The 60,948-nt window shown below is 48.9% G+C and overlaps 1 protein-coding gene across 6 annotated transcripts; it reads left to right on the forward strand.

The window, feature by feature from the left end:
• The first annotated feature begins 33,587 nt into the window (after positions 1 to 33,587).
• CCDC120 (coiled-coil domain containing 120) lies at positions 33,588 to 58,651 on the forward strand. Of its 6 annotated transcripts, XM_083161281.1 has the most exons (12): positions 33,588 to 33,724; positions 45,469 to 45,520; positions 46,115 to 46,201; positions 47,557 to 47,629; positions 48,630 to 48,763; positions 49,534 to 49,650; positions 50,868 to 51,108; positions 51,631 to 51,681; positions 51,816 to 51,978; positions 55,741 to 55,842; positions 55,945 to 56,799; positions 57,615 to 58,651. In XM_083161281.1, exons 4-12 carry the CDS (start codon positions 47,593 to 47,595, stop codon positions 57,721 to 57,723), a joined length of 1,809 nt encoding a protein of 602 aa, XP_083017407.1. In that variant the 5' UTR covers positions 33,588 to 33,724; positions 45,469 to 45,520; positions 46,115 to 46,201; positions 47,557 to 47,592; the 3' UTR covers positions 57,724 to 58,651. The 6 variants fall into 6 exon arrangements, with proteins under 6 accessions (XP_083017407.1, XP_083017406.1, XP_083017402.1 ...); XM_083161280.1 differs by lacking the exon at positions 46,115 to 46,201 and having other exon boundaries at positions 45,469 to 45,535; XM_083161276.1 differs by lacking the exon at positions 46,115 to 46,201 and having other exon boundaries at positions 33,589 to 33,724.
• The last annotated feature ends 2,297 nt before the right edge of the window (positions 58,652 to 60,948 follow it).

The following is a 60,948-nucleotide window of genomic DNA, read 5'->3' on the forward strand; positions in this document are numbered from 1 at the left end:
TTCACTGTCGACCTAGACATTGACGAACTAATGAACTGTCGAACTAACGACCTGTCGAACTAATGACCGTTTGACCTAGAACCATGTCGACCTTTTCCCATGTCGACCTAATGGTGTCGACCTAATGACTGTCGACCATCATGCTGTAGACTAAGTGGAGTTGCTTACCCTCCTTCCACCAGGGGGACATTATCGGAACAGACACTAGTTTTATTACCTACAATGGACCAGGGAGGTTATTCTACATGATTTTTAGAAACGGCGCATGCGCATAAGCACTTATGCGCAAGTGCAGCCTCTTTGTGCGAGCAGGCACGGCGAATTGCTTATTCACCGGCCGATCTCGCACACAGCAGTGCAGGAGGGAAGGGGGTGGGGCAGTGGGCTGTGGTCAAACATGGGAATGCCCAGCGTTTCATAGGTGCTCCCATGAAAACGCTGAGCGTTCCCATGCTAATGTGCTGGTGACAATATTTCAAAGAGAAACAAGAAAAAGGATTGTCACTGGTGCACCTATCACAGAAATTTTCAAACAATAAAATTTAACCTTTATTTATTTATCTAAAACTGGCGAAATATAAAACACACATGAAACATAGTAGGGATGACGGACAAAAGATAGAATAGGTGTGTTAAAAGGACAGTGGCTTCTTGGCAACGCACTGTTATCTGTTCTGGTTCTGGTTCAGTGTATATTATATTGTGTAGTATCACAGGTTATGATATTTATGCCACTTGGAGAGAGGATTGTTAGCGCATAACTCTCTATATTGTGGGTTAAACTGCCTTTTAGCTATTAGTCTCGTATCCCCTGCTTATGGAGATCGATACAGTGTTTAATATACTTTGGAAATATTCTGTATCTATAAAGTATCAAAGAGACAGTATTAATTCTGGGAGCCTCAGGACTGCAGGGAGTTTAGTCACCAAGCGGCCTAGAGTTACCCGCTTATCAATATAATAAGTTCCCAATCTCATATGTGTAGAGATATGCGGAACTTGTTGTATTTATGGGTGGTTGAATTCCACACTTAGGACAAGAAGGGTATTAAATGCACTCCAGGTCAATAAGAAATCTGTACATACATATAGTTATATTTCAGGCAGAGAGGTGTGGTGCAACTCAGGTAAAGTAGATCAATCACCTGATATTCTCAGCACTGTGGCTGTGTGATTATGATCTTAAATTCTGGTGCCCACGTTGTAATGTTGCCTCTGCGTCCTAGAATTGCCCGTTTATCAATATAATACCGGATTTACAAGCTCATATATATGGGGATATATACGAAGTATATGCTTGTAGGTGTTTATAATTCCACATTTAGGATTAGGATAAGGTGGATGTTGGGCACAGTCTAGGCAATGATATAACCATACGTACATATGATAGGCAGAAAGATGCGGTGCAACTCAGATAAATCAAACAAACGATGCTATCAGCACAATGGCTGTGTGGTTATGATTTTAGATTCTGGTGCCCACGTTGTAAAGCTGCCTGTACAAGCACTAGATTTGTTATGACTCAAAAATACCAGTAGTCTCAGCACTGTGGCTGCGTATATTAAGTCACCAATGCTAGTGCTACAATGTTGCCTGAACAGACATCTAGTATATTGTAACAGTGTCTGTCACAGGCTTCTGTGGTGACTCTTGCTCCGATGCATGCCTGTTTATCTGGAGGTGCGTGTCAACTCTGCTGCCTGGGTAGACATAGGTATCTGTCTTAACCAGGAATGTGCCAGCAGTTGACAGCGCAACTTACAGAGTTTAGAGTAATGAGGCAGAATCCTAAGACCGGGTTTTTAGATAGGAACCTGTGGGAAAAGATACAGATCAAAATACATTGCTAACAAACATGCGTTGCCAATCAGTGCACCGCTAGCCGGCGCGCGCTTCGCATGAGCTTTTTCAAGGCCAACCTTGAAATGTGCTGGTGACACAGGTGCGGGGTTGGTCAGCGGATGTTAGCTGCCCCCCCCCCCCACTTCCCGTACAGGGGCGCCCCAGATTTAAGACACCAGAGAGTATCTTAGGTCTGCGAACGCAATTTTGCCCCCACGCGCAAGGCTAAACATCCATTCGCATGTGTGTGGGGAAATGGGCGTGCAAGGGGGGTTGGGCGGAAGTTCATGCGGGCGGCGTTTAAATGCGAGTCAACCAGAACCAGGTCCTAAGAGTGAATATACACAAGGCCGATATACACCTATATTATATTGTTTTTATAAAGTATATTTTATTATAGTTTATCCTAATATATTGTTATCATTTAACAAAATTTATATTTGAAATTCACTGCACACTGTTTTTTTTTTAGCGCAGCAGATCCCTTCCCCTTTATTCTGGTTTCTATGTTGGATTGTCTCCTCACGATATCTTGCTTCCGCTCGGTGAAACAGCCCATATCTGAGCGCCCTTACTGTAACTTGTTATCTTTCCCAGTTATCTGCACAGTCTCTGCAAGCTGGAAACTGAAGCCGGGAGAGCAGGAACTGATGAACTCAGAGCGTTCGCGTGCACCAGACAGCAGATTCAGCACTCCAAACAGGAATCAGAAGGCGGCGGTGCCGATGCTGCAAACAGGAACTTGTAATATGCAAGATGTAACTGCCATGAGCAGATGCAAGTGAGAGGTTTAAATAGGGTGCTCTGGTCAGTCATTGGTGCCTATGGTCAGGTGGTTCAGGTGGAAACAAACCCCTCTTTGATTGGGGGAAACTGAAGTCAATTGATCAATCCAACATGGTAAGCAGGAAATAGGGAGTCCGAATGCGACATGTGATAGGTGCTTCTTCAGGGAACTCATTGTCCATTATGATGGGTCTAATACCCTCAGCTGGCGTCAGGTTGAGGATGGGGTGTTTACTCACACTCATGCATTGTGTTGGGCTTTTAGTGGACTCTTTCACTCTGTCAACCTTGATGATAATCATCTGCCCAGCGGACAATGGTCTTAAATGAGGGGATGTTTTATCATGAGTGACTTTGAGATGCAACCTGGGGTTCTGCAAAGCATCTGGCTTATTGTTATGTGCTCAAAGTTTGAGCTTGGTTATAAGAATGATGGTGGATGGTGTGGGTGCATCTGACCAGAAGGCGTTGAGCAGGAGAAGGAAGTCCATCTCTGAGTACTTCTCAAATTGAGGACATTTCAAAACCATATCTATAGCATTTGTCTAAAAGGTACTTTTCAGAATGGGCCTGACACAGATGAGGTTGGAGGTGCTATCACTTCTGCTTCCATGTAGCACTAATATGGTAATGCAATAGGAAGACGCTTGACCCATGACGTTGCACAAGCCGGCCACCGTAGATCCAACAAAGAGGCCAGGAAATCTCCATCTTCCAACAGAGATCCTGGCTTCATCATTCTGTCACAATGGTGGCAACACATTCATTTTGGGAAACAGTGGCAGTTGTCACCCCCTCCCTGTCCCCAAATGTCAGCAGACTATCAGTCTCTGATGCCACCTTGCGTCCGCTGTTGCAGACCTGTAATTTATGATTCATCAGTCTCATCAGATAGTCTATCTCAAGCCAAATGGTATAGAAATCCACAAACACCAGGGGACTTTCATCTCTACTCAATAAGATCTACAGCAATGAGTGGTTAATTGGTATGATGGCCTTAGGAAGGATTGTAGGGGGTCAAAAACCACAGAACAAGCATGGAGGATGCCACCTGAGTGGGGTAATTTATTGCCAAAGCTTTGAAGACACCAGGCAGTTTCCTGGAGGAAGAAGGACAGCAGGAGACAACCATTGTCAAAGGTCATTTGCAAGTGTGATATCACCAAGCTGCTCCATGTGACTGGAGAAGAGGACACCAAACTCCATGACATACAACAGGAACACTTGAGTCTGAGAGGTGAGTGTATGATGAGGCATCAGTGACATGGAGGTACTTTCCACGTTTATACATCACGCCCAGATGGTACCTTAGGAACTTGAGCATGACATGTTGGATTTGTGCTGAGGCAGTATGCTGGGGGTTGCGGACAATGGTATTCAGGGGTTGGTGGTCTGTCTCAACCAACACTGGTGCCCATAGATTGACTTGTGTGCGATGGAACTCCAGCTAATTGAGTAAGACCCCTAGAGCCAACTATAGGGTGTAAGGACTCTGGGGAGTCCAATACCCTCCAACATGACCCATTCCATAGGTACAAAATGCTCTGTTCCTGAACTTCCCTGTCAGTGGCAGTTACAGAGATGGGGCTCCAGCACAGTCCAAAATTCAGAGAGGGGGGTCACATCAACTGCCAGTGAGTCCAGGACAGTGAGTGGAGTGGCAGTAGGTGTGGTTCCCCTTTTTTGAATATTGGACTGGCTAATGGCATAAATGCAACAATGCATGAAGATGTAAATAATAAACAGTATATAACCTGTGTGGATGGCAAACCCCCTAACAAGAGAGGACATATACTCCACACAGCTAAACTCTAACAGGGATAGCTGAAATACTGAAGGTGGAAAAACCAGCACTTACTATATCTCTGTTAGACAGGTTTTCTGTTCATACAGGGTTTCTCAGACTGCAGCAAAGGTGCACAGGCACAGGCAGGACTTCACAGGACACCCAGCAGAAGTGCTTGCTGGAATACTCAGGACTATGACAAAAACTCTGACAAGACCTATGCTGTGTACACACGGGGGCGATAGGGGCTGAAATCACTGGGAATATGGTCGCTGAGCGACCATATTGCCAGTGATTGGAGTGTGCACCAGCGATAAATCGCCGGGTGCGTGCTCCCGTTTTCAGCCCCTGAATGGTCGCTGGTCGGAGGAGCATGCTCCTTCGACCAGCGACATCCCCTGCCTCTTTTCCTGGCAGTGTTTAAATTTTCATCTGCGACCATCTCTGGTCGCAGACGAAAACGGGACACGGGGCAATATGATTGCTGAGCAATATATTGCTAGCAATATATTGCCAGCGATCATATTGCCCCGTGTGTACGCACCTTTAAACAGAACTCCACTAAGAACTATAACCGGCATGCAGCCACACCCAAAGACCAAGGTGTGCATGAAACCCAGGCAAGATGGATCAGCAAAACCTGGAGTTCTGGTCCAGGGGAAACATATAAACTACAAACAGAATATATTAACTGCAGATTTACACTGACCCGCTGGATCGTAACAGTACCCCCCTCTTGAAGAGGGGTCAAGGGACCCCAATACCAGGTTTTCCACAACATGGATACATCCAAAACCCTGGCATGCGGGTACTAACAACAGAAAACCAGAAACAAGCTTCGGCTGCAGCTTGTAACATAGGGTCTTCTGCCTTTAACAGCCCCCAGTTGTTTCCTTAGTTTTAGAAGTACACACTGGTACTTAGGATGCCTCCAGGACTTCAGCATTTAACTGTGTTCACTGTGGCTGGAGACTGAGAGGTATTGGATAGAGTAATAAATGTACAGGCACCAGCGCTTTTGTCGCAAACCACAGGCGACCTAGGTGCACGCATAAGATTATGACATGACACAAAAACATGAAAACCACCACACAAAAGTATAATATATCACCATACAAAAAGTGCAAAATAATCCCATGTAGGAGTAACAACACTTAAAGTGCAAGAACAAAGAATGGTGCAAACCTGCAGCAAAATCTGGAGAACCCAGAGGAGTATCTTACAAGCGTGGAAAGCCCTATGCAAAAGAGCACACTGTCCACCAATAATAGATACTGAATATAAAAACAGAAAAGAAACCAGGTCTCCAGCATGGGTAACTTATGGCTACCGGAACAGGACCAGAGCTGGCGAATGGAATTTCCAGGAAGAAGAAACCAGACAAGCCAGGGCCAAGTGGAGCAGAGATGAGCCAAGAGAACAGCTTGGCAGAAGTTATCACCGACGGGGCTGTGCTGGCCTGAATCCATTATAAAGTGGCCAATCACTGAGGGAGCAGCCAGCCCAGCCCCCCGGTGATGATTACCCGGCTACAGCTGGGCAAGATCGTCCAGCATCCCCCGTTACCTGGCAACCACTGCAGCGGAAGAAGCACTGCGGCCGCCGCCATCACCCAGCATCCCCCTGCTGCTTGGCTGGAGTGGAAGGAGTAATCCAGCCGCACCAACCACTGGCGTCCCTGGTTGCCGAGCAACCGGCCCAGGAGACGCTGCTGCGGGGGAAGGAAGTGCCAGAATCCGCCGCACATCGGGGACCCAGCCAGACCGCATCCGGCGATTACCAGCCAGTTCCAAATTCCAGATTTTTTAAACAAGTAAACTGCTTATGCCCACGGCACGTGGAAAAAAGGGATTTGGCCTCACATGTTAGGTTTGGCCTTTCTGCAAGGGGTGTGGTCTTGCAGGAAAAGATTGCCTAAAGCTGGGTACACATATATACAATTGTCGGGCTGTTCTTCCGTTCTGGGTCGGACAGCCGTTCAATTGTATATGTGTGTACGCTGTCCCGTACGAGCGATAAACGGCAAAAAACTGTCTTGACCGTCCATACTCGGTCGGTCGACGGTTCTTTGCTGTTTAATTTTCATCCGACAGGACGGCCCCATTTACATACAAAAGTGCAGTGTGTACGCACGTTCGACCGATATGCTGCGACTATACTGCCAAAGCTGGAACGCCCATGTGGGCGTTCCAGCTTTGACTAAAAAAAAAAAACGGCGTGGGGTCCCCCCCACAGCCGTAACCAGCACCAGGCTGAAAGAGCTGGGGCTGGTATTAAAAAATCAGGAAACCCGACAAATAGGGCTTCGCTGATTTTTTAAAACCAGCCCCAGGCTCCAGGTCCGGGGCTGGTTCCCAAAATACGGGGGACAAAATGACCAGGGGTCCCCCATAGTTTAAGAACCAGCCCCAGGCCAAACCAGCCAGCAGGGTAATGCCAAAGCCGGGGGACACTTATTATGTAAGGTCCCACGGCCAAAGCATTCAGCCCTCTGACCGGTCAGCCTGGCCAGAGGTCCTGGGGGAGTGGGGACCCCCCCAATAAAGGAGTCCCCCCGGTACTTATGTAGTATCTGGGCTGCCGATTTTGTGATTGTATGCCTTACCTTAAGGCATACAATCAGATGCGATGCGATGCGATGCGATTCGATACGATTTTGCATAGGATTCAATGTTAATAAGGTCCTGTTCATTTCCCCACTATCCAAGTGGGCATAGAGTTGATTTTATATAGCGTGGCGAGCGCAGCGAGCCACCGAGCCCGAAGCGTGGCGAGCGAAGCGAGCCCCGCGAGGGGACGCATATTTCTTAAAAAGTATTCCTTGTCCCCTTGCGGGGCTCGCTACGCTCGCCACGCTTCGGGCTCGGTGGCTCGCTACGCTCGCCACAGGTTTATATCCAACTCCATGCCCACTTGGATAGTGGGGAAAGGAAAAGGACCCCTTTTTCCCATTGAATTCTATGTTAAAATGGACTCAGACCATTTTAAGATTGAATCCTATGGAAAAATCTTGACCATCGCATCGCATACGATTTTTTCGCATGCGATGCGATACGATGCGATGCGATCCGATCCGATTTCTAAATCGGCAGCCCAGATACTACATAAGTACCGTCCCCCCCCCTCCAGGACTTACCTGACCAGGCTGAAGCCTGGTGCTGTCCCCGGTGGCCCTGTGCGGTGGCCACCGGGCTGATTCAGTGTAAGATTGTTCTCCATACATTGGCCAACACATGAAGATCTGTGTATTAATTTGTCCCAAATTCTGTAAAATTGTACATTTTGAATCCCTTGACATTAACACACCAATATCAGAGACACACCCTGGACTATGCGCTCGCATACCTCCCAACTTTAGGCCAGTCAGAAGCGGGACGGGGCCTAATTTGGGGGCGTGGCCTATACTCGTGGCTCTCCCGCGAGGCCACGCCCCCATTTTGCCGCCATGGGGGCATGACCCAGAGGCTCTGTGAGCCTCTAGCCATGCCCCCAGCCCCCTGGCTATGGGAATATGCATGCGCACAGCGTTTATTCCCCGCTGCTTAGCAGCCTACAGGGGGGACTCCCAAATGCCCCCCCTCACCGCGGGACACTGCCGGCCGCGGGAGGGACAGCGGGACAGGCCCTGATAATCGGGACTGTCCCGCTGTAATCGGGACTGTTGGGAGGTATGGGGTCGGTGGCCGGAGTGGTGGGTGGCGGCCAGGAATGGCGGGTGGGCAGTGCAGTGTCCAGCAAGGGCAGGCGGCTGGAAAGGCGGGCTTTGATGGATTCACATGTCGCACTAGATGCAGAATTACCGGGAGGCATTGCCAGAGGTTAATAAAAATAATCAACTATGTTTTTGGGTGAATGGGTGGACCAGTGCACCCTCGACAATCCCCCCCCCCCCCAGTTTCGCCTATAGGGGGGAACTGTTCCACCACCTCAAATCAGAGCTTTATTGTCATTAAACAAAACAAAAATAAATTGTTAAACAAAATTCTACATTTAATGGTGAGATGGAGCTAGTTCTACCCCCGCGCTGGCTCTGCACAAAAATTCTAACACAAAAGCAGTACAGTTAGCAGGGGGGTGCCAAACACCCTACCACTGGCCCTGGCTCTGCCTAATGGGGGGAGGGGAGGGGGATGGATTGGGGCAGAGGGAAAGGAGGTTCACCACCTCTCCTGGACCCCTGCTCCTGGCCTTCTGTCTAGTGCCTAACTGTAACCCCCCTTAGCCTATCCTACCCTCTCAGTGTAAACTTAGCCCCCCCTTGCAGCCAAACTCTCTCTCTCCACCTAATGTCAAACCCTCCCATTGCCGGCTCACAGCCTAATGCTAACCTCACCCCATACCCCCCAACATGACCCATGCCAGGAGGGACAAACGAATCTGCTCCTGGACTTTCCTCTTGATGTATGATTGCCATCATCTGTTTGTGAACAGGTTAACTAATAAGAAAGGTGTTTCACCACAGGTGACGGTAATCATACATTACCAGGGAAGTCCAGGAACAGAGCATTGTGTCCCTCCTGGCATGGGTCATGTTGGGGGGGGGGGGGATATGTCACCCCCTCCCAATAGCCTAAACCACCCCCACCCCCTCCCGCAGTCTTAGCCTACCCACCATAGGTTAACCCTTACCCCCTAGTGTCTAACCCTTCCCTTGCCCCCTCGCAGCGCATACCTCCCAACATGACCCTCTCCAGGAGGGACAGTAAAGGAGGGACACAATGCTCTGTTCCTGGACTTCCCATGTAATGTATGATTGCCATCACCTGTGGTAAAACACCTTTGTTATCATTGACCTCGCTCCCCACAGGTGATGGCAATCATACATTACCAGGGAAGCCCAGGAACAGAGCATTTTCTCCCTGAAGGAGAGAGTCATGTTGGGAGGTATGCAGCCCAATGCTAACCTCACTCCCCTCACAGCCTAGCCCTCCCACCATAGTAGTAGTAGTAGTAGTACGTTTATTTATAAGGCGCCGCAAAGTGTCCGCAGCGCCGTACATAGCAAACAAAAACAAAAACAAATTACAAGGTAACGTACAGGGTGTGTTGAAAGATACAGTATAAATAGGGGTATATTTGGTAGAACTAAAATCAGCATCAGTTCAGAAGTAGGTGTCAAAATTGTCAAGGAGACTGAAGATGAAGTAGAGGAAGGGAAGAACAGGACAGGAGCACAGGTGAGGTAATGAGGTAGGGTGAGTACGTGAGGGAGGAGGGCCCTGCTCATAAGAGTTAACATACTAAAAATAGGTGGGTGGACGAACGAAATACAATAGGATAAGTAGGAACGGAGGGGAACGGAGGCAGGATAGGAGGATCAAAAGAGGTTAGGAGGAGGGATAGGCTAGTCGAAAAAAGTGGGTTTTGAGGGAGCGCTTGAAGGAGGTAAGTGTCACGGCTAAAGGGCTGGATGGAGTCGTGTGGTGCACATGAACCGGAGACGGACCAGGAGGAGTAGGATTGAAACGTGCAGGTTTAATAACGGATTTCATAAATGATAAACTTCACTCAAATACTTCTTTAAGTGACAGTTGGAATAAATTAAATAGAGTCCAGCACAATACTAATAACGGGCAGGGAAATCTGGAAACGTATACTTGGTGAGCCAGAGTACATAGATGAGGATCCGGAAGGAGTTTGATTTGATGACAGAAGAAATGGATCCGGATGACTGAAAGATGATGGAATGAATGAGTTGTATGAAGGAGGACAGCGGGAAGCTGTGCAGGGTAATTCTGGGACACAAGCAGGAACAAGCACTAGGTAGGACTTGCAGCATTGGTGTCAGGAGAAAACTTCCTTGTAGCAAGATGCAGGGAGCAAGGCACCAGAGTCAGGAGAGAAAGAGCCAGGATCCGGGAATCAGCTAGGAGTTGTGAATGACTCCAAAGACTCATTGCACTGACACTGAACAGCCTAGGCAGATCCCCTATATCCCCAGGGGATGGCTGCCATTGGCTGTCAGCACAGGATGAGGAGGGAACCTCCACTCTGGGCCAATCTGTCTCCTGCCCTCAACTAAGATGGCGACGCCGGCCTCCCGGCACCACTACTGCTGCCATCCCTACCCAGAGCTGCCGCTACCCGCACACCGCAGACCGGAGCCTGCACACGCTAGCCGGCGGCGGGCGCGGACGGGTGAGTACTGTACCCGCCGCGCTCCGTCGCGGCTACGTGTGACAGTACCCCCCCTTTTCAGGGTGACCCCAGGGCGCCTATGGGCCTTGTGCGGATTTCTCTGGAGAAATTGCTTTACCAGTTTTGGAGCGTGCAAATCAATGGAATCCACCCAAGAGTTCTCTTCGGGACCAAACCCAACCCATTCCACCAGATACTGGGTACGAGAATTGCGGCAACGAGAGTCTATAATGCGTCTTACCTCGAATTCAGCCCCACTTTCGGAGTTAATCTTGGGCGGTTTGGGAATCTTCTTTTGATAAGAGTTCAACCTTAAAGGCTTGAGGAGGGACACATGGAAGGAATTCGAAATCCTTAGGGAAGGAGGAAGTTGAAGTCTATAAGCGACAGGATTAATGACTTGGATGATAGGGTATGGCCCAATGAACCGGGGAGCCAGCTTCATAGAGGGCAGACGGAGGCGTATATGGCGGGTAGACAGCCATACCCGGTCTCCGACTTTCAATCTGGGCGCTGCCCTTCTTTTCCTGTCTGCCATCCTCTTGTATCGGGCGGAAGATTTAAGAAGAGCGGTGTGGACATCCGACCAGATTTTAGCAAAGCGTTGTAATGAAGTGGTTGCTGCAGGAACTTCGGGAGAGGATAATTCTGAGAAATCCGGAGATCGTGGATGTTTGCCGAATACTGTAAAGAAGGGGGTGGTTCCGGAGGAAGAGTGATAGGAGTTGTTATGCATATATTCTGCCCACGGGAGAAGATCCACCCAGTCATCTTGGGAAGACGAGACAAACAGTCGGATAAAGGCCTCCAAGTCTTGATTCACCCCGTTCTGTCTGGCCGTTGGTCTGGGGATGAAAGGCAGTGGAAAACTTGAGTTTGACCTGTACCGCGGCACAGAGAGCTCTCCAGAACTTTGCAACGAACTGTACTCCGCGGTCGGATACAATCTCTTTGGGCAGTCCGTGAAGTTTAAAAATGGTTGAGATGAATAGCTGAGCCAGTACTGGAGCAGAGGGGAGACCTTTTAGTGGGAAAAAATGGACCATTTTCGAGAATCGGTCGACCACTACCCAGATTGCGGTATGACCTTTTGAGGGAGGTAGTTCGCAAATGAAGTCCATTGACAGATGGGTCCATGGTTCTGTGGGAATGGTTAGAGGGCGGAGAGGACCAGCGGGAGTTGTTCTGGGCACTTTATGCTGAGCACATCTTACACAAGAGGCAACGAAGTTGGTTACGTCGTGGCGGATGGTTGGCCACCAATAAGAACGTGACAGGAACATCAAGGTCTTTTGTGCTCCTGCGTGCCCTGCGAAGCGGGAAGAATGTGCCCATGACAATATTTTCTTGCGAAGTTCGGGGGGAACGAACGTTTTACCTGGAGGAGGAGATGGCTGTACGGTTACTTGGGCGAAGACCAGCGGATCGAGGATTGGACGAGGAGGTGTCTCTAGGTCAGAGGTCGTCTCAAAGGAGCGGGATAGAGCGTCTGCCTTAGTATTCGTGGTTCCAGGTCGGAATTTAATTTGGAAATCAAAGCGTTCAAAAAACATGGCCCAACGGGCTTGGCGGGCAGTAAGGCACTGAGCCTGTTTAAGAAAGGACAGATTTTTGTGGTCTGAATACACGGTGATCTTATGTCGTGCCCCCTCCAGAAGGTATCGCCACTCCTCTAACGCAGTTTTGACTGCAAGCAACTCCTGTTCCCCGATGGGGTAATTCTTCTCTGCTGGGAGGAATTTTTTGGAGAGGAAGGCACAAGGGTGTAATTCTTGATCCTCACCTTTTTGTGACAAGATGGCCCCGATCCCTTCCGAGGATGCGTCCACCTCGAGAATGAAGGGCCTGTCGAGGTCTGGTTGGAGGAGGATTGGTGCCGTCATGAATGCTCTCTTTAACTGCTGGAAGGCAGAGGATGCTTCTGGCGACCATCGGCTTGGATCAGCTCCCTTGCAAGTGAGAGCAGTGAGGGGAGCAGCGATAGTAGAGAAGTTCCGGATAAATCGCCGGTAATAGTTTGAGAACCCTAGGAATCTCTGAATTCCTTTGAGTGTTGTGGGGGCTGCCCAGTCTTGGATGGCTCTCACCTTCTCTGGGTCCATTTCTATCCCAGTGGCGGAGAGAATGTGACCCAAGAATGGAATGGACGTGACCTCAAAAACGCACTTTTCCAACTTGCAGAACAGTTGATTTTGGCGAAGACGTCGTAGGACTTCGGACACTGTCTGTCTGTGAAGTTGGAGATTTGGAGAGAAGATGAGTATATCGTCTAGATAGACTACGATGGAGTGGTACAGCAAGTCCCGAAAGATATCATTTACAAACTGTTGGAAGACAGCGGGGGCGTTACAAAGGCCGAAGGGCATCACCAGGTATTCATAGTGGCCGTCGCGCGTGTTAAAAGCCGTCTTCCACTCGTCACCTGGACGGATCCGGATCAAATTGTAGGCCCCTCGCAGGTCCAATTTAGTAAAGATTGCTGCCCCTCTGATCTTGTCGAATAGTTCTGCGATAAGGGGTAAGGGATAGCGGTTTTTAATGGTGATGTCGTTCAGGCCCCTATAGTCGATACATGGCCGAAGACCGCCATCTTTCTTTTTCACAAAGAAAAACCCGGCCCCGGCCGGAGAAGTAGATGGTCGAATGAAACCTTTGTTTAAGTTCTCTTGAATGTACGAGGACATGGCCTCAGTCTCAGGTAGCGACAGGGGATAGATGCGGCCACGAGGAGGGAATTTCCCGGCCACCAGCTCTATCGGGCAGTCCCAAGGACGGTGAGGAGGCAGGGTGTCGGCACCACCTTTACTGAATACATCTGTAAATGAACGATATGGTGCGGGTATCGACAAGGGTGGAGCTGAAGAGGATGAAGGACAGTTACCCTCACGTTGTGGATGGGTCTGGTAGACCGGAAGGATCTGAGGAATGCAAGTAGACTGGCAATCTGTTCCCCAGGCCTTGACCTCCATATTGGTCCAATCGATGTGTGGGTTATGTTTGGAGAGCCAGGGAAGGCCCAGGACCATTTGGTGTGAGGACTGTGGAAGAATGAAGAATTCGAGGGTCTCTTGATGTAGAGCTCCTATGAGCAGTGTCACCGGGGTGGTCTGATGGGTGATTTGTCCACTACGAATTCGACTCCCATCCACTGCAGTGAGGACCAGCGAGTGATCCAGGGGTTGCACAGGCAGGGCATGTTGGGTAACAAAAGAAGAAGAAAGGAAGTTTCCCGCTGCTCCAGAGTCCAATAGGGCCTGAACTCTTTTTCTCCCTTGGGGACACACAAGGGTAACCGGAATGGTGGAATCAGAAGAAGAGGGAGATGGAAGCAAGACTCCTAATCGGACCTCCCTCGGGGAGATTAGGAGCGGTCGTTTCCCGGCCGCAGCGGGCAGGAAGCCAATAAGTGAGCTGAGGAGCCACAGTACATGCATAGATTCTCTCGCCGTCTTCGGGACTTCTCTTCGAGAGAGAGACGGGAGCGGTTGATTTGCATGGGCTCATCTGTTGACACCGCAGGAGGCGGGGTTGGTTTGGAGGCTGGTGCGACATTGGAAGGAAATCGAGGGCGAAGGCGATCAGAGCGATTCCTCTCAAGTTGGCGTTCTTGGAGTCGCAGATCGACTTTGTTACATAATGAAATGAGTTCAGCCAGGGTGGAAGGAGAATCGCGAGTTGCTAACTCGTCCTTGATGCGCCCGGCTAGGCCGTTCCAGAAGGCAGAAACGAGAGCCTCTTCGTTCCATCTGAGTTCGGAAGCCAGGGTTTGAAATTGTACGACATATTGTCCCACTGGGCGACTGCCCTGACGAATCCTTAGGATCTCCGTGGCTGCGGAGGACACTCTGCCAGGCTCGTCGAAGATGCGACGGAAGGAGGCCACAAATTCTTCATAGTTATTGAGGATGGGATCCGCACGCTCCCAAAGGGGGGACACCCACTCCAGGGCTGGACCCGCCAGTAGGGACACGATGTAAGCCACCCGAGTCTTGGGAGAGGGGAAATTGGAAGGCTGGAGGGTAAAATGGACGTCACATTGATTCAGGAATCCTCGACACCCCCTCGGGGACCCGTCATATTTACTGGGGGTTGACAGGTGTAGCTGGTGAGGAGCAGCTGGCCCAGGGGGAGCAGCAGGGGCCGAAGCTCCGGAGGTTGGTGCTGCTGAAACTGAGGGAGCCGCCTGAGGTGATGACAAGGTCTGGAGAAATTGAGCCACTTGACGCTGGGTAGTCTCTACTTGTTCCAATCGAGCCATGATGCCTTGAAGAACATCCGTCATGGAGGCCTGTGCTTCACCCGATTCCATCGGGTCAGTGCAAACTGTCACGGCTAAAGGGCTGGATGGAGTTGTGTGGTGCACATGAACCGGAGACGGACCAGGAGGAGTAGGATTGAAACGTGCAGGTTTAATAACGGATTTCATAAATGATAAACTTCACTCAAATACTTCTTTAAGTGACAGTTGGAATAAATTAAATAGAGTCCAGCACAATACTAATAACGGGCAGGGAAATCTGGAAACGTATACTTGGTGAGCCAGAGTACATAGATGAGGATCCGGAAGGAGTTTGATTTGATGACAGAAGAAATGGATCCGGATGACTGAAAGATGATGGAATGAATGAGTTGTATGAAGGAGGACAGCGGGAAGCTGTGCAGGGTAATTCTGGGACACAAGCAGGAACAAGCACTAGGTAGGACTTGCAGCATTGGTGTCAGGAGAAAACTTCCTTGTAGCAAGATGCAGGGAGCAAGGCACCAGAGTCAGGAGAGAAAGAGCCAGGATCCGGGAATCAGCTAGGAGTTGTGAATGACTCCAAAGACTCATTGCACTGACACTGAACAGCCTAGGCAGATCCCCTATATCCCCAGGGGATGGCTGCCATTGGCTGTCAGCACAGGATGAGGAGGGAACCTCCACTCTGGGCCAATCTGTCTCCTGCCCTCAACCAAGATGGCGACGCCGGCCTCCCGGCACCACTACTGCTGCCATCCCTACCCAGAGCTGCCGCTACCCGCACACCGCAGACCGGAGCCTGCACACGCTAGCCGGCGGCGGGCGCGGACGGGTGAGTACTGTACCCGCCGCGCTCCGTCGCGGCTACGTGTGACAGTAAGGGAATCAGATAGCCTGATGGGTGGCGGGAGGTTGTTCCAGTGCAGGGGGGCAGCGCGAGAGAAATCTTGGACACGGGAGTGGGAGGAGGTTACAGCCTAACCGTAACCCGCCTTCTAGTGTCCAACCCCCCTCGCAGACTAACCCTAATCTTGATATTATGACAATGTCGATATTTCCCCTACCGACAATGGCCCTTATTCAGATCTGATCGCAGTACAAATTTGTTCTTAAAATGGGCAAAACCATGTGCACTCCAGGTGGGGCAGATGTAACATGTGCAGAGAGTTACATTTGGGTGGGGTGTGTTGAAACTGAAATCTAAATTGCTGGGTAAAAATAATGCAGCCAGTATTTACGCTGCACAGAAACAAAAGAACTCACACAAATCTAACTCTCTTTATATATGTTACGTCTGCTCCCCCTGCAGTGCACATGGTTTTGCCCATTTTAAGAACAAATTTGTACTGCGATCAGATCTGAATAAGGGCCAATATTTCAGTGTCAACATCGAGAATGTCAACATGTTACTGTTGACCTTTTGACCCTATACCCTGGAGCATTACACAACATCGCCTTGTTATAGTAACATCTCCTTGTTATAGTGTTGAGTTTAACCCTTCACTAGCACATGTCTTCTGCTCCCCGGGGGACCCACGGGTGATACATCTCCTGTGCGACACCTTTAGCGCACTGCGCAGCTAACTGGGACAGATCTCCAGGGGCGTGACACAGTTACCTATGGAACTCATCTAATGCACTCTATTATTAGCGTCTAATCAGGGTTTTAAATGTGTGTGTGTGTGTGCGTGTGTGTGTGTGTGTGTGTGTGTGTGTGTGTAGGGGGGGAGGTTCCTGCTCAAAACACATATTTTCTTGAGCTAATATCTACATACAGGGCACTGACGTACACTGGTGTAACTTGTCCTGGATAATCCCGTATAGCTTCTAAGAAGCAGGCGGGGGTTCATATGTTGGGTTACTGGACGGAGGTTGCATTCAAAGATAATATATGATTGGTTGCTATGGGCAACATCCCATCTTCATTAGAACTCTCATCTTATTAAATTTACCCTCACTGTCTGGCTGCAGGCTGGGAGGCAGGCAGAGAAGGCTGCACTCTGATTGGTGGATAGATCCAGCCATTCACCAATCAATGTATTGATGGTCACTCACTGTCTGGCTGCAAGCTGGGAGGCAGACAGAGAAGGATACACTCTGATTGGTGGATATGCTCAAGCCATTCACCAATCAGCATATTGATGGTCATTCACTGGCTTAGGGCAGGCTGAGAGGCAGGTATAAAAGGCTGCACTCTGATTGGTGGCTAGCTCCAGCCATTTACCATTCAGCATGCTGATGGTCATTCACTGGCTGGGTGCAGGCTGGGAGGCAGGTAGAAAAGGCTGCATTCTGATTGGTGGATAGCTCCAGCTATTCACCAATCAGCATACTGATGGTCATTCACTAGCTGTGTGAGAGGCAGGTATAAAAGGCTGCCTGGCTGCTCTGATTGCTACCACCACCCGCCTGCTCGGAGGCCGCTAGAATTGTGGGGTCCCAGGCTACTGCTCAGTGTGCCTATACATTACAATGGCACTGTGTGATATACCAGGTCCCCATTAATTCATGTATTGCCCCATGTTCCTTTAAGCAGAGCCGAATTTCCCATTAGGCACGTGAGGCACCGGCCTAGGGGCGGCACATGTTTAGGGGCGGCACTTGGATGCCTGTGATAGTACTGTCAGTCCAAAATGTACCAATAACTGCAAAATATCCACTGTACTGTACTATATTCCATCTTAAATAGAGTGTAAATGGATAGGACATGCAGATACTGCCCCTATAAACTGTCCTACTTAGTAAACATTATTGTTGTGCCTATGGGCGACCTCCTCCCTAAATTCGCCCCTGCCTTTAAGATAACGTTGTTTTGTATCATTGCTGTCTGATTGGATCTGTAAAGCTTAAATTCAGTGTGTGTGACCTGATTACTAACAGATCTGATTGCAATGACTCAGCCTGATCTCATTTGTTATTTGCTGCCAGACATTTATATAGTGTAAGCATATTCCGCAGCACTGCACAGATGGCATCAGTCCCTGCCCAAGTGGAGATGGGTCTGAATCATCCACGGAAGGTCTATGATGCGGTCAGTGTATGCATGGTGGCCACCGCAGAATCTCTCCGCTCGGCAGCCATGTTGCGCAGGACCTTCTGTGTAACCTCAGTTGCCAGGTGGTTTGTATTATATATTACGCCATTAATACATTTTCAGCACTCCCCCCTCTCTTAGGATCCTGCTGTCTCCTCAGTTCTGTCCGTCCTTGGACTTCTCCGCTCCTTGATCTGTATATCTTTCCATGGACATCTGATTAATGGCTCAGTTGTGTCATCGAGGCCACACCCCAGCAATGCAACGCTGGGTTGTGTCATCAGCTCCCATGACCACACAACGGACATGTTCGGTGGCTACCAGAACCGAATTCAGAGGAGGGACAAAATGCTCTGGGTTTACACACAGGGGCTTATTTACTAAGATGGAATTTCTACTGAAGATGGTATATTGCTATGGCAACCAATCAGATTCTTCCTATTATCTTCTAGAAGGTGGTAAATAAATAAGTAGAATCTGATTGATTGCTACGGGCAATTCCATCTTCAACAGAACTCAAATCTTAGTAAATTAGTACCAAACACTGTCCCAAAAAACACCACCCCAGCCTAACCACTACAATATGGATGTGGGCGTGATCAGAGAGAAATCTCCCAGAATTCCCTGAAGGTAGATGCTAAATTGTAGTGGGCTAACGGACCTTCTACGCCCAGGGGAGGAGCAAGGCCGGGGGGCTTGCTCCTTCACTATCCACGCCACCACTGGTTGCGAAGCAGAGCGGAGCGAGCCACCGTGCCCGAAGCGTGGCAAGCAAAGCGAGCCCGCGAGGGTCCGTTTGGGACCCTTCTTCCGACCTTGCTCCTCCCCTGTAATGTCAGGTCCTTTAGCCCACTACAATTTAGACCTAACCATTCCCTGAATTGCGACCCAGTCGCAGACACAACCTGACAAGGAGGAGTCCCCAGCTAAGTACGCCACAGGGACGGCGACTCCCCAAAACAGGGAAATGGAGGAAGGTGACAATTCCTGCCTAAAAGACTCTAAATAGACAAAAATAGAGAAAAGATCCCGGCCACCAGACCACACGAGAAAGAAGAGCAAGTGTTTTATATACTCCTGGATGACCAGCAATCTTAGAGTCATGGCATTCCGCCAGAACTCTGCGTCTTAAAGAAGGAGGAACAAACAACCTGTTCTCAGGTGTTTGGGCTGGAGCTTGTCCCTGGGCTTGACGAAGAAGACCCTCCAAGGTTTGACTCACTCCAGCATGAATACAGGAGGGGGAATGATGGGCCCCAACTTCACCCTGCTTTCCTGTTGAGGAAGAAAACATCTGGAAAGAGCGTCAGCTCTGATGTTTTTTGACCCAGGTCTATACGAAATCATGAAATGTAATCGCATAAAGAAGAGAGCCCATCGTGCTTGGCGAGCATTCAGTCTCTTAGCTGATTCAATATATTGCAAGTTCTTATGGTCGGTCAAGACAAGAATCTGATGGGCAGCTCCTTCCAACCACTGTCGCCACTCGTCAAAGGCCCACTTGATGGCGAGCAATTCCCTATTGCCCACATCGTAATTGGACTCTGCCTGAGAAAATTTCCTAGATATGTAGGCACAAGGGTGGAATTCTAATGACTCAGGATCTCTTTGAGAAAGCACTGCCCCAGCCCCTACTTCGGAGGCATCAACTTCCACAATAAAAGGCAGATCAGGGTTAGGATGCTTCAGGACCGGAGCCGAAATGAAGGCCTGCTTCAAGGTCCTAAAAGCCTGTTCTACCTTAGTAATCCATACTGATGGATCCACCCCTTTTTTGGTCAGGGCCACCAACGGCGCCACGATAGAGGAAAAGGCATGGATAAAACGCCTATAATAATTGGCGAACCCAAGAAACCACTGGACTGCCTTTAAGTTAGTGGGCCGGACCCAATCCACAACGGCTTGCAATTTCTTGGGGTCCATTTGGAACCCTCGGGAAGAGATTATATATCCCAAAAAGGATACCTGAGTCACCTCAAATTCACATTTTTCGAGTTTCGCGAATAACTGATTTTCCCGCAGTTTCTGCAGAACCTGACGTACTTGTATTCTATGCGGCTCTAAGTCCCGGGAAAAAATTTAAATATCGTCTAAATAGACACCTACACACTTGCCCAAGAATTCCCGAAGGACGTTGTTGATAAAGTCCTGAAAGACGGCTGGGGCATTGGAGAGGCCATACTGCATTACCAGGTACTCGTAGTGCCCAGTCTGAGTACTGAACGCCGTCTTTCATTCATCCCCTTCCTTGATTCTTATGAGGTTATAAGCACCCCTCAGATCAATTTTGGAAAATATGGTGGCGGATCGTAGTTGGTCAAACAGAACCGTAATCAAAGGAAGGGGGTAGGTGTTCTTTACCGTAATCTTGTTGAGGGCACGGAAATCAATGCAAGGTCTTAACGAACCATCTTTCTTTGCCACAAAAAAAAAAACGTCACTGAGAGGAGACTAATGCTGGGTACACACCAGGACGACTAGGGCCCGATCCCCACAATCTAGATCCAATTCCGATCAATTGGATGTAGATTGTGTGCTGATTGGGCCCTTTTCTGACCTGGTGTGGACCGATACCGATCCGATGCGCGGTCCCACGGGTCGGTCGGTCGTTATTGAGATCCTACCTGCTGCAGGTAGGATCTCAATGACGACCATACAGCCGGGTGCGGGTCGCCATCGGATCGGACCCGCTCACGGTGCACATCGTGAGCGGGTCATTCCCCCCCCCGCGTCACCGTGAGCGGGTCGGACGAGACACTGACGACCCGCTCACGATGTGCATCGTGAGCGGGTCGTCCTGGTGTGTACCCTACATTAGATGGCCGAATGAAGCCTTTAGCAAGACTAAGGAGGGATAGAAACATGCAGTTTGCACTGACATGTACTACCAGGGAGCGCTATGGTGTACAGTACAATAATTACCACTGTTTCTTATAACAATGTAAAAAATTTTATTAAAAATAAATAAAATATCAACAATAATAATACATATATGTGCACATTATAAGTATTTCATTTTGCAATTGCAAGACAAAGACATACAGGACTCACAACATTTAACATAAAGAGGCTTCTTCTATGGCTTATTTTGCTGATATGAGGCTGGAAAAAAGTCATTCAAAGCAACAATTTTGTGCAAGCAAGGCTTTTTATAGTTACCAGTCCCGCATAGTTGGAAGAGACAAATCTCCAAATGGTGTGTCCGGCTCAATTAGTGTCCATGCTGTTAGGTACACAAATTCCCTCTGTAGAATGAGAGGAGTTCTCCTATTTAGTACGGAGAAGAGATGGAAAAGCTCTGCATCACCAATGGGTCCAACAGCTGCTATGGTCAGTGTAGCAGCGTTTGTCTGCGGAGGTTGTATCTGGCTATCAGTGGTCAGCAACAAAACGCGTTTCTCCGCCTTAGAGTCAGCGGCTTCCTCAGTTGTGACTCTCTTGAATGTAATCATCCATTGCTTTAGTCTCTGGAATGGACAGGGCGTACAACCTGCTCTTGGGTAATGGAGCATTGGGGACTAATTGGATGGCACAATCGTACGGACGATGCGGAGGCAAACTATCGGCCTTGCCTTTTTCGGAAAAACGTCTAAAAAATCACGGTAAGGAGAGGGAACCCCTACAAAAGAGATGGAGGTTAACGGGAGAGACGTTTGGAAACAATGCTGCTGACAGTTGGAGCTCCAATGAGCAATCTCCCCCAGGCTCCAATCAATGACGGGATTGTGTTTTTTCAACCAGGGAAAGCCCAACACAATGGGCACTGAAGGACAAGAAGTTAAGAGGAAGGTGATCTCCTCCTGGTGAAAAAGACCAATGGTCAGCCGCAAAGGAGGAGTCTGCAATGAGACGGCCCCATTGGAGAGCACACAGCCATCTAAACCCCTTAATGTAATGGGTATGGGAAGCTTGAGTTGGGGAATACCCAAACTCTGGGCGACGGCAAAGTCCAAAAAGTTACCTGCCGCGCCGCTGTCAATAAACACGGACCCAGAAAAATTATCCTCCAGAAAGGAAATACACCCTGGTACTAATAATGAGTCTAGAGAGGAAAAAAAGCTGAAGGCCAAATTGAACCCTCTCTTCGTTCACTTGGACCGCCCTTTTACTGGCCTATTGGGACAGTTTCGCAGAATATGTCCCTTACACCCACAATATAGGCAAAGGCCTGAACTGAGTCGGCGAGCCCTCTCTTCTGGGGAAATGCGAGCTGCACCCAACTGCATTGGTTCCTCGCTTTTCTCAGGGGCCACAGGGACATAGGGAACCACCCGAGTAAGGGACCCTCGTTCGGACCTCCGCTCCCGGAGGCGACGGCCGATTTTAATGGACAACTCCATTAATTTGTCCAGAGATTTCGGTGCTGGGTATTGAATAAGGCAATCTTTAATTTCGTCAGCCAAACCACAGCGGAATTGACTGCGTAAAGCAGGATCGTTCCATCCACAATCATTTGCCCAGCGGCGGAACTCTGTACAATAGACCTCTGCTGGGTCCTTCCCTTGCTTAAGGGCCCTAAGATGAGTCTCTGCTGATGCTTCCCGATCGGGGTCATCATACAACAACCCAAGGGAACTAAAAAAGTTGTCCAGCGAGGATAAGGCTGGGCTGTCGGGCGGCAGACCAAAGGCCCATGTTTGGGGGTCCCCCTGGAGTAAGGAAATCACTAGACCAATACGCTGAGCCTCAGAAGGAGTGGACGGTGGCCTGAGCCGAAAATATAATTTACAGCTCTCACGGAAGTTATAAAAGGCTTTGCGGTCCCCCGAGAACCGATCTGGCAGGTTCATCTTGGGTTCCGAAACCCCTGACTGGGGGCCGCATCCTCTGCTCCTGAGACGCCACCTTCAAAGACAATTCCCTCACCATTTGTGTAAGCCCTTGGATCTGATCGGAAAAAGTCTGGGGCGTAGTAGTCATGGTTCAAAAAAGATCTCACAATAACCCACAAAAGTTTGTTATAGTACTTCAAGCTATAACCTGTTTCTTTTTGGCCGGTTATAATGTTACGCTGTCTGCTAGGGCACAGGAAGCAACTGACGGCTATTGTAGGCTGGAAGTCAGGCGTGAGCCCGTAGCCGGGACCGCCGGTTAGGACGGCCACAACGGATCCTACACTAACTCTGTTGAGTCCCCGAGGTAGATGGTAAACCCCTGCAGAGCTAGGCTTCGCCTGTGGCTGCCGCGTCCGAAGGAGTGAGTTAGGCCCGCTCCGACCCGATGCAGCTAGGTCTTAGGTGTGGACAAGGGGTAAACGATCACCAAGGGGTAGCCCAAGAGGACAGACTAACTACCGGGCCTAACTGGGAAATGACCCCTGACTGCCGGCACCTGGCCAAACCGGGATTGCGACCCAGTCGCAGACACAACCTGACAAGGAGGAGTCCCCAGCTAAGTACGCCACAGGGACGGCGACTCCCCAAAACAGGGAAATGGAGGAAGGTGACAATTCCTGCCTAAAAGACTCTAAAAAAGACAAAAAGAGAGAAAAGATCCCGGAGGGAAAAGAGGGGTACAAAAGACAGAAAGAGGATAACAATAAGCCCACGGAGGGGCAAAGCCACGGAGGGCCACGGGAGATGAAAAGATAAGACCGAGGCTCCAATGGAGCACTTACGTGACCCACGGGAAGATGGAGGCTGTGGGCCAGACGCAGGCTCAGGCAGGAGCAGGGTTTCAGAAGGAAACTTCCACGGAAGGCTGGGAGAGACTGGAACTCTGGAACAGATCTGCCAGGCTAAGGACCGAGGACAAGAAGCCACGGGGACCGGAAATAATAAAGCTTACTGCAGCAGTGCAATGAGCTATAACCGGCGTCTGTGCCCAGCAGACGCCGGTTATTTATTTGAAATTCGTCAAAAAAAAAGTCAGTCAGGCGCGCACGCTCCCGGCCGCCGGGCGGAAGTTCGGGGACGTTGCCTGGCAAAGCCCCGACGCCTAGCCTCAGAGTAAGGCTTGGGACGCTGCCCGGCAATGTCCCCCACCGCGTCATTAAGTGCCGCATTCCGCCGTCCGTCCGGGTGCAGCGACTCCCGGACGGCGGCGTGCAACACTGCTACATCTGAGAGGAATCTTTTAAAATTACTGATATCCAAATGTAGATGAGCCCCAAAGCAGTTAGTAAGAGATACTATACTTGGTAAAGTTCTGGGAAATGGTGCTGATGATTCAATGTAATGTATCTGTCTCTCATTCCTTTTTTCCCCACAAATGTAACAGTGTAATGTGGGCTAGGTGACATGAGGGAGTTTGCTAGACTAATGAGGGAGAGAGGGAGATTGCTGCTATGTCATGGAGTCTCCTGCAGAATGCAGGAGGGGAGCTAACTATGATGTAACAGTGTAATGTGGGCTAGGTGACATGAGGGAGATTGCTAGACTAATGAGGGAGAGAGGGAGATTGCTGCTATTTCAGGGAGTCTCCTGCAGAATGCAGGAGGGGAGGTAACTATGCCTTTCACTCCAGTGGCGTAACTAAGCCTCCGCAGCCCCCGCCGTGGCGGGGAGGCGCAGAGTAACTATGGGCGCCGGGGGGGCTGCGGTGCTATAGTTACCCGCTGCGCTGCTGCCCGACCGCATCTGCGGTCACTGTCCCGTCACTCGCTCCCGGCGCCGGCTCCTGCTGATAATGAAAAGTGACACTTAGAAAATGGCTGCCCCGTATTGCAGACAGTTTTGGCAGCCATTTTCTAAGAGTCACTTTTCATTATCAGCAGGAGGCGGCGCCGGGAGCGAGTGACGGGACAGTGAGCGCAGATGCGGCCGGGCAGCAGCGCAGCGGATACTGGAGCAGCGGTGACTGAGGGAGACTGGATGGGGCTCTGTCAGGTAAGGGTATGGGGGGGGGGCGCCGAAAAAGTTTGGCGGGGGGGCGCAATATATATAGTTACGCCACTGTTTCACTCTATCTTTATACTTATCTGATAATAGTTACCTCTTTCTCATTTGATTGAGAATAACAAGATGTAAACATTGAAAAACGACTTGATGATTCTTCTAACTTCAAGAAAAAACAGACAGTCACACCATGGTCTCAATTATGGATCTCATTTATTGAAGTTTGTTTTAAATAAAATAACATTTATAGGAACTGATTAATACAGTATATATCTTGTAAAAACATATCCCTGACATGTTCAAAATGTATTAATATTAATGCATACAATTGATACTTATACATCATCTTTATTATTTGACTTTCAAATTCATAGATGCATTCAATATCAATTGTAATGAATAGGAAAAAGTGAAAATGTTTGCAGTATATGATGTTATTCATGTTATTTCATATTGCTATTTTCATCCTTTGCAATAAAAACAATTTAGAAAAAAAAAATACATATATATATATGATCATTGTCAGATAACGCTTTCACCGCCGGATTATCGTCTCTATTACACTTTATTAGTAGTTATTGCAGGGTTGCCGACCCTCCCGGAATCAGGGGGACCCCCACTGAGCCCCCCGATCGCGGCATTTATATGCCACAATCCGCGGGTCTCAGGGGAGGGGGCGGAGCTAAAACGGCACAATCGTGACGTTTTAGCCCCGCCCCCTCCATGGATATCAGTTATTTCTGCTATTTGATGTAATGGGGACGGGGCTTAATGACGTCACAGTTAAGCCCCGCCCCCAAAACTCGTAATGCAAGATTGCTCTCCGGGCTTCTCCCGGAGAGGATTTTTTTAAAGTCGGCAACCCTGGGTTATTGTATATTACATCTACAGTGTCTGGGTCTACAGTCAAAATGTCAACATGGTCAGGAGGACGACAGTCAAAAGGTTGGCATTTTGAAAGGACCGACAGTCAAAAAGGTTGACATGGTCAAATCAAAAGGTTGATATAAAAATGATCGACGAAGGTGGACATGAGTTTTTACAGTTTTTATATTGGCTATGTCGACATGGGTCGACATAGACACCGTACAAGAAAATTCATCAAAAACTCATGTCATCCTTTGTCGACCTTTTTCAGCAGGGGAACTCCCAGCATTTTATGGCTGTAGAAGCCGATGTGGCGATGCATGCTGGCGGCCGGCGGCTGACGTCACATGACCATTGAATGATTTCTCTCCACTTCGGCCGCATGCAAGGTCATGCGTTCACATACATCCCCTCGCATGGTACTGAGGTTGCTTCGGCGGTGGTGGCAGGGGTGTGGGCAGCGGGCAGTGTTTATGGGCTCGCTAAGCAGCGAATGTACACTGCCTAGTGAGCCAGGCCCAAGATTCAAGAATCCAGCTGGGCAAGTTCATAAACCTCTGAAGATATTTGGTGCAGTTCTCATTTCTCACCACTTGGTGTCAGTATTGTTATGGCTTTCATTTACCTAATTGCAACCTGAGGTTTTGGTTTCTGCGCTGCCCACCATGCTCACTTGACCGCTGGTATCGCCTTGCGGTAAAGTCACATAGCCTCCGTGTGCTGGAAGTGTCACTTCTGCTTCAGCAGACTCAGACTAGTCAGAAAGCGGTTTGTGGAGGAGAAGTGCAAGCTACGGGTCTCATTCAGCTTCACTTTCAGTTTTTGCTAAAACAATAAAATTGCGACTACTTTCTCCTGCATCCTGGGGGGCAACACAGTACAGGCCAAATCCGCCCAGCATGCGAACGCAGTGCAGAAATGCAATGCAGCCTGTGCAGCCTGGCAATGAAGGCAGATGCAGGGCAGCCATTTTCCATCTCACAGCGGCTGTGTGTGATGTCATGCAGACGTCACAATCTGCCCTGACAACAGTCTGGACTGCGCCCACCCAAGGCTGCGGTTGAAACATTCTGGGATGCAGTTTGAATCTGTGTAGAATTGCTAAAATAGTGATTTGACAACTCTACAACCTGCTGAATCGTTGCGATGCTTGCCATGATGATCGTTAGGGCCTGTACGTATATTGCGATGCTTGCAACCGATGATCGTTAGGGCCCGTACGCATGATACGATGCTTGCCACTGATGATCGTTAGGGCCCGTACGTATGTTACGATGCTTGCCACCGATGATCGTTAGGGCCCGTATGTATGCTGCGATGCTTGCCACCGATGATCGTTAGGGCCCGTACGTATGTTACGATGCTTGCCACCGATGATCGTTAGGGCCCGTATGTATGTTACGATGCTTGCCACCGATGATCGTTAGGGCCCGTATGTATGTTGCAATGCTTGCCACTTATGATCGTTAGGGCCCGTATGTATGCTGCGATGCTTGCCACCGATGATTGTTAGGGTGTGTACGTATGTTACAATGCTTGCCACTGATGATCGTTAGGGCCTGTACGTATGTTCCAATGCTTTCCACCGATTATTGTTAGTGCCCGTACGTATGTTCCAATGCTTGCCACGATGATTGTTAGTGCCCGAACCTATGTTCCAATGCTTGCCACCGATGATTGTTAGTGCCCGTACGTATGTTCCAATGCTTGCCACCGATTATTGTTAGTGCCCGTACGTATGTTCCAATGCTTGCCACGATGATTGTTAGTGCCCGTACGTATATTCCAATGCTTGCCACCGATGATTGTTAGTGCCCGTACGTATGTTCCAATGCTTGCCACCGATGATTGTTAGTGCCCGTACGCATGTTCCATGCTTGCCACCGATCATTGTTAGTGCCTGTACGTATGTTACAATGCTTGCCACTGATGATCGTTAGGGCCTGTACGTATGATACGATGCTTGCCACCGATGATCGTTAGGGCCGGTACGTATGTTACAATGCTTGCCACCGATGATCGTTAGGGCCTGTATATATATGTTACGATGCTTGCCAATGATGATCGTTAAGGCCAGTACGTATGTTACAATGCTTGCTACCGATGATCGTTAGGGCCTGTATGTATGTTGCGATGCTTGCCACCGATGATCGTTAGGGCCTGAACGTATGTTGCGATGCTTGCCACCAATTATCGTTTGGGCCCGTACGTATGTTACGATGCTTGCAAACGATGATTGTTAGGGCCTGTATATATGTTACGATGCTTGCCACTGATGATCGTTAGGGCCCATACGTATGTTGCGATGCTTGGCACCGATGATCGTTAGGGCCTGTACATATGTTACGATGCTTGCCACGATGATCGTTAGGGCCTGTACGTATGTTGCAATGCTTGCCACCAATGATTTTTAGTGCCCATATGTATGTTACGATGATTGCAACGGATGATCGTTAGTGCTCGTACATAATGTATGTTACGATGCTTGCCACCGATGATCGTTAGTGCCTATACGTATGTTCCGATGCTTGCCACCGATGATTGTTAGTGCCCTTACGTATGTTCCAATGCTTGCCACCGATTATTGTTAGTGCCTGTACATATGTTCCAATGCTTGCCACTGATGATTGTTAGTGCCCGTACGTATGTTCCAATGCTTGCCACCGATGATTGTTAGTGCCCGTACATATGTTCCAATGCTTGCCACCGATGATTGTTAGTGCCCTTACGTATGTTCCAATGCTTGCCACCGATTATTGTTAGTGCCTGTACATATGTTCCAATGCTTGCCACTGATGATTGTTAGTGCCCGTACGTATGTTCCAATGCTTGCCACCGATGATTGTTAGTGCCCGTACATATGTTCCAATGCTTGCCACCGATGATTGTTAGTGCCCGTACGTATGTTCCAATGCTTGCCATCGATTATTATTAGTGCCCGTACTATGTTCCAATGCTTGCCACCGATGATTCTTAGTGCCCGTACGTATGTTCCAATGTTTGCCAATGATGATTGTTAGTGCCCGTACGTATGTTCCAATGCTTGCCACCGATGATTGTTAGTGCCCGTACGTTCCAATGCTTGCCACCGATGATTGTTAGTGCCCATACGTATGTTCCAATGCTTGCCACCGATGATTGTTAGTGCCCGTACGTATGTTCCAATGCTTGCCACCGATGATTGTTAGTGCCCGTACGTATGTTCCAATGCTTGCCACCGATGATTGTTAGTGCCCATACGTATGTTCCAATGCTTGCCACCGATGACTGTTAGTGCCCGTACGTATGTTCCAATGCTTGCCACCGATTATTGTTAGTGCCCGTACGTATGTTCCAATGCTTGCCACGATGATTGTTAGTGCCCGTACTTATATTCCAATGCTTGCCATCGATGATTGTTAGTGCCTGTACGTATGTTCCAATGCTTGCCATCGATGATTGTTAGTGCCCGTACGTATGTTCCAATGCTTGCCGCCGATTATTGTTAGTGCCCGTACGTATGTTCCAATGCTTGCCACCGATGATTGTTAGTGCCCGTACGTATGTTTCAATGCCTGCCACCGATGCTTGTTAGTGCCCGTACGTATGTTCCAATGCCTGCCACCGATGATTGTTAGTGCCTGTACGTCTGTTCCAATGCTTGCCGCCGATTATTGTTAGTGCCCGTACGTATGTTCCAATGCTTGCCACAATGATTGTTAGTGCCCGTACGTATGTTCCAATGCTTGCCACCGATGATTGTTAGTGCCGGTACGTATGTTCCAATGCTTGCCACCGATTATTGTTAGTGCCCGTACGTATGTTCCAATGCCTGCCACCGATGATTGTTAGTGCCCGTATGTATGTTCCAATGCTTGCCACCGATTATTGTTAGTTCCCGTACGTATGTTCCAATGCTTGCCACCGATTATTGTTAGTTCCCGTACGTATGTTCCAATGCTTGCCACCGATGATTGTTAGTGCCCGTAAGTATGTTTCAATGCTTGCCACCGATTATTGTTAGTGCCCGTACGTATGTTCCAATGCCTGCCACCGATGATTGTTAGGGCCCGTACGTATGTTTCAATGCTTGCCATGATGATTGTTAGTGCCCGTACGTATATTCCAATGCTTGCCACCGATGATTGTTAGTGCCCGTACGTATGTTCCAATGCTTGCCACCGATGATTGTTAGTGCCCGTACGTATGTTCCAATGCTTGCCACCGATTATTGTTAGTGCCTGTACGTATGTTCCAATGCTTGCCACCTATTATTGTTAGTGCCCGTACGTATGTTCCAATGCTTGCCACCGATGATTGTTAGTGCCCGTATGTATGTTTCAATGCCTGCCACCGATGCTTGTTAGTGCCCGTACGTATGTTCCAATGCCTGCCACCGATGATTGTTAGTGCCCGTACGTATGTTTCAATGCTTGCCACCGATTATTGTTAGTGCCCGTACGTATGTTCCAATGCTTGCCACCAATTATTGTTAGTGCCCATACGTATATTCCAATGCTTGCCACCGATGATTGTTAGTGCCCATACGTATGTTCCAATGCTTGCCACCGATTATTGTTAGTGCCCGTACGTATGTTCCAATGCTTGCCACCGATTATTGTTAGTGCCCATACGTATGTTCCTATGGAATCCCAGCAGATATTTTATAAGGGCTTTTTACCTTCCAGCAGGTTCTTAGTCATAAACAAGTTATATAAAGCGCCACGTGCATGAAGCGCCCGGCATATCTCACGTGCTTCATAAAGGAGTAAATGCTCGTCACCGCCACATGCTAATAAAAGAAAAGCATGCATGCATGTGCTAAAGTGGAGAGAGATAAAGTACCAACCTCCCCGCCGGACAAGCGGCGGGCAGTCTCTCAGGCGCTCAGTAATCTGCGATGTTCGCAGTTTACAGAGCAAACCTGAATCAGGCCCGATGTGCACAGCAGTGCGCGTAACACATCTGTGGTCCTGGGAGCATTTACACATTATACTTTGGGATCACATCACACGGAATATTGATACATCTCCCCCTATGCATCCTGTACAATGAACACAATGACAGCGGCAAGTAATAAGTAGGGATCATTGTGGTGAGTCCGGGCTGGATGTGACAAACGCCGGCAGAATGACGATTACCCAGATTAACCTCTTAGTGAATGGCGTCGTTCAGCATTAATGGGCATCTCCTTCCATTCAGGGCCCCCACCTGCTCCTCCGTCCATCACAGCTCCTTCTCCCTTCCTGCTTCCCCCTCCCCTCGCCTGCCCATGACACTACACAACTGTTTAGTATCAGAATAAGGCGATGTCACCGCATCCCAGAGACAGGATACGCGCTCCCCAATGTCATCTCCAGCCAACAGCCCCTCGCTCGTTAACACTCTAATTACCGGCGCTCACAACCAATCCGTCAGATCTAAGTGTTAGGCACAACCCTGTCGGTCCCACTGGGTTGTGGGCCCACTGCCTGCTCTGGGATCAGGTTCCAGACTGTGCACTTGAATTATACATTATATATCTTGCACCCAGGTATGGAAGTAGTGCTCTGGCAGTGAAGGGGTTAGTCACATGCATACTGTGTTCTTGAACTGTTTTACATGCTTGTGTCTGTGACACGTGTCCTCTAGTACGAAAGGGGTTAATCCTGTGAGGGTCTGGCCTTGGAGACACTGCATACATTGTAGGCATTTTTGTCAATGTAAGGGTTAATTGTTAGTGCCAGTGGGCTTTGCCAGTGAATGAGTTACATAACTGTGCCAATCGGGCATAGCAGTGAGTGGGTTAAATACCTGTGTCTATAGGTCTGGTAGTGATCGGGTTGAATACCTGGCAGTGCAGAGGTTAAACACCTGTGCCCAGGGCTGTGTCTGGCATTGCAGGGGTTAAGCACCGTTGCCCAGGGGCTGTCTCGCAGTGCAGAGGTTAAGCACCTGTGCCCAGGGCTGTGTCTGGCAGTGCAGAGGTTAAGCACCTGTGCCCAGGAGCTGTGTCTGGCAGTGCAGGGGTTAAGCAGCGTGCCCATGAGCTGTATCTGGAATGCAGGGGGTAAGCACCTGTGCCCAGGGCTGTGTCTGTCAGTGTAGGGGTTAAGCACCTGTGCCCAGGGCTGTGCCTGGCAGTGTTGGAAATAAGCACCTGTGTCCAGGGCTGTGTCTGGCAGTGCAAGGGTTAAGCACCTGTGCCCAAGGTCTGTGTCTGGCAGTGCAGAGGTTAAGCACGTGCCAAGAGCTGTGTCTGGCAGTGCAGGGGTTAAGCCCCATGCCCAGGAACTGTGTCTGGCAGTGTAGGGGTTAAGTACCTGTTCCCAAGGATGTGTCTGGCAGTACAGGGGTTAAGCACCTGTGCGCAAGGTCTGTGTCTGGCAGTGCAGAGGTTAAGCACTTGGGCTGTGTCTAGCAGTGCAGGGGTTAAGCACCTGCACCCAGGAACTGTGTCTGGCAGTGCAGGGGTTAAGCCCCGTGCCCAGGGAGGTGTCTGGCAGAGTAGGGGTTAAGCACCTGTGTAGGGATGGCCATCGAACATCGATGATTAGAAATCATTGATGGTTCATGGCCGATGTTGAATAGTTTTGCCATCGATGGGGGAGAACCAGATGGTTTCCCACTATCGATGTTAAGCTTAAACGAATAGTTTCCTTTTTGCTTTTTCACTAAGGAGCCGGGACACTGAGCTTAGCTCCGCCCCCAACACCCGTGAAGCCTAGCCCCCGTATTTTGATTGGCCCACAGGCAAATCAATCAAAGAAAATGGCTGATCATCTATATGTAGAAACATCGATGGTCATCCATTGAATAGAAGTACACTATCAATGGTCAGTTGCACTTTTGCCATCGATGGCAAAGGCAACGATGGCCATCCCTACACCTGTGCCAAGAGCTGTGTCTGGCAGTGCAGGGGTTAAGCCCCGTGCCCAGGAACTGTGTCTGGCAGTGTAGGGGTTAAACACCTGTGCCCCGGGATGTGTCTGGCAGTGCAGGGGTTAAACATGTGCCCAGGGCTATGTCTGACAGAGTAGGGGTTAAGCACCTGTGCCCAGGGCTGTGTCTGGGGGGGGCCCTCTCACTTGTCATTACTGGCTGCAAACTGCAGGGGAGAATATTAATTACACTGTCAAAACACAGTAAGGGCAATATAAACTTGGTCAACGTGTAACTGTAGATGGGGGGGGGGGGGGGGGAATAGTATATATATATATATATATATATATTTATATAACCACATTAAAAGCCTGTGTTTGTCCCTCTGTACCTTACTCTGTAGGAGCCCTGACAGGCTCAGGGCTGCCTCTGATTAAAAACCATCCCATGACGAGGCCGCTGCTGCTGTCCTCCATGGGCCAGAGAAGCATATGATGAGCTCAGCACAAGTCTCTCAGCCTCTGATCTCTTGTGCAAAGTCTCATGGGACTTAGTCAACTCCCAGTAATGTATTGCACACTTGTGCAGTCAGTCTGCCTTGGCTCCTGATGCTCAGCACCATTAATCATTGTCACATTGGCAGATAGGTGAAGCTACAGCACTACCCCACTGCCATGCACAAAACCTTTAGGTAAAAAAAAAAAAATATTAAAAAAATAAAAATACATGCCAACCACAAGGGGACCCTAGACAGAGGAGGGCCCAGGGAAACTGACCCCCTGTGCCTCCCCCTTAATCCGGTCCTGAGTGCAGGGGTTAAGAATCTGTGCCCAGGGCTGTGTCTGGAGAGAAAGGGTTAAGTACCTGTGCCCAGGGCTGTGTCTGGCAGTGCAGAGGTTAAGCCCCTGTGTCAGGGCTGTGTCTGGCAGTGCAGAGGTTAAGCCCCTGTGTCAGGGCTGTGTCTAGCAGTGCACGGGTTAAGCACCTGTGCCCAGGGGCTGTGACTGGCATTGAAGAGGTTAAGCCTCTGTGTCCAGGGATGTGTCTGCCAGTGCAAGGGTTAAGCCCCTGTGCCCAGGGCTGTGTCTGGCAGTGCATCCCCGGGGTGTCTGTCTGGCTCCGGCAGCGAAGGGGTTACTTCCCTATTTCTGGAATTTTTGGAATTCAGAACCTTGAAGTCGGACTGTACCAACACACAGACAGGTCTGCGGGGGGAGGGGTGGCCGGGACAACCTCACCGGTGAATGGTATGCTCGGGCAGTCCGGCTCCCCCTCCGGTGGAGGAGCAGTTGGTATGATCCGTTGGAAGCTCCTGTGTGAGCGGAGAGTGCAGGTTGGTACCTGCGGCCGGAGAGGTGAGGTCAGTGCCGGCCTGTGCCCGGGCCCAAGCCAGTATGTATGCTGTGTGTATGTGTGTGATAGTAGCCTGTTACTGTGTGTACTGCCTGTATGTATGTGTGATCGTAGCCTGTTACTGTGTGTACTGCCTGTATGTGTATGTGTGATCGTAGCCTGTTACTGTGTGTATGTGTGCTGTGTGTACTGCCTGTATGTGTGATCGTAGCCTGTTTGTGTGTATGTGTCATAGTAGCCCCAGTGTGCGAGTATGTGTGCTGTGTGTATGTGTGTACTGCCGGTATGTGTGATTGTAGCCTGTTACCCAGTGTGTGTGTGTGCACTGCCTTTATGTGTGATAGATAGTAGCCTGTTACCCAGTGTGTGTATGTGTATATATGTGTGTGTGTGTGTGTGTGTGTATATATATATATATATATATATATATATATATATATATATATATATATATATATATATATATATATATATATTCTAGCGTAGTAGACTTTATGTGATAGCCTGTTACTCAGTGTATGCATGTGCTGCCTGTGTGTGTAACGCCAGCCTGTTACTGTGTGTGTGTGTGTGTGTGTGTGTGTGTGTGTGTTTGTGTTGCATGTATATATGTGTGCTATGGCCACCTGTTACCCTGTGTGTATGTTATATGGTTCTCTTACCATGTACCGGTCTGACAAGCTCTGTGATACTGCCTTTACTGTGTATTTGACACGGGTGTGTGTGTGTGTGTGTGATTATAGCAGGCTTACCATGTATCTGTGTGTGATATGGCCGGGTTAATGTGTATCTGTCTGTGACAGGTGTGTAATATGGCCTAGTTACCATGTATTTGTGTGTAGTATGGCCTGGTAACCATGTATCTGTGTGTGACAGGGGTGTGATATTTATTTATTTACAGGTTCTTATATTGCGCAGCAGATTCCGTTGCGCCTGCAATAGATATGGCCTGGTTACCGTGTATCTGTGTGTGATATGGCCTGGATACCGTGTATCTGTGTGTGATATGGCCTGGTTGCCGTGTATCTATGCGTGATATGGCCTGGTTACCATGTATCTTTTGTGTGACAGGTGTAATGTGGTCTGGTTACCGTGTATCTGTGTGTGATATGGCCTGGTTACCGTGTATCTGTTTGTAATATGGTCGGGTTACTGTGTATCTGTCTGTGACAGGTGTGTAGTATGGCCTGGTTACCGTGTATCTGTGTGTGATATGGCCTGGTTACTATGTATCTGTGTGATATGGTCTGGTTACCGTGTATCTGTGTGTGATATGGTCGGGTTAACTTGTATCTGTATCTGTGTAATATGGCCTGCTTACCATGTATCTGTGTGTGACAGGTGTGTAATATGGCCTGGATACCGTGTATCTGTCTGTGACAGGTGTGTAATATGGCCTGGTTACCATGTATCTGTGTGTAATATGGCCTCTTTACCGTGTATCTGTGTGTGACAGGTGTGTGATATGGCCTGGTTACCATGTATCTGTGTGTAATATGGCCTGGTTACCGTGTATCTGTGTGTGACAGGTGTGTAATATGGCCTGGTTACCATGTATCTGTGTGTAATATGGCCGGGTTAATGTGTATATGTGTGTGACAGGGGTGTGATATGGCCTGTTTACTGTGTATCTGTGTGTGACGGACGTGTGATATGGCCTGGTTACCGTGTATCTGTGTGTGACAGGTGTGTAATATGGCCTGGTTACCATGTATCTGTGTGTAATATGGCCGGGTTAATGTGTATATGTGTGTGATATGGCCTGGTAACCATGTATCTGTGTGTAATTTGGCCTGGTTACCATGTATCTGTGTGTAATATGGCCTGGTTACCGTGTATCTGTGTGACAGATGTGTGATATGGCCTGGTTACTATGTATAGAGTATATAGTGCGCTGTGTACTGCATATACCCGGGGACTTGTGGTTACACTGTATCTCTCTGATATCCAGTATTTGTGCCTGCTACACTATGTAACAGGACTGTACATAATTATTATGTTGTACAATCCTACATGTTGTCTGTGTATACTGCAGTCTGTGTGACGTGTGTGTGTGTGTGAGGCGGCTGGTTGGCTGTGTATGATAATGGGATAGCTTATACTGTACATGACCTATTACTGTACACCTGTGTGTATTTAGTATAAATGGGATAATGATCATTTACTGTACAATATACGGCTATTATAGGTGACAGACAATATCCTGTGTAATGGCAGGGCTGCCGGCCGAGTGCTTTATATGCAGGCCCACACGTCCGTGGTGGGTGCAATTATCTGCACTAGGTCACCGTGGGGGGTGCGTGATTCTGTATAATGCTACACGCCTAGGACATGGCTGAATACACATCTCTGTGCGTCAGGCACAATGTTTATATGTGGCTACATATGGGATGTGTCAGACTGTAGTCAGCTACAAATGTTTCCCCATATGCTCGGTGTCTGTACAGTCTCTCAGCTAGCTACTGGCGGGCTGGGGGTATCCGGTTGATCCAGCGCCTATTGCGAGAGGTTTAGGGGGTGTGGTCGATGTCAGGAGGGTGTGGCTGGAGCTATGTGGGTGTGCACACCCCTTTACGCCGTCAGCCCGCAACGTGTCATTAAATACGTAAAAATAACAAAATTGCCTCATTTTGCGAGGAAAATAGATATGCTATTTTAATACTTATAATTTACGACTGACGGATTGGCAGCTGGGCGCTGTTATAATGACGGGCCTATTTTTATGCGGAGGCCTAAAGCCGTGACCCCACCTGCCGCATTGGTAATCTGGCCCCTATCCTACAGTAGTCGGGTCTTCAGCACCACATATGCTCAATCTGCTGTAGGCAGCGTTGCTTTTACTGTGTACAGCAAGATTTCATATTATGAATGGCGATCTGGTGACTTGTTTTTGTATATCCAACGTTCGGCGTTTACCTGTCGCTAGGCTGTGATCATATGAATCAGGAAACGCAGCAGGTTCTGAGGTGTAGGCTGTGTGATTATGATAGAATTGCTTGCTGGGAAGCCACGTTGCAGACCTGTGTATAGGTCAGGTGGGGGGGGATGAGATCATTCATGTATGTCCTCATCTTCTGAGCAAGGCAGGCGTTGTACAGTTACCTGTAACGAGAGGCGCATACCTGAAATGTCTGATATTATTGTCGTTGTATTATTACCATAGTCTCACGAGCAGGGGGCTCGTCCCAGTAAGTGTGCTGCTACATATACGCATGTCATTATTCGCTTCTGATTATGGATATATATGCTTTATAATACATTTATAATATTCACACATACAGTAAACTAATCATCACTCGGATGTTTCAATAGTCAACAGCCTAGATGCCTTCAAGAAAGGATGATTACTCGCAGCCCTTCCCAATGGACATTAAATTTTTTAATAGCAAAATTGTAGACAGCTACAGTCAAATCATCACACTGGATCTTATTACAAAACAGAATAACTCTTTATCGCTGAATAAAGACTTTTGCCTGAAATCGCATGTTAAAGACTGAGAAACATACTCTTGCTGCCTCTGGGAAATAACCAGAATTCCTTAGCAGCATCTTCAGCTGCAGAAGTCAATGGTTGTTTCCGTGGCTACAGATGTTGCTAGGAAAAGTCGGCTAGTGGCGACTGATCTGTGCAATGTCGGTCTCTGTTTCAGCAGCTGATTTCAGGCAGAAATGCTCTTTCAAGTGTTTGTGACTCCTAAGTTCATTTTTATTTTTTGTTAACTATAATAACCTCTTTATGTAACATTTTTGGTGGCATGGGATGGGGATACGCCATTGCAGAATTTAAGTTTTGCTTTAATTTAATGGGGAGTATCCAATGAAGTGCGACAAAACATTGGTTATCGAATGACATTTTTTTTTTTTTTTCTCTCCGATGTTTCCCCCATGTAATTTTTTTTTACGGGGTACCCAATTAGCTATGAATCATTTGTGAACTATTCCCATTGATGTTGCAATCCCTAATACTTGCAGGGATTGCGCGTTTCATACTGGTAATGCGCACTCAGCCTAACGACCCCACTAAAATGTCAAACTGGTTTAGATGGATTTAGCCTTTAATCTATTCGGGGCTTATCTGATAACATGGTATAAAGGGCCCAAAGGTGCAGTAATCCTCGGTAACCAATCAGAATGAATCCATTTTTTTTTAATTTTTGCTGCTACAAACTACGGTAATTAGTTTCTATGGGTTACGGTCATGGTTCACAGGATCTTCTGTTTAATTGTGACATGCAAATTAGGGGCCATCGCAGTACGGAGACCAATTAAAAAAAAGATGTCGGCTTAATGAAGAGCAAAAAGGACATGGTCACGGTACAAATACGCCCATGTTGGGTTGTCCCGTGGGGATCTGGGCTTTGCATGCATTCGGTCAACAGTTAATATTGGTCGACACATCCCAAAAAGTCGACATTATTCTTTTTTTACGATTTTTGGGGATCCGTGTGATCAAATCTATAAATTAACGCCGAAAAAATGTCGACACTTTTGACCTAATTACCATATGATTCATACCCGTTCCATGTCCCGTCCCCCCTTCCCCCCATGGTTTGGCAGACCCCCCCCCCCTAAAAACCCTATGGTATCTCCTCTCCCTGGGGCGAGCCAGGTCTATATAAAAGACTCCGGTCCTATAGGATCTATTACAGCATCAGTAGGGAGCTCTGGCTGCTGCCGTCGGCGCGGATGTGGCGATAGATTGGATTTCCGCTGATAAGACTGTGCTACAATGACAGCATTCTTCTCTCAGCCAGGGATCATCCAAGTCTTCTTGCTCAGCGCTGGTATCACCGGATACATGCTGAGCAGCGATACTGGTGGTAGCGGGCCTGACCGCATGCATCGGAACCCAACGCCACCCAGAAAGATCATATTGTCCCTGATAGTAAGGGGACTAGCGCTCCTGTGCCAAGGATGAATGAAGGTTGGATTACTTTGTGTGGTCTCCATGTGCCTGCGGCTTTCCTCTGCCAGCCCTGATTTTCCTCCCAGAAACAGAGGTCAATTCACTGATCTCCTGTGTAGGCCTTATTGCATGTGGGGTAGGGGACTTAGACTGTGCCCAGAGAGGCAGGAAAGGGACTCTCTGTACAGCGCTGCATCATATGTTGGTGCTGTGTTACTTGCTGATAATTCATAATTGTTTGAAGACCTTTAGAGTGGAGATGGACATCGGAAGCCCACCATCAAATGATGGCTGGGCTTCCGCCATTGAATCTTTCGCTGCAATGGTAACGGACCCTAGCATCAAAAGAATTGTATTGGTGCCCTTTTTTGCGCATGCGCAAATATCTTCAGCGCGGCTACGCATGCGCAGAAGCACTGCAGCATGGCTGGCCGGTGGGCGGGACCATCGAATCGCCATTAAATGGTTACTGTTTGATGGGGGCAAGCATCGGAATGCCGCCATTGGATACTAAAAGTACAACCAACAAAAGCATTAAAGTAGGGATGGACATCTCATTGCGACGTTTCCTAACCGTCAAAGTGAATACAGCGGCAGTCTATCAGGTGAGACCGGACTACTGAATGGGACCCTTGTATTGATCCAGGGTGAGATGAATCAAACCTTCGGAGAGTGACAAGATGGAGAAGTTGCCCATAGCAACCAAGAATAGTTTAGCAACTTCTTCACTTCATCTCACTCCGATGCTTGGTACATCTCCCCCTCCCCTTCTCTGTTGCATTCTGGAAAATGATAGACAGAATCTGATTGGTTGCTAGGACTGCAGTGTGGAGTCCTAGGACGGGCATGCGCAGACTTGTAGGATGAGCATGCGCGGTGGAGTCCTAGGATGGGGATGCGCAGACTTGTAGGATAAGCTGATGAGCATGCGCGGTGGAGTCCTAGGACAGGCATGCACAGACTTGTAGGATGAGTTGATGAGCATGCACGGTGGAGTCCTAGGACGGGCATGCATAGACTTGTAGGATGAGGGGATGAGCATGCGCGGTGGAGTCCTAGGACGGGCATGCACAGACTTGTAGGATGAGTTGATGAGCATGCACGGTGGAGTCCTAGGATGGGCATGCATAGACTTGTAGGATGAGGGGTTGAGCATGCGCGGTGGAGTCCTAGGACGGGCATGCACAGACTTGTAGGATGAGGGGATGAGCATGCGCGGTGGAGTCCTAGGACGGGCATGCACAGACTTGTAGGATGAGGGGATGAGCATGCGCGGTGGAGTCCTAGGACGGGCATGCACAGACTTGTAGGATGAGGTGATGAGCATGTGCGGTGAAGTCCTAGGACGGGCATGCACAGACTTGTAGGATGAGGGGATGAGCATGCGCGGTGGAGTCCTAGGACGGGCATGCACAGACTTGTAGGATGAGGTGATGAGCATGTGCGGTGAAGTCCTAGGACGGGCATGCACAGACTTGTAGGATGAGGTGATGAGCATGTGCGGTGAAGTCCTAGGACGGGCATGCACAGACTTGTAGGATGAGGGGATGAGCATGTGCGGCGGAGTGTGGAATCCCTAGGTCGGTGCATGCGCTGACTCTTGACGGCCCTGCGCAGTGTTTGTTCGGACTTCTTGTGGTTTCCGTACAACAGAGAACAAAACATGACCTCTGTTTTTGTACCGTTGGTTAGAACGCGCCGCCCTATATTTATTCGCATTAATATTGTACCGAAAGAAATAAATATGTATTTCAAAAGTTCCCTGGTATCGGGACCGAGGGGGGATATTCTCATGTGCAAAACATGGCCCCCGACATTATTTTGAGGGTACCCACCCATTATGCGTGGCTGCGACCACAGGTGTGGTATATATTACATCAAAAATGTCTAGGCCAACTGCAAGGTTGACCGTAAGAAAAGGTTGACATGAGTTTTCAAGTTTATTTTTGGAGTCAATGTCGACACACCTCGCCATGCGTCGGGCAAGGTGCCTCCGTCGACTGTGCACGGCGCACTATACTGTCCCCAATCATAGTGCACTTGTATGAAAAACCTGATGACTTTTTTCGATCATGGCACCCTACCATTGGAATACCTGTGACCGCAGTGGTAGCTGATGTGATTGTCCTAATTTATGATTCCATCTTACGCCTGCGGTAGGCCCACTGATGGGGCTCAGTACAATGCGGCACCCCTGGCTGCCGGGGTACAAGCGACCCATATACAATAAGAAATACCTATTATGTTTGTACCGGTGCTGGGGATACAGAACCGCTGCAGTGCGGTGAGGTGGAGCCCTGTAATAGACACCACCGGTGACTACGTCCTATGTAACCAGTTCCTGGGCCGGCTGGTCCCTAGTGTGTGTATATGGAGGATGTGGGATATAGCGCTGGCTTCAGTACTGATGTCCTGTGCACATTGGCTGGTGGAAGAGACGGGAATGGGGGGGTCTAGTGTACAGGAGGCCCTGAGACCTGGCAGCCTGTACAGGAAGCCTGGATATCTCTCTGGCCTGGGAGCAGAAGCAGCTGCTGGGTGAGTCACTGAAGCAGATCCTGGCGTGTCGGCTCTTGCAGGCTGTTTACATGTCTGTGTGCACATGTCTATTGAGTAAGACCTGTGTAGATTACTGACTCTGACTGCAAGACAGAGATTATTAACCTTTGCTGGAATATCCCGAACCTTATAGGTCTATCGAGCGATGGTGAGTGTGGCCCTAGTAATGGAGGCAGGCAATGACATTATTGTGATGTCAGCTGAGAATGATGTCACTCAGACCCAAAGAGCTCACAGTCTCTTGGTTCTTGGGATGACATCATGCCAGTAAGTGATGGTGAGATGAATGCAAGATGGCAGCTCTGGGTGACGTCCCTTTGACCCAAAGAGTTGACTGGTTCCTGGGATGACATCACGCTGTCCCATAGAAGTAACAGTGATATCATAATGAGAGCTGACCGTCGTTTGGTTCCTTGGTTGACATCATGCTGTTCCATAGACTTAGCAATGACATCACAATGAGAACTGAAATTCATTTGGTTCCTATGATGACATCATGCAGCCCCATAGACCTAGCAATGACATCACGATGAGAGTTGAAATTCATTTGGTTCCTATGATGACATCATGTGGTCCCATAGACCGACCAATGGCATCATACCAAGAGCTTGAAGTTATCTAACCTGATGATGTAATCCTGTTAAGGGTGACATCACTGACTCAAAGAGCTGGTGGTGAAATGGTCACTGGGATGACCTCATGCTACAGTCTACGTGGGGGCAGGAGGGTGGGTGGAAAGGTCACATTTACCATTTGACTAGCTAGGCACATGCCTGGGGCATCCGTGAAGCTGCTGAACCCCATAACCTGTGGCACGTGCCTGCACACTCGGCACATCCATTTCGGGGGACATTCTCCTGTTTCTCCTGTAAGGGGTATGAAATTTTGGTACTCTTTACCTAGCATGGCGCCCACGATTTTGATCGTGGGCATCGCGGCCATTGAATGCACTAAAAATCGGGTGCGACGCGATGCCCGCGATTTCCCATAGGGAACAATGTTAAATGTCTCAATTGACCCGATTTTCATGTTCAATGCCTCAATTGACCCGATTTTTCCATAGGAAACAATGTTAAATGGCCCACAGAGGCCAAATAGCCACCCTGAAGTGTGAAATGGCCCCCACAATTGTTAACGCCACCCCACGATCAACGTGAACCCGTGGCGAGCGCAGCGAGCCCGCGAGGGGTGGCGGTACGCGTCCTACGACCTTTTCATACCCCCACTATCCACGTCGGCGTGGAGTTGAGAATAGAATAGTGTGGCGAGCCACCGAGCCCGAAGCGTGGCGAGCGGACGCGGATACCTTCACAGGTAAACGCGTCCCTTCGCGGGCTTCACAGGTATCCGCGTCCGCTCGCCACGCTTCGGGCTCGCTGCGCTCGCCACACTATTCTATTCTCAACTCCACGCTGACGTGGATAGTGGGGGTATGAAAAGGTCGTAGGACGCGTACCGCCGCCGCTCGCCACGCTTCGGGTTCACGTTGATCGTGGGGTGGCGTTAACAATTGGGGGGGGCCATTTCACACTTCAGGGTGCCTATTTGGCCTCTGTGGGCCATTTAACATTGTTTCCTATGGAAAAATCGGGTCAATTGAGGCATTGAACAGGAAAATCGGGTCAATTGAGACATTTAACATTGTTCCCTATGCATTCAATGGCCGCGATGGGCGCCGTGATAAGTAAAGAGTACCGAAATTTTATTACCAGCCAAACTACATAACGCCTACAACCATCCGCCTCCCGCTCCTTACAAGGAGAAACAAGCAACAACATGATATGTTGTTGAGATGTGTTTTTTTTTTTTTTTACTATTATTTAATTTAAAAGTCCTCTGCAAAATGCAGCTCTGAACCCTATATTGGAGTTCCAAAACACAGATGGAGTGAACTTTATTGCAGCGGCCCGTGGACCGTGGCTAAGGATTACGTGGATCGTCTATGCTGTTTTTTTTTTACAACAGGATGTTTGATTAGTTGGAAATTAATCACTGAATATTCTGTGACATGGTGACCTTTGATACAGTAAACTCGACTCTCCATCTGCAGGCAGGGAATACATTAGAGATTGTAAACTGGCATGCAGGGCCCTCCTACCACTTTGTGTGTCCAATAATAGCCAAACTTGTTTTATTATTGTGATAGTCCCCAATTTAGGCGTTTGGGGGGGGGGGCAATGAGTTTCCCGCAGCCCTGTAGGTGTGTGACCGATCTGAGCTAGGTGTGTTCTGGGATCTGCATTAGCAGTCAGGGAGTGTAGTGATTATAATTGTGTAATTACACCGCTGACATCATTACAGCGGACACTGCCAGTAACAGTCTGTTATTTGTACTCTGAAACTATTTGTCCCCCCCCTGCAAAGACCTTCCCTTGTGAATCACCGGTGCTTTCTCAGAACCAGTCTTCCGTATAACGTTACCGTATGTTACATCATACACTGGGCACAGCACGCAGCACTACATGTGACAGGGCAGCCTTTGCGTAAGAGCATGGCACACGGAGGGCACAGGAGCGGGAAGTGTTGCAATGCCAGTGTCTCATCTTGGCAGCTGTATTTTTATTTGCATTAGATTTATTTTTAGAATTTTATGATTTTGTTTTTAGTATACAATGTACAAAGCGGGGGCAGGGATTGGGCGATTATGTGACTGTAATCGGCGTTGGTGATGGAGATGGGTTCACACGGCAGATAATTTAAGCCAGGATTGGTTTATTTGTTCACAGTGGAGTGTGCTACTGTGCAGACTCCATATTGCTAATGCTCCAGGGAAGCTTCATTCCCTGTACCAAGATGGCTGCTATTGGTAATGTGTGGAGCCATCCAGGGCCACTCTACTCCAGTGGAATGTGAGCTATTACTGCTTTTCCAGCATCCTGCATGCACTACCTGTTGGTGAAATGTATGACATCTCACTCCGTCTATCTGTGTATATAACAGTGAGTACGGCTGTAACTGCTTTAGCTTCATTTATACCACTTCACTGGTTAAGGGCCATTGTAAGGCATCCATTGGTGTGTACAAGAACTCTGCTACATCCTCATCCTGTACAATCCATCCTTCTCCAACATTATGGGAGTGCGGAGTAACGCAGGGTTAATGCAGCAGGTACAGGATGCAGTCAGGACAATATGCGGTTAATGATTGGGAGCGATAATCCACAGTGGGCAAGAGAGTACATACATGCGGTAATATGTATTACAGCTTCTAAAAATGAAAAGTGGTGTTAGAGTTGCTCCTAGCAACCAAGATTAAACAGGGAAACAATAGGTTTCCCTGTTTCATCTTGGAAAATGACCGACCTAATCGGGTTGCTTAATGTAGACATCTGAGATACGGTCATTAGGCCGAACCTGTTTAGGTTGACATGCATTGGGTCGTCACCTGATGGCGTCGGAAGGTCAACAGTCAAAATGTTGACATGCGGTTTTTCACTTTTTTTCTTTTTAGCTGACGTGCCAACGGGTGGTATTTCATGCCCTACCATCCACTATGGCGTGGTGGGAGAATAAAATAAACATGGCGAGCACAGACGGTGTCCATGTCGACATTCGGCACAAAACCGTGAAACTCATGTTGACCTAATGTTTGTATCGACCTTCAGTGACCGACCTAAATTGGGTCAACCCATGCCTACCAAGTCCCCTCTCCGGGAGACATCGGTTAGGGAGATGCTACTTGCACCTTCAGAGGGGTGAGTCCTGGCTGTCGGTCACTAGGCCCCTCTCCCAAAAAGATGTGATTTGGAGAGGAAAACCCCCAAAAATAAAAATACGGATGTGTTAAGAGTATGTATGTTACGTGTAACAAACCGGGGGCTGCATCTCTTATTTTAAGTTGTTTCAAAACGGGTGTTGCGGCCTGACATCGGACACAGGTTCTATTCTCCCCCTATGGGAGCCGTGGACCCCCATGAGGGAGAATAGGCCTATAAGTCTGAACCCCAACTGTCGGGCATTTAACAGTCGGGATTACAATGCCGGTATACTTTCCGTTGGAATCCCACTGGAGTAGAGTGCTCAGATTCCATTGGAGTAGAGTGGCCCTCAGAGTCCCTGGATGGCTCCGCACATGCCCAATAGCAGCCATCTTGGTACAGGGAATGAAGCTTCCCAGGAGCATCCGGCACCCGTTCCCTGGAGGTCATCCGGCACCCTTCTACAATAGCCATCCACTGATGATAGAGTGTGTGATACATATATAAATACATACATACACGGTATAACATATATAAATACATACATACACGGTATAACATTAATATTCTGTGTGTTCCCTCAGTCTGCAGGTACCGGGCGGCGCTGACGGGTGAATGGCCGGGTCACACACGGCGGTGAGAAATCTTGCGGTATATAATATATCGCTTTGTGTTTGTATGAACAGGTTTACAAAACATTTATATTAATATGTGATTTTTCAAATCATTTGAAATGTTTTTGAAAAATAGCTGCACCCGTACCGAGGCTACATGTGCCCACCAGTCAGGTGGGTAAGGATAGGGGGATTAGAACGGGTTCATGAGCGGCAGGGCTGGGTGCCAACTCTCTCCCCTGATACTCAAGGGGCCCAACACTAGGGGACTCGTGCACAAACTGCCAATGTCCGACGTAGCGGAGGTCTACGTCTTAGCCGCACTGTGCGGACATTTCCCGTTGTGTCCGTACAGAGGCAGTTCAGGTGTTTTACACAGGGAGAAATGTTTTGGAAATGTTGTACATTGCAATGCTGTTCCTCAGGCCCGGTATAACTAGCAGGAAGGAATGAGGATATGGGGCGATACTGCTGGTGTAATGTGAGGCAGGAGCAGTGTGGAAATAGCAGTGAGGCGTGGGTCACCCGAATCAAACAATGGAATGTATTGTGTTAATGACTGACAGAAACACTTTTAACGAGGAGGTGCGCTCAGACTATTTCTATTTTGGATTAGGCTTTAACCTCCCAGTGTCAGAGCGGGGTTAGACTGCGCCGAGGCTTCATTCCACCAACAATGCGCTCACTGTTACGTGGCTGCTGGGTAAGGGACATCGGTGCCTGGTCTGGCAGTCATTCGCTTGTAAGCTTTGGGTCAGGGGTGGGTTAGCTGGTGAGACTGGCAAAAGGGCCAGTAACGGGTGCTTCTGTGGTGGGTAACTGCCAGCGATGAGAGAATGTTTGCTGTGACCCAATATGCTACAAGAGGTCAGGTCTATCTACCTCTCTATCATCTCTATATCATCTCTATCACCTCTCTCTATATCTCTATCATCTCTCTATATCATCGCTCTCTATATCTCTATCATCTCTTTATATCATTTATATCATCTCTATCATCTCTCTCTATATCATCTCTATCATCTCTCTCTATATCATCTCTATCATCTCTCTCTATATCATCGCTCTCTATATCTATATCATCTCTATCATCTCTCTCTATATCATCTCTATCATCTCTCTCTATCATCTCTATCATCTCTCTCTATATCTCTATCATCTCTCTATATCATCGCTCTCTATATCTCTATCATCTCTTTATATCATCTCTATCATCTCTCTCTATATCATCTCTATCATCTCTCTCTATATCATCGCTCTCTATATCTATATCATCTCTATCATCTCTCTCTATATCATCTCTATCATCTCTCTCTATCTCTATCATCTCTCTCTATATTATCGCTCTCTATATCTCTATCATCTCTTTATATCATCTCTATCATCTCTCTCTATATCATCTATCATCTCTCTATCATCTCTCAGTATTTCCTCCCTTAAGTGCAGAATGGTATTGATATAACATTGAAACCTGTTGATTATTCAACTACAGTATCTAAACACAAAGTCGTTGCCGTGGGTTTACTTTTGTGCTCCTCGATGGTGCAGGCCACATACATATGGCCGGAAGGGGAGAGATCGGATACAGGTCTGTGTACACTGTGGAGCGAGGAGTTGTTCCTTGACCGCAGGCTTCTTATGACCATTTTGGGGCCTTGTCACAGCTTGCGACTGCGATCACGACCACAAATCTGATGTCCTGGTGGCAAGTTTCCCTCAGATAGGACAGTTGATACCGGCTACAGGACGGGGGTTGGACTTTGTGCAGAGCTTAAATTCTCGTACTCTTCCCCCGACAACCCCCCCCCCCTCCTCCTCCTCCTTTTTTAGCCCATTTATTTTCCTTTTCTCATTTAAATTTCAAAAAGCTTTATTGGCAGAGCACAATGTAACGGTGTGTTAGCATAACAAACCTGGGAGGCTGTGTGTGGGGCTGGGGGCCTATAGTCAGGTATAGAAGTATAATGTATAACACACACACACACACACACTCACACTCACACTCACTCTCCCGGTTATAGGGTGTATTCTGACCTGCCTCCCCTCTCTCATTTCTAGACCTCCAACAGCACTGACTGAAGCTGGATCATCACTATGGAGGTGAAAAGTCCCTGCGGTATCACCGCAGCGGGTAAGTGCAATTAGGATAGGGTGCATATTACGATTGTTATAGATATAGGCCGTTAAGTAAACGTTCCTGGCAGGGCCGGAGGTACTGATGTGCTAGCCTAGTTCTACCCAAGTGGACAACCGCTTTTTACCTGTCGGTGGTTGCACCTCCCTGGCGGTGATAGCGCAGGACAATAATGTCACCCACCATGTGCTAAAGGGATCGGGGATATCCCTCCCCCTTCCTATGTGCTGGGGTAAGAAGCAGACGCGAGCACTGGGCTTCATCTGACCCTGAGGACCGATTGCGCTCTCGTTACGCCGCGTGACATCCTCCTTCGCTGCCTTGGGAATACATATGACATTTCTGTTTATTCCCATTCTCAGGGGGAGCTGTATCGACAATTGGGGAGAGCTAAAGTATCAGCCAATCAGCTCCTAACTGCAGCCCACATGCCATGTTTGAAATTACAGTTAGGGGCTGATTGGTACTTTATTTCTCTCCTGGGCTTAGTGCAAAGACCCTTCAATCTGTGACATGGCAGTTATGAGCTGGCTATCTGGTTTGTTATTTCTCTCCTAGAGGTAGTACATAGACCCAATGGTGTATAATGTGACAGTTAGGAGCTGATTGGTATTTTATCTCTCCTAAAAGTAGTACATAGACAGCAGTGTTTGTGATGTGGCAGTTAGGAGCTGATTGGCTGGCACTTTCTCACTCCTCAGCTCCGTACATACACTCCACAGTAACATGGCAGGTAGAAGAGGATTGGTTTGTACTGGTCACCCCCCTTCTGGTAATGTAGCAGCTGTAACAGACGGTTGTGAATACGAAGAGGGAACTTCCTTTGAAATACAATCCTTTCCCTGTCACCTTTTGTTATCCCCCCCCCTTTGTATACTGAGACCCGCATTGTACAACCAAACCAGTATTCCCAATGCTTACTCCCACCTCTACATTCCTTTGCCCATTTGCTCCATCCCAAAGCCACCTTGCCATCAGTTTCTCTCTCTCTTTCCAGGCGGTGCCCTGTTTGATGCCAGCTCCAAGCAGAGGGCTCAGCTGATCTCCGAGCTGGCAGAGAAGCAGCGAGACTTGCAGGAGTCCCTGCGGCAGAAAGTGAACGAGCTGCGAAGGCTGTGCCTGCAGGAAGCCGTGAGTGTGACCAGCCTGGCGCCCTGGGGTGGGCAAGTAACTGGGCAGCTGCCACGCGCAGCCATATTGATGGGGAAACCCAATATAGATGACCACTGCAGACCACACTATCGCATTGGGTATGGGGATTCCCCCCCCCCCCCCCCCCTTCCCACAATGGCATCCAAGGGGCCAGCCCTGGTAGTCTTTATGGAGGCCGTTTCTACATGCATTGTGCCCCTCCTGTATGACCCAGTGTGCCCACCTGATTCTCTGGGTAGTGGTTGCACTAATGACAGTGATTCAGCCTCAGTACAAAGTAGAGACGACTGACCCATCGCTAGAATCCCCGAGATGAGAAAACCATGTCAAATGACAGAAAACGAGTCTAAACCACAAACCAACGGTCTTAATCCTGGCGGTTACATAACCCTATGATTAGCCAGCATAATACATTCCACCAGCTTTATTCCTAGACGGAACATTAGCTTGTGCCCAGATTGCGATCAGTGCCCGCTCCACAACAATGTTTTCTCTGTATATCCTATACCTGATATTGCAATTTGCCCACTTAGATTGATCAGTTCTAATCTCTCAAGACCCTGCTTCCACTAGAGGGGTGTAAAGAGGGTGATGCTGTGATTAAGGTTACCAGTCCTATAGATTCCTCTTAGATGTATTGACTTAAGCCATCCAATCAAGAGTCTTGTGTCGGCCTCTAGGGTAACCCCTTCATTATTCAGCAGCGAGTGACTGGGCCGAGCATGACCGTTTTACCTCCTACCTTGCAGGAGCTGACGGGACAGGTGCCCGCTGAGTACCCTCTAGAGTATGGCGAGAGGCCACCGAATGTCACAAGAAGACAGCGGGCGTTTCGAATGAGCGCAGCTGCTGTGACCCGAGCAGAGGTGAGTTAATGACTGTTATAGCGAGGTGACATCGAGGCTGCCGTTGTAAATGTATCCATGTCCTATAGTATTATTATTCGTATTCTAGTGCCTGCAGGTACAAACGCACTCCCTTAAAATACTGTCATACTTCTGAATTCAAACCCATGACCTTCCATATTGCAGTCAGACACCTTCCTCGTGGAGCAATTTGCTCCATGAGTAACCCCCCAGGTGCTGTGCATGGGAAGCAGTCACCTTAGCCAGCCTGCTGTCCCTGCATCACTCTCTTTTGGAATGTGCAAAAGCTGTGGAGTGCTGAACACTTGTATCAAGTAACCCCACAAGTACTTTTGCAGTGGGGTGGGCTGTACGAACACCCATTAATCATGGAGCACCCCTGTTTCCCACAAATGCCACTGTCACACTCTCCCGGTAACGGGTGGGATGATTGATACAATAACCTGGCATTGCATGGTGGGGTCGGAATATCTGCATATGCTCCTATGTGACTTTCTATTTATGTACAATTGCTTTTGTTGGATGAATCAGAGAGTGATCACACAGAGGTCCTATGCAACCTGTGTCATTCCAGGCCATGCTGGGACTTACAGTGCAACCACAATTGTACTGCCCATTAAGGTCTTACAAGTGGTCGCTCTGCTTCCATCTCCACCAAATCCTGTCTGCAGACTTGTAGATTCAGTCGCTGCCTTTTGGCTCCCACCCAAGAATATACAATCCCCATTATTCACCAGAGAGGATTTTGTGCAACTGTTTTTTGAAAATGTCTCAAACATCTCTAGACAGGTCTGATCGCCATCTAGTGGCCAGTTATAATATGACAAGCTGATTGTGTTGCGTATTGTTTTTTTAGAATTTATTTATAGAGCGCCACCAAATTATACACCCTGTACATACGTCATTCATATCGGTCCCTGTCCCATTGGAGTGTGCAATCTGAATTCCCTAACTTACAAGGTCACATACACACTAGGGTTCATTGTGTTAGAATCAAGTGACCTATAGTTTGGTTTTGGAATATGGGAAGAAACCTACGCAAACTTGACGAGAACATACAAACTCCACACACACAATACTTGGACCTTGACTTGGAATTACACTTCTGTGCCCTGAGACAACAGTGCTAACCGTTACATCACTACGCTTCCCACAATAAAGTTGCATTTGTCGATACGCTGTATACAATAACCTGCGCTCCGTTTCCCTTCCTGCAGGAAGTGCAGCTGGAGCGCCTGGAGAGGGACTTTGCTCTGCAGCTGCAGATGGCGGAGGCGGCGCGGAAGCTGAGTGTGGCAGCTGAGCAGAGCGCGGAGATGACAGTGGAGCAGCGCAGGAAGCGGAGGCTCGTGTATCTGGACGCTCTGCGCAGACTTCAGGAGTTAGAGGAACAAAGTAACAACCTGCGCAGGAAGCTGGGTCTGAGACCCACACACAGAGTTCCCCACAGCCTCCTGGGTGAGTGACTGTGCCACCTGGCTAATATGGTTGGGGTGTGAAGATGCCAGTGTGGCTCCAGGTCTTTGGATGGGATGTGGTTGACATGAATAGGTCGGTCATTATTGGTCGACCGTTGAAAGGTCAACTATCCATGTGGGCATAGTGAGAATATAATATTGACTTGTGCCGACATAGACACCAAAAAAATGACATGACAAACTCATGTTGACCTTTTCCATGTCAACGAACTGCTTGTTTCGACATTTTGACGATTTTTACTTTTGTCATGTGTCTACTTTTTGACTGTTGACCAATGGTGGTCGACCTATTGACTGTAGACCCGATGACCCAAACCCTTTGGTTTGTGGGCATCCGTGTGCCCTCTAGTCTGATTATTGGGTGCTGCACCTGGCCTGGAGAATGGGGGAGGCAGGAAGGTGCCTGGTCTGAGCATTGCGGATGCTCTGGCGTCGGACCTGACAGGGGTGGGTGGTACCTTTTTGTGACTCCTGCGGTTAATTGGCTATGTACTCTTTTCAGATGAAGCTTACCAATCAGAGTGCAGCTCGTTGTCAGAGAGCGCTAGTTATGGTAAGTCTGTGTTACTGCTTACAAGTATATTGATGATTTTGTAACTTTATTGATGGTCAGCCATTCTGTACACAGACAATGAACTACAGTATATAAGTGACGCTTATGGTAATTACTCTGCTGTTCTCCTGCAGATGACGTCCTGGCTTCCAGTATAAGACCAGCCCAGGGTCGGATCACTGAACATTCCCGTGCCATCTCCAGCAGTCCGGAGAGGAGGGTTGGCTGGAAGGCTTCCCCCATGGAGATGTACTGTGAGATTCGCAACCGGAGAAACTCCATGGCCAGCGCGGCAAGGTGTGGGGAGGGTGCTGGGGCAGAATGGCAACGCTCAGGGGTAGGGTGTACGGAGGATTCATCTCTATGTGCACTGAAGCTGAGTTACAGGGCCTGGTGCGGAATGACTTCTAGACCCGGGTGCTGTATGTCCGGGTGCTGAATGACTTCTAGACCCGGATGCTGTATGTCCGGCTGCTGAATGACTTCTAGACCCAGGTGCTGTATGGCCTGGTGCGGAATGACTTCTAGACCCGGGTGCTGTATGTCCGGGTGCTGAATGACTTCTAGACCCGGGTGCTGTATGTCCGGGTACTGAATGACTTCTAGACCCAGGTGCTGAATGACTTCTAGACCCAGGTGCTGTATGGCCTGGTGCGGAATGACTTCTAGACCCGGGTGCTGTATGTCCGGGTGCTTAACGACTTCTAGACCCGGGTGCTGTATGTCCGGGTGCTGAATGACTTCTAGACCCGGGTGCTGTATGTCCGGGTGCTGAATGACTTCTAGACCCAGGTTCTGTATGGCCGGGTGCTGAATGACTTCTAGACCCGGGTGCTGTATGTCCGGGTGCTGAATGACTTCTAGACCCAGGTTCTGTATGGCCGGGTGCTGAATGACTTCTAGACCCGGGTGCTGTATGTCCGGGTGCTGAATGACTTCTAGACCCAGGTGCTGTATGTCCGGGTGCTGAATGACTTCTAGACCCGGGTGCTGTATGTCCGGGTGCTTAACGACTTCTAGACCCGGGTGCTGTGTGTCCGGGTGCTGAATGACTTCTAGACCCGGGTGCTGTATGTCCGGGTGCTTAACGACTTCTAGACCCAGGTGCTTAACGACTTCTAGACCCGGGTGCTGAATGACTTCTAGACCCGGGTGCTGTATGTCCGGGTGCTGAATGACTTCTAGACCCAGGTTCTGTATGGCCGGGTGCTGAATGACTTCTAGACCCGGGTGCTGTATGTCCGGGTGCTTAACGACTTCTAGACCCAGGTGCTTAACGACTTCTAGACCCGGGTGCTGTATGTCCGGGTGCTGAATGACTTCTAGACCCGGGTGCTGTATGTCCGGGTGCTGAATGACTTCTAGACCCGGATGCTGTATGTCCGGCTGCTGAATGACTTCTAGACCCGGATGCTGTATGTCCGGCTGCTGAATGACTTCTAGACCCAGGTGCTGTATGGCCTGGTGCGGAATGACTTCTAGACCCGGGTGCTGTATGTCCGGGTGCTGAATGACTTCTAGACCCGGGTGCTGTATGTCCGGGTACTGAATGACTTCTAGACCCAGGTGCTGAATGACTTCTAGACCCGGGTGCTGTATGTCCGGGTGCTGAATGACTTCTAGACCCGGGTGCTGTATGTCCGGGTGCTAAATGACTTCTAGACCCGGGTGCTGTATGTCCGGGTGCTGAATGACTTCTAGACCCGGATGCTGTATGTCCGGCTGCTGAATGACTTCTAGACCCGGATGCTGTATGTCCGGCTGCTGAATGACTTCTAGACCCAGGTGCTGTATGGCCTGGTGCGGAATGACTTCTAGACCCGGGTGCTGTATGTCCGGGTGCTGAATGACTTCTAGACCCGGGTGCTGTATGTCCGGGTACTGAATGACTTCTAGACCCAGGTGCTGAATGACTTCTAGACCCGGGTGCTGTATGTCCGGGTGCTTAACGACTTCTAGACCCGGGTGCTGTATGTCCGGGTGCTGAATGACTTCTAGACCCGGGTGCTGTATGTCCGGGTGCTGAATGACTTCTAGACCCAGGTTCTGTATGGCCGGGTGCTGAATGACTTCTAGACCCGGGTGCTGTATGTCCGGGTGCTGAATGACTTCTAGACCCAGGTGCTGTATGTCCGGGTGCTTAACGACTTCTAGACCCGGGTGCTGTATGTCCGGGTGCTGAATGACTTCTAGACCCGGGTGCGGAATGACTTCTAGACCCGGGTGCTGTATGTCCGGGTGCTGAATGACTTCTAGACCCGGGTGCTGTATGTCCGGGTGCTGAATGACTTCTAGACCCGGATGCTGTATGTCCGGCTGCTGAATGACTTCTAGACCCGGATGCTGTATGTCCGGCTGCTGAATGACTTCTAGACCCAGGTGCTGTATGGCCTGGTGCGGAATGACTTCTAGACCCGGGTGCTGTATGTCCGGGTGCTGAATGACTTCTAGACCCGGGTGCTGTATGTCCGGGTACTGAATGACTTCTAGACCCAGGTGCTGAATGACTTCTAGACCCGGGTGCTGTATGTCCGGGTGCTGAATGACTTCTAGACCCAGGTTCTGTATGGCCGGGTGCTGAATGACTTCTAGACCCGGGTGCTGTATGTCCGGGTGCTGAATGACTTCTAGACCCAGGTGCTGTATGTCCGGGTGCTTAACGACTTCTAGACCCGGGTGCTGTATGTCCGGGTGCTGAATGACTTCTAGACCCGGGTGCGGAATGACTTCTAGACCCGGGTGCTTAACGACTTCTAGACCCGGGTGCTGTATGTCCGGGTGCTGAATGACTTCTAGACCCGGGTGCTGTATGTCCGGGTGCTGAATGACTTCTAGACCCAGGTTCTGTATGGCCGGGTGCTGAATGACTTCTAGACCCGGGTGCTGTATGTCCGGGTGCTGAATGACTTCTAGACCCAGGTTCTGTATGTCCGGGTGCTGAATGACTTCTAGACCCGGGTGCTGTATGTCCGGGTGCTCAATGACTTCTAGACCCGGGTGCTGTATGTCCGGGTGCTCAATGACTTCTAGACCCAGGTGCTGTATGTCCGGGTGCTGAATGACTTCTAGACCCGGGTGCTGTATGTCCGGGTGCTGAATGAATTCTAGACCCGGGTGCTGTATGTCCGGGTGCTGAATGACTTCTAGACCCGGGTGCTGTATGTCCGGGTGCTCAATGACTTCTAGACCCAGGTGCTTAACGACTTCTAGACCCGGGTGCTGTATGTCCGGGTGCTCAATGACTTCTAGACCCAGGTGCTGTATGTCCGGGTGCTGAATGACTTCTAGACCCGGGTGCTGTATGTCCGGGTGCTGAATGAATTCTAGACCCGGGTGCTGTATGTCCGGGTGCTGAATGACTTCTAGACCCGGGTGCTGAATGACTTCTAGACCCGGGTGCTGTATGTCCGGGTGCTGAATGACTTCTAGACCCGGGTGCTGTATGTCCGGGTGCTCAATGACTTCTAGACCCAGGTGCTGTATGTCCGGGTGCTGAATGACTTCTAGACCCGGGTGCTGAATGAATTCTAGACCCGGGTGCTGTATGTCCGGGTGCTGAATGACTTCTAGACCCGGGTGCTGAATGACTTCTAGACCCGGGTGCTGTATGTCCGGGTGCTGAATGACTTCTAGACCCGGGTGCTGTATGTCCGGGTGCTTAACGACTTCTAGACCCGGGTGCTGTATGTCCGGGTGCTGAATGACTTCTAGACCCGGGTGCTGTATGTCCGGGTGCTGAATGACATCTAGACCCGGGTGCTGAATGACTTCTAGACCCGTGTGTGTGTGTGTGTGTGTGTGTGTGTGTGTGTGTGTGTGTGTGTGTGACTGGAGGCAATTTGCACTTGTACTGCAGGCACTGCATCTGCATTGCTGGGAGCAGTAGTGACAGGACTGGTGGTAGTCTGGACGAGCGATGGGTGGGGTGTTTGGCTGGTACCTACAGGGGCTTTAGGGGGGTGCACGCTGCTTTGAATCCCATCTGATTTTATATAATAAAAAGCTTTATTCTAGTACAATAACTTGATTTTAATAATAGATTTTCGTTGTTCCCTGCAGCCCCACTCGCTCCTTTCCCCGGAGTCTGTCCAGCCTAGAAGGTCGGAGTGTTCCGGCCACCCCCATACTGAGCCGCAATGCCTGCAGCAGCTCTGCTCTAAGGTGGGTACTCCCACTACATATTCCTGCCTTCCCCCAATGTCCCAGTAACTGCCACAACTGAGGATTGGGATTCACGGTTCACTTTTTGTTTTTCTTCTTCAGGTCGGAAGGTTCCGGGTTATCTCAGAAACAATGGTCCGGGAGCCAGGACTCTCAAGTGGGGTTCCCCAGTGAGCGCACCAATGTCCAGACCTCCCGGAACAGGCGCAGTAACAGTTCCGAGGCTCTGATCGAAAGACCCCCTCCCGCTGAGACCCAGGGAAAACCTTCCTTCAAAAGTTCTGAAGCACTGAGCGAGCGTCACCACCAACAGAGGGGGGCAAGATCTCCCGATCCCCGGACACCCAGTGGCAACTCGCGGCTTCCTTACGAAGACATATTACTGGATTACTATATGGAGCGCCAGCAACAACAGCAGACACGGGGGTGGGTAGAACCCGAAGGCCACTGGTGGGTGGAACCTGAAGCTCCTTGGTGGGCGGAGCCTGATGGCAACAGCCATTACTCACGAAGAGACGGCTATTACGACGGGTACCCGGGCAGTCCAGCCCTCCGGAGCCGTGCAGAAACCCAGCAGCGGAGGACTGTTGTCCGCAACAAATCGTGTGGCCCCCAGTTGACTGATGGTGCCCAATTTCAGCAGCCGTGGCATTCTGACGGCTACCAACAGCGCCCGTCTCCACAGGGATCCCACCCAGGTCCGCGGTCTAGGAGTCAGCCCCGGGCTCCGCCACCTGAGACCATGGAGCGGAACGTGCACAAAGCATTGGCGCTGGAAGGACTTCGAGACTGGTACCTGCGCAATTCTGCTTTGCCTGGCGGAGTGCAAAGGGGCCCTATTCCCTCCCACGTGCAATATCCGCAATACTATCGTACTGGGTACCATGATGGGCATTACCAGGCCGGATCTCCTCTTCCGCACTCTATCAGTTTTACCGGGGCCCCTCTGCATGGCAGGTACGAAATGCTGTACTAAATGCTCCTCCCCCACCCCCATGCGCGTGCATGCTGCCTACCCCCCGCTCCGCAGCCTGGCTCTGTGGTGACTTTGGGGGGGTCTTATTACATTACAGCCTTTAGTAGTATTATCACCCTCCCCTTTGCTGCCACAGACCAAAAACTTTACAGATCTATACAGAAATAGATAAAATACAGCACCGCATTGTGATTGGCTGGCCTATTATATAACACAGCCAATCACAAGAGAGTAAAGAGGTGGGGGATCCCGGAGCTGCATCTGATTATTTATTTTTTAATACCACTATAAATGACCTATATAGACTAATTTTGAGGGAGGGTAAATGCTTGGATAATTATTTAATTATGGGGGGAAGGGGAATAGGCTCTTTAGGTTGTTAGTGTGGTTTGGACATTTAATACTTCTTTCTGCTTCCCCCTTTTTTTTTATCTGTTCTTCCTGTTCCATCCACTATGCAACTTGTCGCCCATTTTACACCCCCCAATCCCATTTTTATTTCTGGCACTTGCACCTATCCTGATCCCTTCCCCAAATCACAATACCGGCATTCTGATTTATCTTGTTTCACCTCCATGTGTGTCTTGTAATTTATTTATTTTATTCCTCTGTCCCGCCTGTCTGCCCCTGGCACTTTACCCTACCTCTGCACCCCCAAACGCAACTGCTGAAACCCCCTCCATACATATTTTTCACCCACTTTATCACACTGCACTATCCGACTGTCCGTCACCGCCCACCACACACACGTCTCATCTCTCCACCTCCCCCATCTGTCACCTACCCGCCACACCAGACACTTCTCAGAATACCTAGATGAGGACCTGTATAGCCAGCCGGCCATGACGAACCGGTCACAGGGGGAGCAATCCTCCGAGGGCACGCCGCCTGGGACCTTAGTTTGACACTGGATGAGGACCCATCGCTTCGGAAACGAAACTTCCAACCTACCGCTTCACCGCATCTGCCGGAAAAACCAGAAGAATCAGCAACGATCTGATGGGGAACTTCAGCAATAAGATGATTCGCGTGGAGTCGGGAAAGTAGGACTGGAATTAGTCACCGATCAATGGGCTGTGACCGCTGTTATTGCCTCTTCAGTCCATAAGTGCAATAAGAACCTGCCCTATTCCTGCCCACTGGGGGCAGAACAGGGCTTCTCTGCTGTAAGGGCATTTTTGCTTCCTCTATCTCCTTAATGCCAAGTTACCCTCCTGGCGGGGGCACATTGTGTAGATAATGTTTGTATCAGTTGTGTGTCTTATTAGTTCGTACACTGGCACGTGTGTCTCCTGCAGTGTTTAGGGGGTTAAAGTGAGAAAAATGCTATTTATGATGTACAAATAATGATGCTGAGTCTTTGTAACCCCCTTTGGTCTCTGTACCCCTCCCTGTCCGATTGGCGGGACCTGGCCTTTTATCTGTCTTTCGGGTTACGTCCTTTTTCCAAACCCCACTCAAGTCGGACTGAAAGGAGATTGCTCCGCAGGGGTAGCGGAAACTCTCTCTACAAAGCACTGTATATTTTGTTATCCTGTATTCACACTGAATGTTTGTAAGTAGGAACACTGGAGATGGGACATTACTGCGGGTCGCTGGAGAGCGGGAGGCCGAGCTGGACTTGCTGCCTCCCATTGGTTGGGATGATTGTCACAGATGCAACCGACTTTGTAATATCTCTTGTGATTCGTTATTATTGTTACTAACACTGAATCGTGACTGGATAACACTGTGCAATATGTACAAACTCAAATTTTATTGGGGGGGAAGGGGCTTTAATTTGTTTATGGGGCTGGACAGTTTACCAATAAATTCTAAGAAAAGAGAATTATACATATATTGCAGTTGATTCTCTGAAGGGTCTAGCAGCTTCCGCGGTCTTCAAGTGGTGGATTGGAGTCTACTAAAGAACCGTAACACAGTTTGTGTAAAGCAAGCAAATGATGTTCTTTCCGTTCTAAGACCTAACGTTGGTGCACACAAAACACCTTGATGTTATTACTTGCGGACAGAAACACAACTGAGGCCTTGTTGCCGTGGCGACGATAATCTGCCGTAACTATTGATAAATCCTGAAGGCTGCAGAGAGATTCTGGTTGTGCTGAGAGTAACCTTTAACCACAAAGTTTTGGAGTATAAGCCACCCAGAGTAGTTGTGCTGGTTGTCTACCTTCATATTTATATATATTTTTTCATTCCCCCCCCCCTTAAGCCAAAATGCCAGGAGCCGTCCCCCATTTTTTTTTCCTCACAACGCTGCTGGCCAATGAGCCTGTCTTTCTATCTCATTTACATAAAGTGTCCCGGCGGTGATGGTGGGGAAGAGCTACCTGCAAAAGTGGTGGTGTAAACTAATCAGTAAAGTAAAGAGAGACTATAAAAGGTTGTTATTGGAATGAATTGTTAAGGAGAAAATGATGGTAATACCCATGATCCCGCCACCTGCAGTCAGCGGACATACTAATACCAAGATGCAAAACTGCAATTGGAAAAACTGATGATGATTCTGTGCCTACCTTGTGTTTGAATCCACTGAACTGTTACCTATGAGCCTGCAAGTCTGACAATAAGTTGTAAGAAGCTTTAGGATTCTTAGGGGAATTCTCAGGCTGAATCGGATGCAAACTTGGCCACGTTTTTATGGTAATACAGTAAGAGAACCCTTCCCGGGTGTACATACGTAGCATCTGACTGAAGGACGAAGAGCTGCAGTTTCTCCATCCGAAGATGGTCTCTTATGTCATGGCTTACACTTCTCTATGTTTCCGACCCCTCGCAGGCAGTCTAGCCATCGCAGTCTCCCTTCGTACAAATCGCACGCATGTGTGGTCATTTAATATACACCCATGCTGTAAAAATGCAGCTGTGTGATCAAACCTGAATCGGGCCCTTACTAAATAGACCCCTAAAGTCCTTAAGTCAGGCATGTCCAAACTGTGGCCCTCCAGCTGTTGTGTGGGAGGTGTGAAACTACACCTCCCAGCATGCCTTGCCGTAGTTTTAGCATTCCACCAATAGCAAAATTGTGGCAAGGCATGATGGGACTTGTAGTTTCACAACAGCTGGGGGGCCACAGTTTGGACATGCCTGCCTTAAGTGATAGGAGAAAGATAAAGCTTCATCAATCTACACATTCTACACATCAGTGGATTCCAGGAATCAGAGATTGGATCCATCGGAGAGTGGATTCCAGGAAATCAGAGATCAGTAATTAATGTGGGAAATATGAATTCCCCAGTGTTAAAGTACTAGCGAATCAGCTCCTAACTGTCATGCTACAGCCTGGGTTTAAACAAATGGCAGTTGGGAGTGGATTGGTTGGTACTTCATCTCTCTCCACTTGATCACTTTTCAGGGCTAAGTACATCCGGCCTGGTGTATAGGTGTGCACAGAGTTTCCTCGACCCAGGACACAAATAGAATGAACCAGGGTTCCTCTGTGATACTACAGACATGACGGTACCAGCTGATGAGGAGAGCTGTGAATGGAACTCTACCCCTGTCGCTGGGCTGACGCATTCCAAAGACATCCTTAGGCCATAAGTTTGTTACTGAGAATTTCAGAAAAAAATCTAAAAATAAATACTTATGTCATCCTTAGGTCCAGTTATGTGATGAGGAACGTGATTAATTTCTGTTTATCCGCATATGTCATAACTGGAAGTCACAAGCACTATTTTTTCATATTACATTGAACATAAATAATTTGAATATGTCCTTGACCACCAACCCAGGGAACCCCTGTAAGTGCTTTGCAGCACACCTGGGATCCACGGCATATAGTTTGGGAACCACTGGTCTAGGTTCTGGTTATGGCCTTGGGTGCATCTGGCAGAGCGTTTGGGATTTGCAGGGGTGCGCTAGCAAGTTATGAGGGGGGCAAACAGAGGAGCCCTTGCACTTATCTTTATGTATATGACCATGGGGAAATTGGTGTGACAGAAACTGGTGGGTGTGATTTTATTCAGCCAATGAAATTACTAAAGCTTGATGTGCCAGAGGGGTAATGAAATCCCACAACTTACCTGCTCCAACACAATAATATGCAATACAGAGGCTCTTCCTGTGACATGTACAATACACAGAGTATTCCAGTGACCTATATGTGATACTTATGGGACGAGGCTGAA

Source organism: Crinia signifera, chromosome 9 (genome assembly GCF_055691185.1).
Source record: "Crinia signifera chromosome 9, ASM5569118v1, whole genome shotgun sequence".
Classification (NCBI taxonomy): Eukaryota; Metazoa; Chordata; class Amphibia; order Anura; family Myobatrachidae; genus Crinia; species Crinia signifera.

What these genes read in the sequence shown, in the direction of transcription:
- CCDC120 (XM_083161280.1), top strand. Translation starts at nt 47,593, where the DNA reads ATGGAGGTGAAAAGTCCCTGCGGTATCACCGCAGCGG. An exon ending in CTGCGGTATCACCGCAGCGG is followed by an intron (nt 47,630 to 48,629) that starts GTAAGTGCAATT and finishes CTCTCTTTCCAG; the next exon opens with GCGGTGCCCTGTTTGATGCC. An exon ending in GGCTGTGCCTGCAGGAAGCC is followed by an intron (nt 48,764 to 49,533) that starts GTGAGTGTGACC and finishes CCTACCTTGCAG; the next exon opens with GAGCTGACGGGACAGGTGCC.